Source organism: Ambystoma mexicanum, chromosome 1q (genome assembly GCF_040938575.1).
Source record: "Ambystoma mexicanum isolate Mex_15411 chromosome 1q, UKY_AmexF1_1, whole genome shotgun sequence".
NCBI lineage: Eukaryota > Metazoa > Chordata > Amphibia > Caudata > Ambystomatidae > Ambystoma > Ambystoma mexicanum.
In genome coordinates, this window is record NC_090922.1 from 758,041,991 (window position 1) to 758,114,079 (window position 72,089).

Genomic DNA, 72,089 nt, shown 5'->3' on the forward strand with positions numbered 1-72,089 from the left:
CTCACAGAACTCAGAGTGTGCCGGTCTGGTAACAACGGTGCCGGTGCGCTGACCTAATGAAGGTAATATTGCTGTCCCGGTTTTTCCTGATCTCTCTACTACTTGTGATAGCATTGCTCACAGGCTGCTCTTAGAGAGAGCCTACCAAGAAGATGAGCAGGTGACAGCATTGAACTGGATTCATTTCTATCTCACGGAAAGAGTAAAAAACGTTGCCTTTAGAGTTTTGGAATCAGAAGAGTAGGTTGTAACCTTTTGTTCCATCATGGCTCTGCACTTTCTCTGGTGCATTTGATTTTTTGTGTCCCCTAGACGTCATTTATTTGTTCAGCCTTCATATTTTATCTGATGTCGATGACATTCATATTAATATTCAACTCAATAACATTGGAGTTGAAACAGCGCAATTTTGATTGTTGAGGCTTTATGATTGGCTTATCTTGCACACAAACATGCCCTCCTCCATAGTTCTACTGGTCCTTTGAATGTTGTGTTTTTTTGAGAGGGTTGTGTCAAATGCAAACTAGCACCCTCCTTTGGATAATGATTAAGCTCTACTGGGCTGAAATATACATGTGTCATATAACTGTTTAGGTAAGTAGCTGAGAGAGGGCAACATGACATATTATGACTTTAATGGTGACTTTTCATTGTGCTCACTTAATGCACAGTAGTAGAATTAAGATGTTTGAATTATGCAAAAAATATATATTCATGAATATACTTAATATAAATATGTGTGTGTGCACATTGTTATTGATTGAGCCACATTCATAACTGTATTCACTTTTTCAAGGAGATCAAATGTTCAACCGTTACAAAAGAATAAACACTTCAAATGGATAATCACCATGCTGATTAAAACGTGGGTTACTGCACATTTGCACTTATGAAGCCTGATCACTTATCAGTTACCGGCCATTAGCTCTTGAAAGCTCATTTAGCTTGTAGGATGGATAATGTTTTCACTGGTTTGTTAGTTGGTTCAAGAAAACTTTTAAACTTGATGTGCACACCATTTGTGCTGCTCTTAATGATTCAATGTTAAACGCTAATGGATCTTTTGACCATCTGCTTAGTAACATTCAATCATATTTACAGTGAATTACTATTTGTCAATGTAAAGCTAACATTTTAAAAGGGAGTCCACAATTTAATATAGTTTTGAGCTTAATAAATGTGTTTTCATAATTTCTTAAACATTTTAGGAGCAGACATCTGACAATAGCAAACACTGCTGAACCATTTATCATCTCAGCCCTGTTATACATGTGGAAAATTAATAGGTGCCTGGTGATTCCTGTGATTCCCGTTAATTGGCAGATCATTGATTACAGTTTCATGGAACTCAGAGCAGCCCATGTTTGTCTTGTCTGATTTACAACTTGAAATATGAAGCATTTGATTCCTAATTGAGTATTTTCATTCGCAGTAAGTAATATTACGGAGTATATTTTTCTGAAAAACAGGAATCGTTAACATGTATTTTACCTATGTCTATAAACATACATTGTATACACTGACTCATTTACTGTACCTATTCTGTAACTAGCACCTTGGTGCCTCTGAGTTTAGATCACTTAACACATGCAAAAATAAATAAATGTACACTATAAATCTATGATCTGGTGTGATATTCTCTAAAAAAATGTTCTCTGAAACTTTTTTCTCAAAATGCTTGCTCCTTTTTGTTCTCTCAACTATAGGGCTCATTTCCATACTTGCTGTAATTAACATATTCTCTCCATGGGTGCTCCTAACTGGAAGTCGCTTGGGGTTAATGTTATGTATTGGAGGGGTAGAAAGGTTGGTTTGGTATCGGGGAAGGAGACAGAGGATAGATTAACTTCATACACACTGCATTTTACTCATGTATGTATTTATTTTGATTACAATCTTTGATGAATCTGATGATGTCACCACTCCTCCTAGGGAATGTCCCCATGTGGCCATGGGATGGCAGTCGCTACCTGATTCTGACCTCAGTGGAGGCTATAGGAGGGAGGAACACATGTGGGGAAGTGCCCCTCAGAGGGGTGATACATCATTGGATGACACATGGTGTCCCACTTTCCCTTCTAGGTATAACCCTTCCATTTCCCATGCCGTGATGGCATATTGTGCTGATTCCCTTCATACATCCATGAGACCTACTGGTAACAGCTTCCAATACTCTCTATACAGAAGACACAGGGAACTTTCTACAACTCCCATACATCTAACAATAGTGGGACAAGGAGGCTGAATGGAGTAATGCAGATCACCTGGGACGAGAAGCACCAGAGATGCTCTAGTGTTTGTGAGTGTGTGACAAGAGCCGAGACATTTAAAATCTTCACCCAGCATGGAGTAAGAGAATGCTGCCTGGGGAAATCAAGCCCTCTTGGTGTCCACCGAAGGACTGAGAGGACGTCAGGATGACTGTGGAGATGACAGGCTCAGGAATAAAGCAAGAGACAGAGGACTGCAGAGACCGTGTGACCGTGTGGAGAACGCGAGATGGAAGGACAAAGAATATTCCTTGTGGCCACCGAAACCTGGATGCAGCCTCACTGCCATCCAAACACGGTGCGAGAACCCAGGGGAAAACAGGAGCCGCAAACAACTTGGAAGCTTTAGGGTGAAGCCAGGGAGTCTGCAAGGTGGTGGCAGGACACCAGAGTGCGGCCTCCTGTTTACCGCGAAGGAACCGAAGGATGCTACAAGACACTGGTGAGTCCTAGACAGAGAGAATGGGACAACGGGACACTTTTGCAATGCTGCCAAAGAATGACAAACATGTATGAAGTGAATGAGAAGCTATATGAAACCCAATATTATGCAAAACGCGTTCACTGAATAAATGTTTGCAATTGTACACCGTCAATCAAATGACTGCGACAGAAAAGCAAGTTTACAACTGTTTCAAGCAAATTAGATGAATGTGACAGAAAAGCAAGTTTGCAATGGTATAAAGTCTATCAGATGAATATGAGAGAATAATAACTTTGCAAAGTAAACCAGGTGAAAGCACGTTTTCAATTTTATAAAATGAACCAGATGAAAAACCTTGGAAGGAGAGTAAACCAGCTGAAAGCAAGTTTTCAATAGTATGAAACAAATCCGATGAAAAGCCATGGCAAGAGAGCAAACTAGACAAAAGCAGGTTTGCACTTGTATTAAGTAAATCATATGAAAAGCCCTGGCTGGCGAGTAAACTAGGCAACGTTAATTTGCCGTCGTTTTAAGTAAATGAAAAGCTCTGACAGGAGAATAAACCAGGTAAAAGCAAGTTTGCAGTTGTTTGAAACAGATGAAAAGCCCTTGTAGGAGAATAAACCAGGCAAAGGCAAGTTTGCAATTGTATAATGTACAAACCTATGAAAAGCCATGTCAGGAAAGTACACTAGGCCAAATCAAGTTTGCAAGTGTGCAAAACAAATCACATAAAGAAGTCCTGGCAGGAGAATACATTAGGCAAAACCAGGACTGAAAGCAAAATTAAATAAACAAAGTGGAAAGGAACCTGGCAGGGGGGAACACCAAGTATTCTAAGAAGCTGGAACTTACATCCAAGTTATATTTTTTTGTCTACAAGTATTTTGTTGAAAAAAACGCCCTAAGGAAGGTTAATGACCTTGGGAGTGTTTTGAAGATAAACCTGGGGGAAAAGAGTTGTCCTAAAGTTACTGTGAACTTTATCCATAAGCGAAACCTGGGGAAGGGAGTTGTCCTCAGGAACTGTGACCCTTGTCCAATGGGAACATTTGTGTTGGAGTTATACATTTCAATAGACCTTGAACATGTGGGCACTTACCAGGAGAAAGATATTACCCTTCACATATTTGAGTTGTTTTATAGAATGTGAGGTCAAGGATAGGATTTCAGACACAGGCCATTTTGTTTTGGACACTTTGATACTGGATAGTCCTTTAGTTTTGGTTGAAGTAGCGAAATACCTCCTAGAGTAGGGATAGTGAGGCCTTTTCCAAACCCCCTTTGTTTTGAAGAAACGTTTACAGCCAAAACTTTGAGCACACTGTATCTGTGTCTCATTCGTGGCTCCTCACAAACCCAATGTTATGAATACAATCTAAGCTTTCATCTTTTAACACAAGCATCCTTACTCTATTTATCCTTCTGGTCCACTCTTGCTCCGAGGCCACTTCAACTATAAGTTCAGGTAATTCCTTTATCTGTTGAAGAATTGATCAAGAATGGGAACTTTTAAATGGGTTAGCATTTATCTAGTGTTTCTCTGTCTCTTTTTGCTATTCTTAGTCTGTATGTAACCCGGGATAGCTTGTCAATAATAGCTGCACCTTCTTTACAAGATGGCAAAATCTCCTGTCCTTAGATGGTTACTTAGTAAATCTAGACATAGGGGCTCATTACAAGTTTTCCAGAATCCTTTAAAAGTGCAGGTAATGCCAGGTATTGGCACGTTTACAGGAACGGCATAGTATGTGTATCATGGAATCCACTCACAGAATTACTTGCCTGGTAACATGGGCAATGCAAATATCAGCAATGCTGGAAACATGTGCCGGTAATACCAGCAGAATGGTATTACTGGCACATTATGAGCATGGACTTGCCAGTAGTACAGGCAGATATTTGCTGGTATTACCGGCAAATCCATGCCAGAGACACCACCACATCAGAGATAGCGGTAAATGGGTTCAGGTGAAGGAAACAACACCACAGGTGCACCCAATGCACACAGGAACAGCACTAAAGGGCCACACCCACCCCAAGAACACTTCCCATTACAACCATGCTGCCACTCATTGTCGCTGACAAGGACCTCTAGGTGTGGCATGCTGATAGTGCTAGAGCAGCAGCAGTGGTGACTGGAGACAAGGGACAGAAGAAGGAGGAGTAGTATAATACAGAGAATGCAGGTGGCGAGGTGGAGGTGGGCCATAATCACTTGCACAAGGGCCACACCATGGGTCATCAAAGACAGCCAGATAGAAAACTGGTACCACCTAGAGAGGGAGACCATTCATGAACTTCTGACCCTCATCTAGGATGACATTGGGAGCATGGTCAGCATCAGGACAGCCATACTACAGCTGTTGAAGCTGGTGTCAGCCCTGCATGTCCTGATCACTGGCATGTTCCAGCATGCTGTGAGCCAGCTATATGGCATTTCAGTCTGTCTTCCCCAGAGTGCTGTTGCAGGTACTGGAGGCCCTCCTGCACCAAGTGGGCCAGAACATCACCCATCCAATCACCCACGCACAGGTAAATGCCACCGCTTCTATGTAATTGCGTGCATGCCGAATGTGTTGGCAGCATTCGACTGCATTCACATAAAGATAGTGCCCCCCCGCAATGCCTCAGAGGAGGTCTACAGAAACAGTAAGCACTACGGTTCCCTCAATGTCTAGGTGACCAGTGACACTGACCTGACCATCATGCACTGCTGTGCATGATTCCCAGGGTCAACCCACAACTCCATTGTCCTGTGGAACAGCACTGTGCCGTCCTGCAAAGGACAAAGGACCTGGATGTTGGGTGAGTACATGTACATGTACATTTACACCTACATTGCAGCATGAGTAGCAGGCAAAGGGGGCGGCGAGGGTTGGAAATGTCACAAATGCATGTCTGGCAAGCACCCTGCACATGCTGAACCAAACAGCACAAGCATCAATTGACAGGACACAACACACAGGAGTAACATGTGACTGGCAATGTAGCAGTCACTGACCAATACATCACAAATGAAAAAGGAAATCCACATGCAATGTATTACATGTACCAGGATTCAAAACGTCCACCCTCCAAAGCATGTGAATCAGTAGATTGCGCCACCTAGGGCCATGACATGCATGTGTTGGTGGGACATGGGGCATGCATGCACAGATTGACTTTTGAGATGCCACTGTCACAGGCAACACCACTGGTGATCATCATTACACATGTAAATGTCAATGTCAATGGGTCTTGTACCATACACTATTGCCACTTGTGAAGTCTCTTGGAACTCTGGTTTGTCTGCAATGGAAGTAGTGTTGGGGCAGATTGTTAGTGGGATTGAGAGGGAGAAGAACAAGAGGGCTTTGATGTGCTGTTGGGTGCATCAGTATCGATGAACCGATCACTGAGTGTTGCGGCCCTCTGTGCTTGGTAGCCATCATGTGGTGTTGATACATGAATGTGTATGATTTGTTCTCATTGCGGGTGTTGTGAAGTGCATGCAGTCACTGGTGCAGTAGTTCAAAACACTGGTTGTGTTCAAATCAGACTATGAGGGTGCGTATGAAGACTGGTGAGTCCTCACTATGGTGAGTTAGTGGCAACACATTTGCTACCCCTATCAATCTGGCTCATGGAGCAGAACCCAACACAATACCGATAGAACACTGTGCCTGTTTTAGGGGGAGGAAGCATAAGGCTCAGCCATCCCATTCAACCAGATGGATGATGTTGCTAACCCACAAAGACAGGCTAAGTATAAGACATGGGAAATTTACACAGTTCTGCCACATGCAAGATGAGGCTAACCTTGCATCCTTACCCCTTGCAGGTGACTCTTGAAACCCACTGCTTCCATGTCTGATGACCACTCTGATGGATCTCCAGATGCAGGAGGGAATGGAAAGTAAGAGGGTGCATGTGAGGACTAGGGCGACCATCGAGTTGGACCTTTGGGCTCTTGAAGGCATGTTTCAGATTCCTACACTGGTCTGGGCGTGCACTCATGGACAGACCAGAGAAGGTGGGACAGATAGTCCTGACCTTTGGGATTGAATAACATCTGTGTCAGACACAACATACCCGTGCCCCAGATATGGACATCCCTCTTCTGGAGGATGATGATAATGATGATGATGATGATGCAGTGCCAGCCAGGGCTAGGCAGGTGCTCATGGAGGCCAGGGATGGGTGCATGGACCATCAAGAACTCATTGATAACATCTTCTGAGTACCCATTTCACTCTGCACTTCCCTTGCATCTTACTGCATATGATGTGCACACACAATACATTATTGCACTTCCCTTGCATCTTACTGCATATGATGTGCACACGCAATACATTATTGCACCAGAATAAGGAATGTCCACTCTTTGCTTCAAGTGAAACTAGCATGTATTGATCAAAACATTCAAACTACAACACCCTTTTCCCCTCCCCTCCCTACACACCCTGTCCCCACACACACCCCATCCCCTCCCCAAACACTCTGTCCCCACAGCTCCTGTCATCCTCCCCAGACACCCTGTCCCCTCACACCCCATCCTTTTCCCCACAGACTCTGTCCCACAACCCCCCACTCTCTAAACTCCCTGTCCCCACACATCCCTTCCCTTTCCCACACACCCTGTCCCCACATACTTCAAACACCAAAATGTCACAATATAAAACACAAAAGTGTCACTTTTTAGACTTCTTGCCAAAGGGTCTTAGGATGGCCCATGTGTGGCTAATAGCCGCTGAGACTGGTGCCTCCGGCTGCCATGCTGCTTGCTCCCTGGGGTGGTCACAGTTGAGGGTGTGTCAGAACCCTGGGCTCCTAAGTGTTTCAGAGTGACCTGCACAGTGTGGGAGAGGGACTCAACCATTGCCCACCCCCTCTCAATCCCTAGCTGGACCCTTAGGCAAGGAGGACAAGGGCAGTGGTGTTGTGTCCCAGGGCCTGTGCGCGCCTGTGGCTGCTGCCTTACATGCACCCCCTCATGACGTGAGACTCATTCAGCTGCTGCTGAACCATCTTGCCCATTGCACCATGCTGTTCCATCATGCCATGGATCCACGCATCCATGTCCCAGATGTTGGGCACGGGTGGTGGAGGTTGTTCATGCAGCGTGACTGGGCTGAACAATGGCGTTGTTGTGTGCCCATCCTCATCTTCCTCCTTCTTCTCCTCCTCCTCTTGCCATACCTGCCACGATAGAGCAGTAGCTGGTATGGCATCAGTGGTGTCTATTGCACAGAAGCGATGTGTTTCACCTTTCTGCCAGCTGTCGTGGTGGTTGTGGCTGTACATATGTCATGATAGGTGGAAGTGGTTGGGCTCCATGTGTTGGTTGGGCTGCAGGAGGTAGTTGGGCTGCAGGTATTGGTTGTGCTGCAGGAGGTGGTGGTGCAGCCATCCTGCCTGCACGTGCCTGTCCTGAAGAGGTACTCGCTGTGTTGCTGTTAGAGGATCGGCCAGTTGGGGTGAGATGTGCATGCAGTTAGTCTGTAGGCTTGCAATACATTCATGCTATATTGTGTGGGTCCTGACCTTGCCATGCTGTCTGTCGGGTCTGTTTGCTCTGATGTGCTCTTCTGCATGGGGAGGGGGGTGCATGTTGACTGTTGGTCTGTAAGGTGGCTTCTTTTGTTTCAGAGGGACCTATGTTTAATGTCATTTTCTCTCTTGGCACACATTCATGTGTCCATGTGTGGGGCAGTGCATCTTGGCTATGGTGCTTGTGTATGACTATGTTTGGCCGCAACCCCTGACATGTGTGTGTGATTGGCCCGATTGCCGAGACCGTCACATGTTGGACCTGTTGCCTGTTTCCCTGTCTTGGGATCCATTTATTTTGATAAAAAGTTGGCATCTTCATGGGGTTTATTTTACTTGCCATCATCGCTTATGGTACCAGTGCTGGCCTCTGCTGCCCCGACTAACTCAATGCCCTCTATGTGCAACATGGAGCTGCACATCTCCTCCCAGGGGATCAGGGTGGGGGTGCCATGGTTCCACCTTCGGTGGCTGCAGATTCCCTCCGATAGGTGGCCAAAATGTCGCGGACCCACTGCGCAGGTCATCTCACTGCTTGTAGCAGTCAGAGGGGCATGCGTGAGATGGGCCTCACTGCAATGACCTTGACCACCACTTCTTTCCATATCTCCATCTTCCTCTTTTGGCTCGTCCTCCAATTTCCTTCCCCAAACATTGCATCAGCATTTGGAATTACATTATCTTTCAGTGCTGGAGTTCTGACTCTATAAAATGCAGCTTGTGTAGCCGGACCTCTGGCACCCTATATTTTGCGCTTCCAGACGTTGTAATGGGCACGGGTTAGCATAATACATCTGACTTATGTAATTGTAACCCACTGGTTATAATCAGGTTTGGGCTTGTTAACCAATAACTCATCTTTAATACAAATCAACTTCTAAAATGTCATTAATACGCTCAAATCTTCCTTTCCCCATCAATCATATTCTTACAGGGAAACAGTTTCTGGGCCTTGAAGATAGTGATACCGCTTTCTATGTTACATTACTTTTGATCCTTTTGGAAAGTAATCAAATCAATATCTGGAGTACCTCTACTCGACTGAATGGTAGAAAGTTAGCTTTCGGTTTGAGGTTGTGATTGAGTCACTTTTGTTATTTGTATTTCTACCTGGAGGTACTGCACATAAATGAGCTCCCCTTGCTCTGCCAAATCGTCTCCTGTTTTCACAGGACCATCAGTCTTAGAGTGACCTTTAATCTTTTTCTTATATATTGTTATGTTCTTCGACATCACCAAACCATTTATGTTTTGGATCGTCTTGCCATGTTTCAATGGTTTGTTGTTTGCTCAGAGAATGTCTTTAACTTTCCAATGTTTCTGATATTTCAAAAATCCATTTTGAGCATAATCTGAATCGTTAACAATCACTAGTTCAAGAGTTGATGATTTACAGCAGTAATAATGGCTTGATGAAAGTCAATCAGCTTTGCTACCTGACTACTCAGGAAACCAATTTTATAATTCTCTTAGGGTTCAAGGGTTACATCCGCCTGGACATTTCTGATACCAGATACTAATTCCTTCTGAGAATTCTATTTTCAGTGATATGGTAAGAACATCCAACCACATAATCTGTAGGAACCTCCTTGCTTTGTGTACTGTTAATGTACACACATAATGTGCAAGGCAATGCATACTGCTGTCCTGCATAATTGAGTTATATTGATGTTCATGGAATACCAAGATTTTGCAATTTCCATTTGCCAAACCAAGAGCAGAGTATAGTTTAGAAAATTGATCTGTGGACATCCCTCATTAAGTTAAGGGAGAGGATGCCTTTACATTTCTACCCTCCTGTTAAGTTCATATTGCTCTTTACAACATCAACTCCACTGCCCTTTGGGCTTTAATATCCCTAGTACTGGATTTGTAATGGAAACATAAATTTGCTAGATGATCCCACAGGTTTCCACATTTTTGATAAGCTCCATGTTTTAGGAATTGCTATATGGCAAGGGTGTAGAAACCAATGCTTTTTAAAGTTTTCTTTTTAAATAATAATACAATGATGCATGTAATTCCATCTCACAAGTGGTGGTGTGCCAATCATACCCACCACAAAGTCCTTTCTTCCTTTCCATGGCAGCCATCGAAAATAGTAAACAAATAACATGGCCTCTATGGAATGGGAGAAGGGCTTACATGTAGTCACTTCTCCCTTTCTATTTGCATCCATTCGCTGGAGGACGCAGCAGTGAATGGTACCTTGTCGGCGAGGTAAGGAGCAGGCGAGGGCCAATGAGCTTGCTTGTCACAAGCTTATTGACCCTCTTCGGGTACTAATAAACTATATATCATGTATGTTTGCACCTTGAAACACACTGTATATAGGCACATTATAAAATCCCAATAACTAATAAATAAATAAAATATGTTATCTGTTTTATTTTTTACAGATATGTTTTGTGTTTGTTTTGTCCCTGATATATGTAGCACTTGTTCATACCCTCATAAACTGTCTCACCACCCTTATCGTTATGCTATTGTACAGGCATCCTTAATGGGTCTGCCTCCACCATCAGCAAATGGGTTATTGTAAGGGATTTCTGATCACAATTGGCATTTGTCTTCTTCAAATGGATGCGAAAGGAAAAGCATAGAGTACAAATATGATATGTCCTGCTACATCAGTCTCCTGATGGGCAGCTCCTGCTCTGCAGTGGCACAGAGAAGGTTCAGAGGACACATGGGCAAAGTCACTGGGGGTCATTACGAGTTGGGTGGTAAGGGTTTACGGGCACCGGTAAAGATGCTGGTGTCGGTAAATCCTTACCGCCCTATTCCGAGGTCCCTTAGCGGGTCCCAGCAGGAACGGCTGCTCTGACCAGCCGTTCTTTACGGGACCCGTTAAGGGACCTTGGAGCTGATAACGGGCCTGCAATTTGCAGGCCCATTATTAGCGCCTTCCCCAGTCCCATTGAGCCCTATGGGGGCTCAAATGGGAATGAGGAATGGCTTACTGAATGGGGACTTATCGGGTCCTCCAAGGTCGGAATGACCGGTAAATCCCCATTCAGTCAGACTGGACCCAGACCCCGGACCCCGGAGGCAGCCATGGTGCTATTAGCGCCATAGCTGCCTCCAAACTCGTAATGACCCCCACTGTCATAGAGAGGTTGCATTTAAATATTCACCTCTGTCAAAAAAACATATTATGATAACCTATCCATTTATCCACCTGGTCCCAGGATAATCTGAACATATAAGCCCCTTACAGATTGTGGTTGGTAGGTCACATTATTATTAAAAGTCACACCTGATATGTATAACTCTCATGTCAACCCTCTAAGCCTTGTCATATGGAAGTAGGCACTACCTAGCTCATTAAGTAGTTGTAATTCCACTAAATCATACGTTAGCACAGCAAACTTTTTTCAGTACACAAAGCAAGAATTACTAGCTAAATATAACATCGAGACAAAAAGTCCAATGCATTTCGCACTGTTAAAAGTCCTTCATAAGACACATAGGGCCTCATTACGGCCCTGGTGGTGGGGGGTTAATGGGGCCGGTAGAACTGCCGGCCCCGTTAACCCCCAACCGCCTCATTCCGAGGTCTGCTCGTGGGACCCGCTAAGGACGCCTTTTAAAACCAGGCGTCCTTAGCGGGTCCCGCGAGCAGACCAGGATGCTAACAACGGGCCTGTCATTAACGGGCCCGTTGTTAGCATCCTCCCCATTCCAATTGAGCCCTATGGGGGCTCAAATGGAATGGGGATGTACCTGGTCCAGGTTCCTTGAATGGGGAAATACCGGGCCCTCCAAAGGCGGAATGGCCCGGTATTTCCCCATTCAGGGAACCAGGACCCGGTACCCGGAATGGGGGTAGCCATGCCATAAAAAGCGGGATGGTTACCTCCAGGGTCGTAATGAGGCCCATAATCTGTAAAAATACATAAAAAAGAAAAAGCAAGAATAAGAGGTAATTTAACTTCAACTCAGATATCATACAATTTGTTCTTAAATTGATACACATTATAGTTTACCCAATCTCGTTTCTAATCAGTCATACATCATCCACATTTCCAGAGCCAATCTGTTTTCAAAGAGAAATATATGCAAAAACCTATGCACATCTAATGGGTACTCATCATTGTCTAAGATATATCCTACATGCAATATTCAGCAGAGAAGAAGCAAAAGGAGGAAGGATACCATCAGCTGAGTTGTGTGCAGGACATTATTTCCTTTCTGTCACCAGCACTTCTTGCACATAAAAGCACATTGGGTATGATGCAAAAATGCACAAGTCACTTGTAATCTTGACAAGGATTGGGCCCATTAAAGGAGGCGTGGTTTTGCTCATTCTGCTATGTTTTTAGCCTCTATAAGGACTGGGGCTGCCCTTTTTTCTTTGATTCACTTTTGGACATTCCAGGACTTTAGAAAGAATTCATCTGATCCCTGTTGGGAGAGCAGTCCTCTCCAAAGTGCTCTGCCAGACTTCAATTTGGTGCCCCAGAAATGAACATAGCTGGCCCCTGTGAATGTTGCTTACTCTACCCTCCCATACAATGTGTGGCAGTAAGCCAAACTTAAGGTGGAGCTCCCAACAGATATGTTAACAGAAGAACCACGTCTTCTCTTGCACTCCTCCACTTCTACATCAAATTGCAAAACTGTGAAAGAATGCAATTTCTGAGGGAGGGAAGCCTGACCTTATTTTTACTTTTTAATGTTCACATGAACTATACATTTCTGTTTCTGAAATTGAAATGTGGCAATCAGACCACACTCTCAGAATACTCCTTGCTAAAAAGCGTAATCAACACATTTTCCTTGTTGATACAGCCCCCTGAAATCCCCTGCAGTAGGAGGAGGACTGATTCAAAGACATGCTGGCTACTGAGTTTACATAATTATAAAGCCACAGGCATTAGGTGCAACATTATTGTCAGTCTGGAGAGATGTGACTCATACATGAGCGCACCACATTGGTATCAGCTGTCTGGCCCTGATGCATCTACAACATCCATGTTGGGTCCAGCCATGGACGCTTCTCTTTGATCCCCTTGAGGAAGGTCTACACCTTCCTCCAGAGAACAGAGACCCTCCCCTAAGGGGGCTTGAAATATGGCTAACTCACACCAGTGTGCTGATTACTGGGGTCAATTTGAGGTTTGCAGAGGAAGGAGATGGAGTTAAAAGAGCCCAGAGGAAAGGTGCAGTCCACAAAGGGCATCTCAACATCTTGGATTTTGCTAGGACTCCCAAATGTCCTTTCCCACTCCTCACTTCCTGCAGACAAGGCACTCTGATTATGGAATTTGGAGGCAAAGGTCAGTTGTCACAACAGCAAGGATTGGACCCTTAACAACAGGCTTGCTGTGGACCAATGCACAAAAGAACTTTACATATTTCAAGAGGAATGAGGTGATTCATCTTTGAAATCTGAAAGATGAAGGATTCACTCAAATACTGTCTTCTCCAAAGGCCCATGCCAGAGCAGAGGAAGGAGATGAAGTTAAAAGAGCCCAGAGGAAAGGTGCAGTCCACAAAGGGCATCTCAACATCTTGGATTTTGCTAGGACTCCCAAATGTCCTTTCCCACTCCTCACTTCCTGCAGACAAGGCACACTGATTATGGAATTTGGAGGCAAAGGTCAGTTGTCACAACAGCAAGGATTGGACCCTTAACAACAGGCTTGCTGTGGACCAATGCACAGAAGCACTTTACATATTTCAAGAGGGATGAGGTGATTCATCTTTGAAATCTGAAAGATGAAGGATTCACTCAAATACTGTCTTCTCCAAAGGCCCATGCCAGAAAATTGAAGAACTCCAGGGAAAGGGAATGTTCTTCTGCCTACCCAAACCAGATGTACACTTTTGGGTGAAACTGCAGTGTTGGCAAGTCCTGTTGAAAATGAGGCCCTGAGCCAAAGACACCCATGACCATGCCACGCACCACTGCAAGTGCCCTCTGTAAACCTTCGTGGCTGTAAATGATGGAAGAAAGGACTCAACTTAACCCTGAAACCCTGGACTGGCTCTCTCACAGACTGGAAAGCCTAGAAAGCAGGACAAAGCCTTCCTACCATTTTGAGATTATTTTCGAGCCTGCGTAACTGCACTCAAATCAATTTCAGTTGATACAGGAGATGCAATGCTATCTCTAGCACTCCAAGTACTTTGAACCACTTACCTGCTCTTTGAGCTGACTCGACCCGTTGAAGCAGATCACATGGAACCAACCCTCTGTCATAACTCCTTGCAACCAATTGACTCACCACCTCTCTTTTTCCATCTCGATTCAATGGAAGCCTCTTCTCGAACTTTCTCAAGTGCTGACTCGATCCACTGGAAGGCATTGAGCCTCATTATAGGTTTGCCGATACCGTAGTTCTGGGACCGTCAAACTATGAGTTGTGCTCGCTGGTGCCTTTCTGCCCACCAGGTCGGACGCAGCGGGCAGAGCGACACCCGCGAGCACAGCATGTCGGTGCATGCAACCTCCCCATTCCCATTGAGCCATATGGGGCTCAAATGGGAATGGGGAAGAATTTTTCCTGGCGCCCAGGAATGGGCAAATACCGGGTCCGGCAAGGCCGTAATGACCCAGTCATTTTCTAGGTGCCGGAAAACAAAGAAAATACCGGTGGCAGCCGTGCCTGTACTACAGGCACAGCTACAGCCAGCCTTGTAATTAAGTATTGCATCACTGCTGATTCAACCTGCTGGAAGTTTGGTGGTAATTCGGGAGTAAATTCACTGAATTTCCAGCGAACACGATTAATCTTACTGCCACTTGGTCCTGCATATTTACCACGGCATTACAAGAAATCCTAGGATGATGTAAGTCCCCATTCTTTGAGTCTGTAGGAATCAATGGGGATTTTGACAGAATTACTGCCGGCAGTTATTCTGCCGCATTCATTCTGCACTTTTTTGGCAGTGAAGTGGCGGATTCACCTCCAGCTTTTTGGTGGAGGTAACTCCTAGACTTCACCACCAAACTTGTAGAATGGTGGTTCGTTAATACAATGGTAATACGGTGGTAACATAATTACCAACTCATTACCGTTGTTTATACCCACACTTGACTAGTCTTTAACACTGACTTGATGCACTGGAAGCCCTCACCTTAAACTATTTCTACACTGACTAGATTGACTGCAGTAAAGCAGCTTAGAAGAATGGCTTGACTCTGTTGAGCACCCAAGACAAGAACATAGGGCTATTGAATAGACCCTGTCCCACAGTGTGCCCTAAAATAACCTCAGTGATTTTAAAACCCCCCTCCTATCTTTTGCCTATAAACTCAGAGTGCCCCATATTCTGAAAGTGTGCTTCTCTGTGTTTTCCCTACAGGGTTGGCCAGTAGTGCAGTTGTAGGCTCTATGTATTTGTATTCGAATTATTAAACCTTGGTTGGACATTCTTTTATTTTGGTATCACAATACTATTTTTTTTTGGATTACATCTGTCCCAGCTCAGACCCCCTGAAGAGTTTTGCTGGACCGTGGCCCACATTACTAAAAGAGGTCAAGGAGGTATAGCCATTGGCCTGCGCCTGTTTCACCTTTAGGACTGGGATTATGTTTAACTAGTATTTCTTAGGACTGGTTCAGTAGTAGGGTGGGGATGAATAAGCTCGAAGCTACGACTCATCCCTTTACTCGTGCACCAACAGAGCAGTAGGAATTCTGACACAAAAACACACTGTAAATTTGAATTGGGGCAGAGTTGATTAGCATGTGGTGGCACAAAAGCTACGTTAATACCACCTCAAAGGTTGTTCAAATCCTTTACCACCCTCCTCTACTGCCCAGGATTCATTTGTTGTTTTGCCCGGATTGAGCACACGTTATATGCTGCTGAGGAAGGGACACTGATAAGAGTTCCCCAAATCATGGGAGGGCCAGTGGGTCAGCTGAACCCCTTGGCGGGCACCTGGAGTTGGAGGGGACTTCCTGGGCATAAGAGCATCCACCAGGCACATCACTTCTTCAAGGGCCTGCACATTCACCTGATATGGATTCCTGACTCCCCACTTGGCAGCTGGAATGTGGAGCCAAGGTCTGTTGGAGGCTCTGCTTTCCTCGGCCATCTTGTTTCCTTTGATAGTGGGTTGCTAAAGAACTTTTAATTAACTGGCTTCTGGGTTAGTCAATAACCAGAGGGTATTAGCAGAGCTCCATCGGAGACAGCCATGGCTATTCCTGTGTCTTTACATCAGATTGTTTCAGCTACTTATTGAGCTCCAATTTGGTAGTGTGAAATGCAAGACTGCAAGAACCAGAAAGAGAGAGGCCTCTGCGTGAATTGTAACGTGTACATATCTGGCTATTCAATGGGAACGAAGAGTGTTATTTGATCAAAGTGACAATGAAGAACACAGCGTGAGATGATAGGGAAACAACTTGAGGTTTGAATGCTGGCAGCTTGCATTTAACTTATCTCCTCTTGGCATCTGGAACACTGAGCTTCTGTCCATATAAGGATTAGTAAAAGGGCCTTTCCGAAATCACTCAAATCTACAAGTTAAGGAACAGAAGAGTGTCATTGTGTGTCTAAAGCAGACTGCACAACACACGTTTCCGTTCTAATCGTGCATTTATTTTTTATCATGAAATGGCAATTCTTCGTGCGAACTCTTTAGTAAACCACGCACTAATGTTTGATATTTTAAGTTTTCAATTCAGAATACTTACCTAAGACAATTTCTAGTTACCAGTGATATAAGTTACTGTGGTCATATGCCAAAACAGTGTTTCTGTTGCCAAGGTAGTTAAGTGCTTTGACCACCGGGTTTGACTGTGTGATGATGCGTTCGTGTTTTTAATCATCAGGTGCTATCTGCAGAGTCATCAGGACCTCTGTATTGTCAGTCCTTGTGATAGGATGTAGAGCATCCTGTCATAGGATATAAGCAAGATCATTTATTTCCCACATTAAGCAGTCATGCTTCTTGTATGCGTCAGCAGGGCCACGCAGGTGGCAATTTGCCAGACAGAAGAAGCACACACTTTGGATGCTATACTCACAGATTGTGACTCCGCAGGCAACTCTTGGAGTGGATAGAGGAAACTCCAGCTCACGTGAAAAGGAAAACAATATCTGATCCCTGTTTCTGCCCCAGAGACCCATGGTGAGTACTACTGATGGCTGTTGTAATAGTGGAGGGCAGGATGTCTGTCCAGTATTTCTCTGTTAAATAACAGCACAATTCACATGTACATTTTCTCTTAAACACCACAGTCAGCAACTCTGAGACATGCATGCATGCAAATAATCACTGCTCAAGTAGCAGGCCATCGAGCTCTGGCTGCCCATGTTAGGGAATTCACTGCACTGCCTTTTCAAGAACCAGCACTACAAATGAACCTCTTCATCTGCTGTTTTCCTATGTTTCCCTGTGGATGGGAGAGTACCCATGCCTCCTCACACCCCAAAGGACCAAGGCACATGCAGTGTCCTCCCACATACATGTATCCTTCAACATTGGTTGCCTGGGGTCACTGATGTGGGGACGCAATGTTGTGAGCTGCTTCTCCATTCCGTTGAGTACTTTACAAATGGCAGTTGCTGTGAAAGGAGTTGATTTCAGGAGCACTTCGAAGAGTGATATGAAACGGTTGGTAGAGGTGTTCCTGGTCCTGATATATGCCACATATGGAACTTATTTTCTGTTTTTTATGATTGTCATTGAACATTTAATAGTAATGACAATGATACAAAAGATTAGATCAATCATTTGATAGGTTATAACAAGAATAGGTGAAATCACCAATAGCAAGGGTATAGCAACAATGTAACACAAGTATAATGGTAAACGAGAAGGGTGATCTAATCAACATGTCACGAATTATAAATGGACGAACAAGGGGAGGACGTACAAGAACAAACAGGTAAAAGAAGGAGAAAGGAAGTGGGGATGTGTTCTGAGCATATAGAACTGGGTACAGCTGAGAGGAATACACATGTAATGTAAAAATGTAATCATAAAAGCAAACAATATTCACAAACGATGTCTTGAAATATTCTGAAAAGAGAGATATTGAGTAAACAGGGACCATTTAACATAATTTCTGAAGTTCATATGAAGACACATTCCCATACAATGTTCTAGTCTGTGCATGTTACAGATTTTATTCCACCAACCACTTAATGATCATTTTTAGGAATCTTTCCAGTTAGCTGTGATCAGTTTAATGGCAACAGCAATAAATACATTGTAGAGATTGAAGGCAGGATGCATATTCCTTCCATTGTCGAGGGCAATGTTCTCTAGGAGTATGTTCAATATTTTAAGAGGGAGATAGACCTCGAAAACTGTGTTCAGACGAGACCATACCTCTTGCCAGAATGATTGAACAAAGCGGCATTGGAAACACATGTGATAATAGGATCTGCATTTGTCACCACAAGACCAGCAACATCCATCTGAGCCAAACTTATTTTTCAACAGACGCATTGGTGTAATGAAGGCCCTATGGAGAAAGAAGAACCGATTTTGCAAAATATTGGCTGCGGTGGAAATGGTTGGCATGTAAACCTTTGTACAGTTCGGCCGCTCTGATGTTGGGAGAAGAGGTTAAGAGCAGGATGCATGCGGAGATGGGTGTGAGCTCATTCTGGGTGAAATTGTCAAAGCTGTTAAGGCAAGCATTAACTAATCTATTATAGAAGTAGAAGTCCGACGAAGGTAAGGAAAACATTTTTTGAAGATCTTGGAAGGATTCCCAACCAGTGGTATGGTACATTTGGTGAATTAACCTAATACCCTTGATAATCCAGGATTTCCTAAAAAGTGACTTGTTATTATGTGTAATATGCTTGTTGTTCCATAAAAAGGGTGAACATTCGAGAGACAGTGAACGAGTAGACTGGAAAAGGAAGGTCCTAAGGGCGGACATGGCTGCCTTTGGTAGGTTTTGAGGGTAGATCGCTGAAAATATGTACCAAATATTGGGTTTCGATAAGTGAAATTAATTCCACTTCAAGAAGAAACCAGGGGGAAAGGTATGCTACTTCAGCAGAGATGAGCCAAATTAATGATTGTTTAACAAAGAATGCATTGTGGTAGGATTTAAAGTCTGGAAATCTGATGCCACCATGCTCAAAGAGTGCTCTTAGCTTAGAAATGGCAATTATTTTGTTTTTGCTGATGCCCATAAAAGAATTGATTAGGATAGAGTTGATTGCAGAAAAGAAGGAAGTGGGGAGCGGAATAGGGAACATCTGTAAGTAATAAAGAATAATGGGTGACAGTATAATTTTGATAGTTTCAAGACCCCCCCACCAAGAGAGGTATAAGGGAGACCAGAGAGAGGTAAGCTCTTTGAGTCTAAGAAGGTGAGAGGCAGAATTCAATTTAATAGTAAGCTTAGTAGAAGAGTTATAGAGAAGGCTGAGGTACTTCAGTGAGTTACAACATTTAAAGCCAAACTAATCAATTTCCATCTTGAGGAAAAATGGGTTAAGAGGCAAGACCTCAGATTTACATATATTTCATTTACATCCGGGGGCTAGCGAGAAGTCATTGAGGACTGACAGTAAACCCGGAATATGATCATCTTAAAAGAATGAGAATATCATCAGTGTAGGCCTCACTTTTGAATTCTTGTTGGCCGCAGGTAACACCTGTGATTTGAGTATCGTTTCTTATGTGTTGCAGTAAGGGCTCAAGAGAAAGGCTATATAAAATAGGAGAAAAAGGGCAAACCTGTCTAGTTCCCCGTTTGAGGGGGAAGTAAGGTGAAGCTTGACGGTTGATGATGATAGAAGATCTGGGGCTTGAGTAAAGAAATTTGACAAATGAGATGGAACCTTCCCCACAACCATGCCAACATAAGGATTGAAACAGGAAATCCCATCCACCCGGTTCAAAGACTTCTCGGCATCAAGCGCAATGGCAGCATAGCCTTGTTTATCTGTTTTGTATTTAGCTATAAAATAAATGGCATTAAGTAAAATTCGAGCATTCCAAGAAATATTTCTCCCATTTACATAGCCAACCTGATCAGCTTTAATTAGTTTGGGGAGGAAAGATTTGATTATATTAGCAAGAATCCTTGCAAATATCTTGCATTTGACATTTATTGGGGATATAGGCCTATCATTTTAGTGAGATCAGAATATTTTAGGGGTTTAGGAAAGTGAATTAAGGTACCCTCATCAAAAAATCCAGAGGAAGGCTTATTATCAGAAAAGTAGGTGAATATTGATTTGAGTTTGGGGGAAAGGATGTTAGAAAAGCAATGGAAGAACTCAGGAGATAGGCCATCAAGACCAGGAGCTTTGGCTTTTTTGAGATTCTTGATAGCTTGAGTGATTTCTAGGGAGGATATTTGGCAATCAAGGCTATTGAGATCAACTTGGGGATAGGAGTCACGCTGAATGTTTTGAAAGAAATAATGCAGGCTGTCCAGAGAGGTTACAGTGTCCGGGGAGTAAAGGTCAGAGTAAAAGGTTTTGAAGACTTGTAGAATCTTCTCTGATTTTGTAACAGTAATGCCTATATTATTTTTGATATGAGAGATTAAGTTTTTCTCTTTGCGTGATTTAGGATAAGAGGCAAGAGCTTCCCCAGCTTTATTAGATGTTTGATAAATCTTAGTATGGTATTGGATGCCTCTTCAGTAAGTTACTTGTTGATTTGCGTATGTAATGATAAGACATTACAAAAATTAGGCTCGGAGGGGGATTGATAGTATATTTCCTCTATTTTAGTGAGTTTAAGGAATAAATCATCTAATTCCTTTTTGTATTCTTTCTTCTTTCTATTAACATACTGGATAACATGACCTCTTAGTGCAGCTTTAAAAGCATCCCAATTATTGCCCATAGAGGTGTCTTCCTCCTTGTTATCTGCAAAGAAATGCTGCTGGAAGCTGGTAAAAGACTTGATAAATTGAACATCTTGTAATAGTATATTGTTGAAACGCCACCGGTTAGAGTGTATGTGGATATTAAGAAAGTGAAAGGTGGTAACAACAGGGGCATGGTCAGATATAACAATGTTGGTGATATGAGAGTCAAGAATGGTGTGTGAAAGTGATCTGGTAACGAAAATGTAGTCTAAGTGTGAGAGGGAGTCATGGGGTAATGCGTGGAATGTGAAATCAAAGTCTGTGCGGTATGAAAGTCTCCATGCATCTAGAAACCCTGTCTCTGATATGCAGCAAATTAATGAGTCATCGGATTTGGAGCTCTGGACGGAACATTTGGATCTTCTGTCCATGAAAGGCTCAAAAACATTGTTGAAGTCTCCACACAAAAAACCAGGTTGGGGAGGTCAGCTTTTAAGATGTTTTCTTTCGCTGAGTCCAAGAAATTAGGATCTGGTCTGGTTAGCCGATATAAATTCATGATAGATATGGCGTTGGACCCACACTGCAGCTTTAACCATACCCGCCGCCCCTCATTATCAGTCATTTCATCAATGATTGTGTGGGGAAAGCTCTTATTGATGAGTTTGGCCACTCAGTTTTTCTTGGCAGGGGCTGGGCTGGCGATTACATCTTGGACCCAAAGGGATTTCAATTTCATTGATTCAATCATGGAAAGGTGGGTTTCCTGGATGCAGTCAACAGAGGGACCACATCTTTCGAGGTGTGAGAGGACCTTGCACCGCTTAATGGGGTTATTGATCTCTTTTACATTCCAGGAAATGCATTTAAAACCATTCATAAACTGCTACAGATGTTTAAAGGAAACAAATATGAACAATACATGTAAGACATGGCAATGGAACAGAATCAATACCCAATACAAAAACTGCATGAGAAGGAACTGGACACATTAGGAGAATACACATGAAAGCTGGGGAGACAAATGGGCCTGACATTTGTGTAACATACCAGAGGAATAAGGAATGTGGCAAAAAAACGAAAAGCGTAAAAATAGCTTATAGAGGAGAGATAAAATAAATGTCAGACACATTTTTTAACCTAGTGCAGTGTAGAGCAAGGTGACACCTGAAAGGACTATAAAAAAAAGTCCTACAGGATGAAGGGTACCCGCATCACAACAACCACACCTGCGACCATTATGAAGAGAGATTGAACATGAAGTTAATGCCTGCAGCAAAGACAGGAGCAGAACAACAATAAGATAAAGTAATCTTAAAGGTAAATCAAGTACCAGAGGTGGAGGGCATAGATGGAGTAGAAGTATCCATGCAGTCAGCTTTAAGGGATCTTATAAAGGACTTGAGGTCATCAAAGACAGATGTTTTCCCATTATGTGTAATTTTGAAAGAGCAGGGATGGAATAGACCAAATCTAAGGTTAAGCTGCTTCAAAGCAGGACGGTATGTGAAGGATTCCTTATGCCATTGTGCCATTTTCCGAGCAACATCTTGAGAAATGTAAATTATGTTGCCTTGCCAGAAGAGAGGATTTTTCTTCTTAGCTTTGGAGATAATAAACCGCAGCTGTGTATATTCCAGTAGCAGAAAAATTAGAGTACACAGCATTTGGTGATGAGCATGAGCAGATTTGAGGGGTCCAATTCTGTGCGCACTTTGAATGTTGAGGACAATGTCAGGCGGAATGTGGCGGAGGGCCGAAAGCATTTTCTGCAGGAAAAAATTGACGTTGTACCCTTTACATCCTTCAGGAAGGCCTGTGATATGAAGGTTGTTCCTTCTTTCTCGGTTTTCAAGATCTTCATTATGTTTTTGGAGTTCTTTGATGGTACCTTCAAGGGATGTAACTCTGGGAGAGAGATCTTCCACCATACCAACTCTTTTTTCCACCTCCTCCATTCTATTTTCAAATGTGCACCACCTGTCATCAAGTTGTTGTAGTTTTAAGATGGTGGTTTCTATAAAAGGTTTTAAAGACCTTATTTCCTGAAGTAATAAATCCATGCTGGAGTCAGAGGAATTGGATGGAGGAAGGGAGTCACTTGTGGGCCTTTTTGATGTGGCTGGGAACAAACCAAACTGGGAGTACTTATTGGCCAGTGCTGGCTTGTGGCACTTTTTTTTCATGAAGCCATAATATATCTCTGTGCGGACAGTTGTGATATTCAGAGATACTAGGATGTTGGCCAGGGAGAAAAACTGTGGTAATATTGTGAAAAATAAGTAAAAGTTACATTTTGGCCAAGTTATCAACAATATGAGGCAGGTGGAGCGGTAAGCAGCTGCAATAAAATGATATAAAATAGGAATACAAATTAGATTTCTCACCACAGAAAGGATCCCATTGTGGTAAAGCAAATGAAAGCTTGGTTCTCTGTGTTATTCCTTTACTTTCTGCTTTTTTGGGTGCTAAATATTCTTTGTCCAGCAGGTGGCGTAAGCGAGAGGCCTGTCTCGGAAGCAAGCAGTGTTTCCTGAAGATGTTGCTGAGATTCTCCTCAGCTATGTCGGCTCCTGTCAGCTGAAGGTCACGTCAGAACTCCAAAGCCAAAAAAAGTCAGCAAAAATGCAAGTAAAATAAAAGAGAGTGGTATCACTTAAAGCCCCAATGGAAATACAATGTCCTGCTACAGTGTAGGAGTTTAAATAGTTGATATGGTGCAGCATGCGATTGTAGAAAAGAGACACCAGCAGGAGGTGCAAAATCAGGCAGCCATCAGCCTCAGCATCAAGCCACGCCCCCCCTGGAACTTACTTTTTGCCGGCTCCTGCAGTAGCTGTGAGCATGAGTGGAAGAAGAAAATTCAATTAAGTCAGTAGCAAATCTGGTGGCCATCCCAAGTGACAATGCAGGGAAGCAGGGAAGGGCCTTTCATTATCCAAAGGAGTACAGAACATGGGGCTGGGGTGGGTGGAGATTAAGAGGGGTCAGTAACTGGTCTTGTGTATGGCATCGCACATAAGGGAGAGGGAACACCGGGGAACAGACTAGAGAGTGAAGCAGGCAAGATTTGCTGGAAGTGTCAGCAGTGTTTTTGGTCTGTTCTCGCCAATACAGTGCTAGGGGTGAAGGGTTGGATCCAGTGGATCAAACCACAGCTGTTTAAAGGAATGATAGATGGGAGGAAGAAAAGAGGGAACAAAGCAATTAAAAGGGGAAAAGGACTACAGTAACGGTTCCCATTTTGCACAGGTGAAGTGTGGTAACTGAGGTAACAGGGCAGCGTTTGACCAGGCAGGGTGCACCTTGTCACACACAAGAAATGTGTTAATCCTGGGGTAAGAAGTAAGATTAAGTAAGTGTTAGCCAAATTAGATGTCTGAAGTATTGCTGCAATGTGCCTCCGGATATAGGAAAATGATAGAACCATAAAACAGAAACAAGAGAGTATCTCACGAAAACCTTGAGGTACAAACAAGTGCACAACACTCCGATCCCCATAGGTTGTAACCGTATTACTTAATTCAAGTGAAATCAAAGAGGTTTATTTTCCAACAAAATATATTCAATGTGAAGTCAAATTCAAACAGTTTTTAGAAAAAGAAATTGTAACCCCAAAGGTGTTTTCAAAAATAACAGTTCCAAACAACATAAGGAATCAAAATCTTCCATATTTTGTTCTACTACTCCAATGTCATAAATTATACAATAATGAAAAACATCAAAATTTTTTGTAACCATATATTTCTTTCACAAAGTCAAAGCCATTCTATCTAACTTCTTGAACTAAATCCAAGTTTTTGCCGTACATTTTTTTGATATCTTGATAGGAGATGTTAGTCCTGTTGACTATATAAGTCAGCAATCTATCATTTATAACGTGATTCGGGCTAGATGCCCTTCTTCAGGTTTTGATATCAAGCAAATATTTTCTGTAAATATAGAGATACATCCTACTACTCCACTGAGTTATTCTTTAATAATAGCTCAAAATGTCACTCAAAACTCAGAATAGAGTCAAAGATATCTCCACTGACCTGTGTAGGAGCTGTTACAACAACTCGTTCTTGCCAATTGTTTCAAAACATTTCTTCTATAAGAATGAACAGAACAAACCACGAAAACTTTATTAACTGACTTATAGTGATAAAAGAGGTCTGGTGCTGGACCAGTCGCTATTTCAGCACTGGGTCCTGCTATACCAGACCAAATAACATTAATCAGTCTTTAACTGAAAGTTAGATTTCTATGACATAGAGTAAGCTCGGCTGACACTGTGGTGATTCAAAGAGTCCACCTTGTAATATATAACTTGCTGATGAGTCTTTTGGATCAGAAGTTTCTAAAGATTTGTCTCAAACTCTCCAATAGCTGTAAGAGCATATATCTTACTGTTATTGCTAGTGACGAGAAAGTGTTTGGGTTTTGAATTTTGTTGCTACCTCTCAATGCGTAGAACAAAAGTAATTTAGGTGACATACCTCTTTTAAATCATCGAGGTCTTGAAAATGCACAGAAAGCAGAACTTTTCCATTTGTCCTATAGTATGTTGTTACCCAACTCTATTGCTTCCAACTGGAGGAATAGTCTATATGTAAGAACAGAAATTGTATACCTGTATTAATGTAAGTGCATCATATATGGGCGTACTGTATTATACTAGCACTACGAAAAATCAAAGTTACTCAAAGTTATTTGTAGCTCCTGCCCGGTAGATATTTTTTTACGTGACTATGTAAATTACTATTCCAAAAGTCACACCAAGTCCCGTTTCTTCCCAAATTGACTCGTTCAGAAGTAGCTTGTTTCCGTTCTAAAATATTAGAGACAAAAGTCTCTGTTAGTTTACTCATTATTTAGCACGCTACAAGTATACTCAGCGTATGTCAAAAAGACAATAAGCCACGAGTTTGCTGCACTTACCTCGGACTAGCCGACACTACGCTGTGTCCATGTACGTATATCTGATTCCAATTACTGCACTCTCTTTCTCTCCTTGCGACGGCGTTCCGTCAATACAACATAACAATCAGATAGCACTGTCAAAAGCGGTAGTTGCCATATTTAATGGAAAAATGGATGTCTTCCGTATCTTTGATGTTTATCAGTATGTTCTTGCATTGTTTGTACCTCAATTATCTGTTTTAGTACGTGACCTCAGATATAATTCTCCAATGATCTAAGTTTATAATATGGCTAAAATAGGCAAATGTAACATTCCAGACATGTGATATTATTACTGACATTGGCCCTCATTACGACCCTGGCGGAATTCGGAAAACGATGGCGGAAATGCAATACCGCCATCGAATAGCGCTCGGTGCGACTATGACCCGTCACCGCAAAGTACGAAGCCATTAGCGACACCGTAGTGAACGCCAACGCTAACTGCACCAAGCACGCGCACGCGCGCCATGCCAAACCGTAAACACCACCATGGCGCAAGGGTACGCTAATTCCGACCCTAGCGGACATGTACCTAACGCCATCAAGCATGGCGGAATGAACCATTCCGCCATGGTGAGAAGTACGGCATCGCGAATCAACCGTAAACGGCCCCACTGAGTGCCTGTACACCGCTCCCTGCCCACAAAGTACAACTCCCCGTAGGTGCAATGAAGTCACAATGCAACCATTGAAATGTACAAGTCACCCATGCATGCCAACGAACAAATGAAACACAAGAGGGGCAAATGGGAGCTGCAGGGCACAGATGGCACGAATACAGAAGCCATCCCAATGGACATGACCACAGTCCCCCACCAAGAAACGCACGCAAACACAGGCACCTGTGACCAGCAATATTCCGAAAATCACATCATTCCACCAGTCCACCTGGCTGACCGGCATCTGTTACACAAAACCCAATCCCCCGCCCCTGAGCATGACAACATTCAAACAGTCATATTGGCAGCCCCCATCCCTGACCTCACGGGCTTCGTAGGCAAACGCGTCCAGTACAGTACCACGCAACTAAACTCCGAAGCTGGAACCCAATGCAGATCTCCTCACAATACATCGCTCCCCAAATAGGAATATGCCACATCACTTGCAAAGAAGAACGCTACACGGGCCAAATCAGAATAGAAATTTAATGCACAACAAAATCACCAAGCCCATACAGCCATCAGGCCATGAACTCCAAAACACATTTCACCATTGTGGGCTGCATCCGCAAGAAATGACCAGCCACTACTTGTGTGACGCCCTGTTCCATCATGGTACACAGAGCCACATTCACGTACGAAAAGGCAACATGGAAGCGCACAGAACCGCAGGGCCGTCCCAATGGGGAGGCACTAGTCCAGCTGAAAGGCCGAAATGTTGCTCCGAGCCACCAGTACTGCGTAAGGGCATGTGGCCCATTGGCGATCGTCCCATAAGATCGTAATGCTGCTCCACTGATTAACACGAAGCAGCAGGTGTCGGGAGTAAAACCCATCTGCAGGAGTGGCATACAGATGGCAGTGGCAAAAGGGGAGGAGATACCTGTCAACCAAAAGAAAAGAAAAAGAACAGAATGGCCATCAGAACTACATTCGAACAACTCACTTCAATGATCACACTAAATCCACAGCCATATGCATGCTAGCCCACTCCAAAGGTTCATCACCACCCAAAAACCACTTGCGACTCATAACTATCTATATCGAGGTGTAAACACCATCACAAACGAGTGTACCTGTGCATGCGTCTGTCAAAACAGAATCCATCAGATGGGATTGGTAACGTGCATGGACACAAGTGTCTGAGGGCGCGTCGAGACAGGGAGGGCTCAACAAGGCCAGATAGACGATGGTCCCACTATGGCAGCCCTGCATCACATAGCGTAGGGGAGGCGTATAGATTCCAAGAAGCCCTGTACATGGCAAACTCTGTATCAAATCACCTGCCCATGCATCCATTCATCATTCCCTCATCCCGGGATTAAAACGCCAGAATATTTACTCACATAACATTAGAAATATCCATTGAGTCTGTGCGTTATGCAGCCTGCAAAATCCACAGTGCCCCAGCCCGTAATGCCAGTGTTGTGAAGTAACATGTATTTGGGAACGTCCGGCCTCATCGCCCACGTCGCTATTGCGCATCCCAAACCATTCATATCAATCATTGCATCCTCGCCATGGCCCCTGTCCCAAGGACATTGAACAATAGTACGTTATATTTGCAGTCAGACCTGTGGGCATTTCCTCGCCGCTAGCCGAAAACCGAAAGCGCCGCCCTTCGAATTCCTCATTTGCAACATCACGTCGAAGAAGCATCTGTGGCCGTTTGAAATCACTAATTAATCCATCTAGTGCGGCTGTGTGTGAAAATGGCAACTGCCTTCACCCACAAATGGGACGCCCCGCCCGTCGTTGCAACTCGGTACAGTGATGCATGAGGGCCCACCGTTACTCGAGTACTACGTACCACTGACCCTTCACAAGTCTGTTCGCGACTGCACAGATAGTATGTGAAACAATGGGACCATAGCAGAATGAACATATCAACCAATGTTACATGGCCATCGGGTACAAATACATGATTGCAATAGCAAGATGCCATTCCCCGAATTGCAGCGTTGTGTGCGGGACGTGCTCGGCCAAAGGGGAGAGCAGTTTGCACAGGTGGAATGAATCACCACAGGTGGAGGCCATACAGCCTGAAAACACATAAATTGCACAGCCAGTCTCCTCCCACAACCACACCGAAATGCTACCGGCAGGACTCGCGATGTTGGCCCTGGGGGACCTGATAGCACTGCAAGTACTCCAACTCCAGGAAGAAGACGAACACCAACTACAACCGGCCGCACGGAGGAGACGCAGGAGGAGGAGGAGGGCAAGGCAGGGCCAGCAAGGGCTGCCAGCACAGCCACTACCACCACGCAGGCAGCCCGCAATCCCACGCCTCCGAGCACATCCGTTCAACCTCACTGATGAGCAGATCCACACCCTCTACCGTCTGGACCGGGACACCATAGCCGCCATTGTGGACATGACACAGGCTGACCTTGTCAGCATGATAGATAGCCCAACCGCCATCCCACCCCTACTGAAGGTGGTGTCTGTACTCCACTTCCTGGCCACAGGCACCTACCAGCACACAGTCGGACAGTTGCATGGCATTTCTCAGCCACTGTTCTCACGGACACTATTGCAAGTGCTCGATGCCCTCCTGCAGCACGCAGACGACTACATCTCCCTACCACGCTCGGAGCAGGAAATTACCAACACAAAAGTGGGATTCCATGCACTTGCCGGCATACCGGGTTGCATTGGTGCCATCGACTGCACCCATGTGGAATTGGTCGTCCCACATGCCATGGAGGCCCAGTACCGCAACCGAAAACAATTTCATTCTCTGAATGTACAAATGGTGTGTGACTCCAACAGGATCATTACACATTGTTGTGCCAGATTCCCTGGATCAACCCATGATTCTATGGTCTTGAGGAACTCTACAATACCACGCTACATGGAGCGACACGCAGGGAACAGATCCTGGCTACTCGGTGAGTCTCATTACATGCATGATAATGTGGGGTATGTGATTCGGCAATGACCTGGCAGGAAGGGGGGGGGGTGTGCGTACGTAGCAATGGCATTCCACATCATACGTTTCTCGTCCACATACAGGTGATGCTGGATATCCACTGAAGAGATGGCTCCTCACACCAGTCCGGAACCCACGGGACCAGCATGAGGAGGACTACAACCATGCCCACTCACGTACCTGTGTAGTCATTGAACAGGCATTCGGCCTACTGAAGGGTCGTTTCCGCTGCCTCAGCAGGTCTGGCGGGGCACTCCTGTACCGCCATGAGAAGGTTGCAAAGATGGTGATGGCATGTGTCATGCTCCACAACATGTGCGTACGTAGAAATGTGCCCATGCCCCCTGACGCAGAACTGCAAGCACCTGATGATGGTCATGATGAGGGCGGGATGTGGCAGCACCTCAAGGAGTCTGCGAGGCACCGGAGGGCCGTGACATTCGTCAGCATCTCATTGATGTATGCTTCTAGCACTCACGCCTGGTGGCTGATACATGGACACGGGACTCGTGGCACTGTGTGTGTCTGGGACATGCACAATATGGACTGTACGCCTATGATGGCCTAGTACACAAAGATCAATGTCCACACATCTCATTGGTTGATCGTGCACTGTTTATGGCATATGTGATATCATGTTGTACACCCTATCGACCCGCCACCCAAGTGAGCCCAACACACCCCCTCCACCCTCCTACCTCCCCCCCGAACACCAGTGTCCACAGATGCTCGTTGTCAGTGGGCAGTCGCTATTGCAAGCCCCCTCTGCGGGTATCAGGGGCACCCCTGCCTGTGGAGCGCAGGTTCCTCCCAGATCTACGTTGGGGGCTGCCCTGGACGGAACTTGCAACGGATGATGTCTCTGCCTGCTCACGTCCATGCATGTCCCTAAGGGTTTGCGAGAGCTCAGTGAGCACACGGCGCACTGCGGCAAGTTCGGCACATACGTCCTTGGACGTCGCATGCAGTTCCCCCCTCAGGCTCTCGGTGCTTCTCTCCATTTGGACTCCCAGGCTCTCGGTGCTACTCTCCATTTGTGCCCTTAGTGTCTCTGTACCTCTCTCCATTTCTGCCCTAAGTGTCTCAGTTGATGTTTCTATGTCTGCCTTAGTGCCCCCACATTCATCGGCATGGTCCTTGAGGAGCGTGGCCAGTTGCTGCTGTTGCACGATTAACTGGTCGAGGGACTGTTGCCTCTGCTGGGCCATGGCCATTTGCGGGGGTGTCACAGAGGGGCTGTTGACCTCATGTTGCCTTGCCACAGGGCTTGTGGGGGATGGCCAGTCGTCGTCTTGTGGGTGCCCCTGTGTGGTATCCTCATGTTGTACGGGATGGGACAGACAGGGGGATTGGGACAGGTCATGGATGGATCTGTCTTCGACATCCCCGTCTTCTGTGTCGGAGCATGCTGCCATCAATGGGGTGTCACCTATGGTGCTGCTGCCACCAGAGGCAGTGCCTTCTGTGGCATCCGTTGGGGGGACCTGTGGTGGTGGTGGTGTGGGCATGCTGGCTGCTGGGGTGCCTGTTGATGTTCCCTCCTCTGTGCTGCCACCTGATTTGTGCTGCTGCCGTGTCTTGATGCGTGCAGCTGAGGTGGAGGGTCTTTGGCCGTTGGTCTTGGCCCTCTTTGCAGGTGTGCTGGTAGGGGTGTCCTGAAGCTCGTCGTTTGGATCGGACCCTGTGGTGGAGTAAAGGAGGGCGAGGGTTATTGATGGGTCTGTGGGAATTGGAATGGCATTGTATCACATGCATTGGGGTGGTACCTGAGGGTGATTTGGGTCGGGGCCTTGGAGGTGCTTTCATTTGTGTGTGGAGTGAGGGTGCAGTTGTTTGGCAGCCTGCAGTTAGGGTGTGCCTGCTGCACGTGTAGTGCGTGTTTTAGGGGTTTTTAATTATTTATGTATTTATTGTGGGTTTTAACGTGCGCTATCAGGCCGATGTGTGTGGACGTTCTCCTGGACATGTGTTTCTGTTGCACTATGTGGACACATGGTACTTCACATGGTTGGACTTTGTGGATTTGGCATTGTTTTATCTGGCCCACCTACCTGAATCTTCGGATGTCTGCACTCCTTTCTCCATCCCTCCGACTCCCTCTATGCTCTCCATTCCGATGGTGGAGGCACAGATTTCTTCCCAGGGGGTCAACTTGATGGGTGATTCAGGACCTCCCCCGGTGGCTGTGGCAATGTTGCGGTTGGCAGAGAGTATGCTGCGGACGCGTATCCGCAGGTCGTCCCATCGCTTTCGGCATTGCTGTGGGGTGCGGGGTGCGGTCCCCACCGCACTTACCCGCTGTGCCACCAGAGCCCATATGGCCTTCTTGTTTGCAAGTGCCGTCCTGGTCATTTGTGTGCAGAAGACGACGGCAGCATTCTCCTGGAGGGTCTCTGTTAGCACGGTGAGTTCCTCACGGGAGAAGTGGACCTGCCGCTTGCGGTCGCACGCTTTCTTCGCTACTTTTCCCATTTTTCTTGGTTTCGCTAGGGTGGATGACGGGTTGGGGTGTGTCTCAGGGTAGTGTTTTTAGTGGTTGTGTGGTTTTAGTGGTTTTATAGGTGTACGGCGGGATGTTTCCCGTTCCGGGCCCATGTTTTAACTTCCGTTTCCGTATATTTCCGGTCACCGTACTTTCCGGTAGGCGCACACTGCGGTGTCCGCTGTGATGGGTGGCGGTATTGCACCTAGGGCGCCGTACGGCGGCGGTGTGGGCCGTTTTGGGGTCTTTTCCGCCATCGCGGACTTTGCACTTCCGCCATGCCGTGGTGCTCGTGCCCGATGGGTCGGAATGGGCCGCACTTTGCTCCTTCGTGCAATGGCGGAAACGCTATTCACGCTGTGGCGGTCCGGTCAGTCACTTTCCGCCAGGGTCGTAATGTGATTTAAACAATGATCCTCAGGCTTGTACAAGTCGTAAGAATACACACTCACATTAACAAGTGATGTCTAACATTGTGGTAACTATAGAACTAAGTATCAAAATCATACAGTATCCACACATTGTGGATCAAGGTTAATAATAACTATTGCACACATTTAGCCGTAACACAAAAATAGTGATCTATACAGGTCACATACTAAAACGACTTTGCCATCTTGCTGAGTTGGTACACTCTGGCATCTTTGAAGTTGTTCTAACCTTTCACATGGGCAATTTCTAATCCCGGGATGAACAATGTCAATAGGCCCTGATCAAGGAAGCCTTGAAGGCAGTGCTGCAGATGGACTGTCTGAAACAATTCAACTGTAACCTTGTTCATGCCTTGTGTTCATCTTCTGCTCCCATTCAACCATGGATTAAAAGATACATTTTTGAGGTTTTGTACAGATATTCGGAGTGCTTTGAAATGCATGATTCTTTTCATGAGCTTTTTCAACTGCTGCACCTCTTCTATCTGCACTTCCTGCTGTACTAGCAATGCTGAAAATCACTTGCTCAAAGATGTGCGCCAATACGTGGGAGTATTCTTGCGTTAGATATTCTATTACAGAAATCAATCAATGATTCCTCACTCAAAAAAATTCCCAATGTAGTCATCAATCTTTTACTACACTAATGGGAATGCACACCCACAAAAGGGGTGATTTAAAAAGGGGTAATTTAAGCACCAGGACAAGTAAGTGTCGCACTATAACCCATATGCAAAATAATGAGTCATACACTTTCTTTGGGTCTTCTCCCTCCTATCACCCTCTGATGCAAGCCATTCGTCATATTTCATCTACCCAACATCCCTCTCAAAATCTAAAAACAAAGGTGTATCCTTTTAAATAGTAATATTAATGTAAATTACTTTTTGCTGAACTTGCAGGCTTCTTTGTGAGATCAAGGAGCTCTGATTAAGGACAATATTGTGCGAACAGTGACACTGCTCACACCTCTTCTGTTTTCTACTCACAGGATAAAAGTTAAGCACATCTGCTGTGCTCGACAAGTTCTCGGTTGAAAATGGCAGACTGGAACATTAGTTAGACTCTAAACTTGCCTTGCCCAGTGGAAGTTGCTGGGGAGTATTTTGTGCTTTCTTTATGTGAAGTGTTTCTACAGCACACATACTGTGCTGCACTTGTCAACATCATGTATTCCAGTCTATAGGGCCTCATCCAGATCGACGTTTTTGCACTGCATTTTGTGAGCTGGAGTCTTAGATATATAATTGGAAATATTGGAGCATGGCTCTAACCTGAGGGGGTACCAACAAAGCCCTATATTGTGTTCAGTGCTGACATGGGGGTGTGTGTGTGTGTATCTCTGATGTTAAGGAGAAGTGGGTGATTCTTGCAAAACAGTGAGGCAGCAGAGTATTTCATTGACAGTCTCTTCATGGAGTTGAAAGGTTCAACTGGATGGCTTTTCAGAAGAGAGGGCACCTGTCTACTAAAAAAGAAAAACACATTGGGAAAGGCCATCTTTAAAGTTATATAGTCATTATTGAGGTTAATAATGGACATAACCTCCTTGAAGGAGCACATTGTCTGTGGGGCATTGGTCCCGTATGTAAAAATGTATCCCAGGACCCTAGAAAACTGAGGATAATAAACATGACAACCCTCCACATTCCCATGCTGCAGAATTCATTTGGAGTCATGGGGCGTCAATCCGACTTGGGCGGTAAGGGATACCGGTGCCGGTAAACCCTTACCGCCCAATTCCGAGGTCCCATAACGGGAACCGCAAAGGACGTGTGGTCTGACTACACGTTCTTTACGGATCCCACTAAGAGACCAGGGCGCTAATTACGGGCCTGCTATAAGCAGGCCCGTAATTAGTGCCTTCCCCATTCCCATTGAGCCCTATGAGGGCTCAAGTGGGAATGGGGAATGGTTGGGTGAATGGGGACTTACCGGGTCCGCACAGGTCAGAATGTCCCGGTAAGTCCCCATTCACCCAGACCGGACACGGACCCTGGTTTGGAGGCAGCCATGGTGGATATAGTGCCATGGCTACCTCCAAACTCGAAATGAGGCCCATGGTCTTTTTCGAGGTCACACTTAAATCCAATCAAAGTAATATATAAATAAATAAATCAGGGGTTAAAAGTAATATCCACTGAGTGCATTCAAAATAACATTGATAGAGTAGATACAAAGCTATGACCTAGTTGTTTAAGGGGTCACCCAATTGATGAGGTGTACACCCAGTTCATGTAACATTCATCAGGCGTGACACCTGTGCCCCAGGTAGTTGCTTAATTCTGATTTTACTGATGCTACAGGGAACCATGTACGCATAAATGTATATATGTTTGGAAGGACCCATACATCACAATCTCTATCTCATCAAAGGGCATTTGCTTTACCGAGCATGCAAGTACAAGCTCTTCAGCCAGCATACAGTGACAAGGATATCTGAAGCATCTCAGAGTCTGTGTCTGCCATGGATCGGAGAAACCCGACCCAAAATTGTTGTGAAATGTGTCAGTGAACTGGCTTATTCAGGAACTTAAACGGAGCGATATGTGCAAATGTCACTCTCAAGAACTGTATGGAACTAAGATATGCAGGACTTTGTCATTGTCCTGTTGTGCAGTGCCCCCCTCTTCCGACAAACACAAGTTCATTTTCTTGATGGATGAATTGTTGAACCTGTACAATTCTTTATAACTTAAACACATTTTATGAATGATCTGATTTGGGTGTTGAGGTTTATGTCAGCATTCCGCATAATGCCAAGGTTTCTTTCTTATGAGTAAATATGTATTACTTCCCCGAAGAAGGAGGGTACTGTGTGGTTTGTTGTGAGGGCGTGTTTCTTGTCCAATAAAAGTCTTTATATATTGTCCAATTGAGCTTTCAGATGCGGTCAACTTTCAAGGATCCAGTGTTCTCCAGGACCTTTTCGACTGAGTGAATTGGCCATTTCTCTATATACATCTAGGTAAATCGGGGTGTCATCAGTATAGAGGCAGACATGAAAATGGTATGATCATAATCGTTCAATATTGACTTTACTTAAATGATAAGGAGGAGAGGAGCAGAAGAGATCCCAGAGAACTCAGACAACAGGTCTGAGATGGAGGAGATGAAGTCGCTCAGTCTCATGCTCTGTTCTCTTCCAGGCAAGTCATTACCACGTGCAACCACCACTAATTAAATTCTCTGGACAAACATGGGGTGGTCTATCATACTGAAGGCCACTGATCGGTCCAGTAGGATCAGCATGGACACACAGACAAGTCTGAAAGTTCAATCATATTCTCTGGTATAGAAGACATTTTTGCAGGCTAAGGGTGTGCAACTGGCGTGCCACCTTTCACCTTTTCAAAATAAAAAGGCATGACTAGTCTTGGGAAGGAAATGCTTCAGAGTAAGGCGAATCATATAAGTACACTTGCGATGTACCGGGAGGGGGGTGGTTGCTAAGGAACCCTGCACAAATACAATATTAAATATGCATTTGTAGACTTAGTGTGCACATATAAGGAAGCACCATTTATTTTTAGTTATGGTAGAAACATTCGGCCCTGCATGGCTGAGCAGTAAGCGCAGCCCCAACGAAGAAACTAGAACAGGCCCAAGCTTGATGCTAGAGAGACCCACACTGCTAGCTCTCATAGAAACGTTCCTTTGTTCCAAAACAGTTGCTAAAAAGTGTTATCCTAAGAAGGAAGGCTGCAAGACAGTACCAGCCACCTCGCAATGCACGTTTATTGCAGCCAGGCCAAAAGCAGACCTCCAACCCCCACCCAGCCCACCAAGAGTTATGACACCCACAACTACCCAACCCAAGACCCCTGAATTGCGCAATGGTAGGTGACCGCTGATCACCAACCATAAACCCAGTGGTCATAAAAGGTCTAAACCAACATGACCATTCCACCTTATTTCATAATGGCACACTTTGTAATACGTGGTACAGGGTGGGCTAAATTATACTTCAAAGCAAGAATGAAAACCTTGGTTGTGGAGAGTGCAATATGGACTGAGTGAAGAATGTGTGGGTCAGCATGATCTTAAGCCTCCCTCTGTGCCAGTCCCCGAGTTCCCCAGGTGCATGCCACAATGATAGAGTAGCATTGTTTAACATAGTTACTTATAGCAAACTCTGCCTTGAATCCCTGGAGATTATGAGCCCAGCTGAACCCATGTGATGGAAGACAAAAGGACAGGGCTGGGACCAATAGCAGGCTGGTATCCCCTATAATACAAAAACCAGAAGGAGACTTGGAGCTATTTACTGACGTTTTTGATAATGCTCCTTAGAACACATTATAGACAGCACCTAAACGAAAGACCAAAAATGTCCACTTGATTCTCCCTTCTTTTGTCCCACAGGTCTCAACACCTTAGTACATTGACCAAATAAGTACTAAGTCAAACAACATTAACCATAACACAAATATATATTCACAATTTTATTTCATATACATCACAATTAATCATACATCAATGTCATACATTTGAATAAAAGATAAGTAAAATTCCAAATATTTCTAAAACCTGTACAAAATTTCCCTAAAATTTAAATACATCACCAATCGTAGAAAAAATAGTACAAACATTTTTTATAGTTTTATTTTTAAACCTATAATGTGCTAAACCCTATAACACCCTGCCTTTATAAAACTAAATGATGTAAAACACCTTCATGGACACCACATTAGTTATACATAAAGGAACACTATGGTCTGTAGCTCATGGGTTCCTTTCCATTTAGGATACCTCATATGAATCATACAAAGATCAGAGTAAACTTCATCCCCATTTCTTGCTACCCTGGGGTTTATTTCAACTCAATATGTTAATCTGTCGTATTGTTAAATAACTCACAATACTCTATCTTAACAACCCAACATGTTTTGTTCAACACAATATTATAATACACAATTCTTCTGAACTTCATCAGGGGGACCATATGTACCCTTCTTCCATCTATCTTAATGTAAGGGTGATTAAACACTGTTCATAACACAACTCAATGTGCTGTTAGTTCAGCAAAGTCTAACTTTACTCCGCACAACTCTCGACCTGGGAAGACAAACAACAAGGGAACAAAATAAGAAACATCAGTCAGTAATTTATATAATACTGTTGTTCTAGTTAATCAGCACCTAAGTCTGCCAAACTAAGGCTTACCGTGTATCACAACTTGACACAGTCACTTGACCACGGATCTAGGGGAGAGTCACAACACCTATGTCGGACAACTCACTTTCTGAAAAACACAAAAGGGAAAGGCAACTGAGAGGGTATCAAATCGGAACTGGAATTAGTCAACATCACTATTATGGAACTTGTCTTTGTCTCTTTCTCTATAATAAGGTATCCCTAATTTTTTTTTAAAACTTCACCAAAAGCATTGTTTTGTTCCCATGTCATCTCTGGGCCATCTACCTGGCCGCACCACTATTCTCAAACCAACCTCACTCTAGGTATGCGTTAATTATACCCATGATACACGCTCTACTGTGCTGTATCTCATAGCTTACAACATACTGCTTGGGCAAGATTTTACCTCCACTTTCTACATGCTTTGTCGCACGTATGCATCAATAGGTATCTGTACTGACGTCATCCCGAGGCATTCATCCTCCTTTGGTAGTTCTGTTCACCCGCGGAGGTCGTACCATTTATGTGACAATGTGAATTTCTGCAGATACAAAAACGGAACCACACTCAGTTCACGTGTAAACCGCGGTTTTCATTTGTAATATGCTGCAATCTTTGTTCCGTGTCAAACACACAGACTTACCGCCCTCGCGATGTTCGTCTTCCACAACTTTCCACTGATCACCGTAGCAGTCCAGTCTCAGCTTCTTCCAGTCCGGTCTGCATTCCGCCCGTATGTTATATCACGTGAGAGCTTTCGTGTTGCTCACGTGTTGCATATCACGCATTGTACATGTATCTAAATTTGAACTCCATACTGCCCGGGGATCGCATCACTACCTCCTGTCATAGGTTCTCAGTATTAAAATCACACACCCTGTATCAGGGCTGCAAACTACAATTTGCGGCGACCACAATCACTGTCGGTCGCGCGTGCCACCAATTGAGCCCATGCACTCCCAGGATGCCAACAACGGCCAAGCCAGAGACGACCAACATGTCAGTCCCAGACTCGGAACGGACGCCCCACTGTCCATTGGCACCTGTCACCAACCGCCAGTGGGAGCGCTCGGAAAGGTCACAGCCTTCCCTGTTTCACACTCCCACCAGCCACCAACGACCCACAAGGAGAACTCATTCAAACCAAGTAAGTGCCAAGTTCCATTGGGTCTAATCTTTACTGGGTGCACTATCAATGCTTCCAACTGACCTGTTCATTAAGTCCCTTATTTGCAGAGTCAGTTAAAAAAATCAACCATTGTTCCTTATACTGCAGTTTTTTCAAATCAGCATTGCTGTTACTAGTCCTCTCCAATTGCTACAGGACTGTCCATTTCAACCCTTCTAAGTCATGTTGCATCATGGCAAAAAGGCTTGCCATTGGAGCAACCGTATTCTGTTTACGGATGCAACTTCTGTGCTCACCTATCCGCGTGGTCACTTACCACTCCGTCATGCCTATATAAACTTTCGGGCATGGGCACCACACTGCATAAATTACATGAGTCGAGTTGCAATTGGTGAAACTGGTTTGTTGCCACAGTTTCGAAAGTCCCAAATAAACCTCTTTTGTTCTCCGGGTATATTTGCAGTTGACGCATTTCCCACATGGGGCATGTCCTACTACTGTCGGTAGCCCCCAGGATTGTGTGATGCTCATTTGTTCTCTAGACTTTGAAGCAATATCATTCTTAGTTAATAGTTCTTTCAAATTTGGAGCTCTCTTATAGGCACACATTGGACTGTCCAATGGACTTTCACCACCTGTCAATACGTGCCAATTCTTTTTGATGATTGCAATTACTTCATTGGATCTCTCGTTGAAAGTGCTCACAAACACTATATCATTTTTGTTCTGGTTTTTGGGATGGTATTCCAATAGTGCTTCACAATCATTATTAATTGATCTTTTATATGCTCTTTTGACAATTCTCTTGGGATAATTCCTTGCAATCAATTTCTTTTTTAATTGTACAGCTGCCTCATGAAAAGTGGAGTTCAATGTACTGTTCCTCTTTAACCGGAGGAACTGTCCAAAAGGTACATTTTCTAGTGTATGCCTGGAATGGAAGCTGTTAAAACTCAAAAAAGCATTGCTGTCTGTTTTTTTATGAAATGGCTTCACTTTCAATATTTTGTTAATCCCCTTTGGAGCAGGCTGCTCACGCATAGGGTCTCACCAACCAGCCTGCAGATTTGTACTGTATATTGAAGATCATTAGTGACAATAAATGTGTTTCCTTATAACCTTCTGATTGTACAATCGTTCGGCAGAAAGTTTTGTGTTTAAAACTAGTTATCCTTGCAAGAATCTCTTGGCCTTTTTTCCCTAGCGGGTTGTATTTTTTTCTGGCAAGAGCGTTTGTGAGCATGCCTTCATTTGGTGACCCCGACAAGATGATCTCAGCACCCCAGTACCTGAACAGGTGTCCAGGGAGTCTCTCTGAAGTGGCCGCGCCCACCCAACAGCAACCATTCCCAAAAACACGTACTTCCCAGTGGCCATGCAGGAGCCGTCTTTGCAGAATCCTGTCTGCTCTTTGGAGCAGGGTGGGGCTCTGAGGAGAAGTGCAGGCCGGTGTTGTTGGAACCCCATGATGGAGGAGTTGGGGTGAACACACACACATGAGTATAGCCTTGCAATGGATAACAAGTAGGGGATAGATGTATGGGAGTGTGTGAACAGTGTCAACAAGTGGATATTAAAATTGTAGGTGTGGAATGTATGAGTATTATTTTGCTTTTTGGTATTATTACATTTTTTAAAGGGAATATTAAGGACATGAAAATATAATGGCCAGGAGCCTCCCAGAGTGAGGTGAGAAGGTGGCACAACTCATACGAAGAAAAAAGGAAATATATCAGAGCCCTGCATAATTAGAGGGCTCGGTAATAGTAGTTGTTGTTATTTTAGTTTGTTTTTTTAGCTTGTTTTATTGGTGTTTTTTATTGTGTAGGGTGGAGGCTCAGGAGGGGAATTGTGTAATTTGTGGGATATTTCAGTGTGTGTAGTATGTGAGCGATAGCGAGAATAGGAAGAATGGGGGAAGAAAAGAATATTTTTGGAATTTTTTGACAAGAGGGAAGGAGCAAAAATCATTTGTGTTTTTAGATAACCCTGTTTAACCCTGTAACACTGTGTGCAGCATGTGTTATCACAAGCGTAGGGGCACTGGAGGTGCAACCACCCCCAACATGGGAGGAGAAATACTGATAGGATATATGTGCTGCTATATCGGGACAGAGTTGATAAATACCCTAAGCAGTGGGTGACAAGAGGAGGGGGGATGTCACGCTCATGGCCAGAACAGAGCTCCCACATTAAGGGTATGCTAGAACTTATGTCAATTTTTCTAGCAACCTAATATAAGGGAAAGCAATTACAAAGATGGAAGGAAATATTAGATCTCTGGAGATTGTTTGAAGACACTGAAGAGTGTAAGGGAGAAGACGGACAGGGCCATAGCAAGGGTGAGTGCCCAGGGAGAGAGAGCGGGGCAGCAACACAACACGGAGGGATATACCCACTGGCATCTCACCCTGCAGTAGGCTATGGCAACCCGGCCTATGTGTCCACATCAGTGAACGCTGTGTCCACAGCAGCGCAGCCCCACGGCCCCCATATGGGTCCCCTCTGGACACCCCAGGACATGCCAATGTCAATAAGAGAGATTTTGAGGTGGCATTGGTGTCAGCAAGAGCAGAATTGAATAGACTGTGAACAGTACAAAATGAAGTGCAAACTGACAGCCAGGTAGAACAGGCACTAGATGGATGGAAAGCAGGGGATTGCCTATCAGGGTAGATAATACACCCATAAAAACATGCATGTGGAAAAAGAGGGCGAAGGAACTGAGTGGACTGACAGGTGGAGTACGACAATGCTGACAGGTGGAGTACATTCAAAAAGTTCAAGGATGATGAAGATAAGGAAGCAGAACAGGCCCACAAACAAACTCCTAGGTTGGAAAGTTGATGGATTGGGAGGTTAAGGAGTAGGTCTGGCAGGATGGCGGTGGCAAGAAAAAAGGAATGTGGAAAAAAGAGCAAAGGAAACAAGGCACAATTGCAAATGCCTCTCATAGAGAAGGGGACCAGCAGGCCTCACTATATGCCATGGGCACAGATGGACAAAAACAATCTTATAAAATCACTCACTGCCCTTACGGTGGGCACGGGAAAATGGATTTATGCATTTGAAAAACAAACGGCGGGTGTGCCCCTAGCAGTAGGAGACATTAAACGCCTATTGGTAGCTACTATCGGAGAACAGATTGCTTATGTGTGGGTAAAAGCTGAGTACCCGGTAGTAAACCTGGGAAACGATGCACATGACAGGGCCTCCTTTAAAAAGATTCAAGCAAAAATATGAGTCGCGCAGCACAGAGAATTTCCTGACACACCCATCTTCCAATCTATCATGCGATGTACTATGGACAATGATGAAGGCGCTGCACAATTTACTCTTAAAGTTCAAGAGATGTGGCGGACAAAGACGGTTAACACATGGGACCAATCAATACCCTTCTTCTATTTTATCATTAAACAGGGCCTACCAAGGACGTTCAGAAGGCACTAGATAAAATTGTTTGTGTGAAGCGAAGGGATAGCCTGAAATATAGAGCTTAAAAATACAACATTGAACAGAACATTACACAAAGACTTATGCAACATCCAAGTGCTCAGCATGGTCACCTGATTCCCAACTGCAATATAATGAAATTAGGACTTTTTTATGATAAAATTAAAAATATTCACAAAGACATCAGAGACAGCCAAATGGCTGATGAGGTGCAACAGCCACGGGAGTTGCCCGGAAGAGGACCTCCCTCTTCGCTCTTCGTTAACACTTTTAACCTTCGAGGCCTTTTGTACACTATTTCAGTCCGTGACATTATCTTTGATTTTGCTGTCCAACTAAAGCAATTGTATATATCAACTTTACAAATTTCCATTTATGTGTTGTTGTTTATGTTGTTGTTTTTTCCTGTGCCTAAATCAGGCCCAATGCACAGCCTCTATTGTCTGCATAATCTTCTCATTTAAACTGTATCTTTCAATAAAGAGACCCCCTGTGAATGTGTGGATACATATTATCCTCTAGACACTAAGGGCTAGTCAGTGATAGTCTAACCCATATTTGCCAAATAATTTTTCTTTGTATTTTTTGAAAAATTAAACAATTTCTATTTTTTTTATTTCATGAATGATCACCTGTATTTATTATTGTTGAACTTTCATATGGATAAAGACCTTCAATAGAACTAATGTGTTGTTTGTCTACCATCTGATGTGGTGTTGGACTTTTACGTTTGACCTTTTTCTCATTTATGTATGATTTTGTCCCCTCCTATTCTACGATTGAAAGAATCATGTTCCATCTTGTAGTTTGAACTATATATGTGTATTTGTGTAATTCTTGTCTGTATCTACAACCATCTATTCATCAAATTGGTTATTTTTATAGACAATAAAACAAAAAAATAATTGTTTTCATACTCTTTGTACTTACTCTTTTGTTGGAGTATCATTTGATTGGTGAGATACCTAAAATATATATGAATAATTACATGTTTTGTTCAACTTAAGCTATCAGTTGAATAAGCACTGACAGCTTTCTAAATAATACCATAACTTCAGTTTGTTCAGGAACACCCTTGTGTTTTAGGTTACTTTTAATCTTGAGCCAATAAATTATGAGGCAATCTGGAAGGATCTGCAGAGCCTGAAATGTGCCTCGCCTTTGGATGCGGTCCCCCTCCACATCCTAAAAGCTCTCCCTCAGATGAGCATTGGAATTTTACAGATGCATTGCAGCATTCCTTTTCCATGGGCAGTGATTATAACCCTCCTGAAAAAATCTAACTTTGACCCACAGATGCCAGCCAATTATAGGCCTATTTCTCTTCTTTACGTAATGTTAAAGCTGATGGAGGCTGTGATCACTCTGCAGCTTTCCACATTTCCAAAACAAACTCATTGTCTGCACCCATTTCAATCAGGCTTTCGACCCAAAATGGGTACAGAGTCGGTAATGATCTCACTGCTAGATGATCTTGTGTTGCTTATGGCTGCTGAGAGACTGGAGTACTTATCATCCTAGATCTCTCTGTGGCTTTTGACACAGTGGACCATGATATCCTACTGTAGAGGAGGAGCCAAGTACCCCCACCTCAACCACCTCGTCCATATTGCCTATATGTTGGGAGCATGGATGTGAAAATTGTGCGGTACCAGTGAAAATACTGATATCTAAGAGAATCCTGGAGGCAAGGTTCCCATTAAGAAAACCATACCTACATACAAGAATATATGATGGCCGTTTGAATGAAATACCGGAAGAAGCAGAGCAAATGAATTATCCAGATGAATGGTGACATCATGCAGAGCTGGGCTGATGTGCCTAGAAACAATGCAGAGACCAGTGAATTCAGATATCCTATAAGGCATCAAGAAAGTACCAAGGATAAGTGACATCTTGGGATCAGGGTGTAGAAGCTTATGCAATAAAATGGATGAAGATATCAAGTCAGTTTACATGGGTACAGATGCAAAAAAAAAACGCAAGCAGACAAAGTATTCTTGAGGCTAGCTTTATAGTAAATAGATTGCCGCATGCGCCAATATATATACATATATGCATAAAGAGTAAACGATGGATGTTTCCACTATGTGTTATAGCAGAATTGGAATAAAAAAGAAAGATCTCTTCTCTTTGTGTTTCAGTAAGAAATCACATGAATTAAAAGTGAATCTCGAAAGGCGTGGCTGGATGAAGCATGAAGCCAAGCCAAGAAGCCAAGGTCTAATCAGGATGAAGCTAACTAGCATTGGATACAAAATCGTGTGAAAGAACAAACTCCTGTTCAGAAGGCATGAACAAACAAAGAAGACATCAGAGGTCTATTAAAAAATTGTATTTTAAAGACAGTAAAAGCTCGAAATCATGGATTTCAGTCACGTGGAAGGATGAAGTTGGATGAGCAAGATGCTCACACCTATGCATGAGGGCAGAGCATGCCTTCACTCCCCTGATTCTCCACAGTACAGAACAAACTCAAGGCCGAGCTTCAAAGCCAAATTAACTATGCTGACCACTGAGGTGATGATAGATTGAAATGCTAATTGGTGGGAAGCTAGGGTTAAGACGAGCTCACCAGCACCTGGAAGTCCAATCTACGTGCTGCTAGACATAGGTGGAAAATTACTGACTAAGGTTAGAGTACCAACCAATTGTAGGGGACAGCGTAAGTCCTATAGTTTGTGTAGCCAATGGGACGTTGTGTATTTAGTGATGGTCATAGTGGCCATCTTGAGGGGAGGGCTTAGTTGCCCCACCTGATGTTAAGAAACCTATCACTTTCACTCACTATCCCATACTACTATAGATCATATATTTAGATGTTCACTAAGAGCCTATCACAGTTGCTGTTAGGTTTTGAAGTTTGCCACATAGGATGACGTTGGTAGTGATGCAGGTCAACATCAACGATGACAAGTTTTCGATATAAAAGTTCAGTTTTTTTATGAATCTCGTTGAGTAAGAGGATCGAGCAAATTCATTCATGTTCATTATGCTCCCTGTTTTTGTCAAAACTTGATGATACCTCCCGAAACTCCTCCTCACCTGTATCCTCTATGGAGCTCTCTGGAGTTTCAGAGTCCATCTTTCGTTGCTGCTTTACTCTTCTTCTCTTTCTTTTGATGGAGGTAGGGGGCAATCTCCCTCGGTGGGCCCCTTGCCCGGAACGAACTCTAGGTCTAGAGGACCTCCGAGGAGCATGCCCCCAAATTCAGGAAAAAAGCCAACAGACGTAAAAAACTCTGGATGGTGTTGAAATGCTGGCTTCCTTAAGCCTTGAACAATCGGTCTTGGCTGAGAATGAAGGTATGTTCACTCAAGCAATAGTCCTTAGGAGTAAGAGTTAATGCAGTGCAGGAGGACTGGGAAAGTTTCTGCAGCAGTGTCGGAATTCTCCTCTTAAACCTCTGAAAAGTAATAGACTGTACAAGTACAGGAGGTCCTTGTGAGAAATGTGATGGTGTTGGTAATCCAGCAGGAGAAAGTCAAGGAAAACGAGTAACGCCAAGAGTGCGTTCTGAAAGGATACCGCTTGGGCAATGTATGTGGTTGAAAAGATTGGAGCCTTGTAGAAAGGTAGATCAAAGACAGAATAGATACGAAGGAAGAGACCATTAGGTAACTGATAGACAGGAAGTGCTGCGGGATGCCAAGCACTGTGTAGGACAAAGGGCCGTGACTTTGAGCAAAAAAGGTAAAAGGAAATGGAAGAAAAAGGTAAACAGCCAGACGACTGAACAGACTAAAGAATGGAAAAAAGGATAGCGCACGCTGGATAGGTGAAACAGAAGACAGATCACAAACAAAAAGTAAATCAGAACACAGGAACCAGTTTGCTACAATGGAGCGAACGAATACAGTGACCAAGATAGATACTGAAACCACAAACAGATACCTGAGGAAAAGATGAGTAACCAAACGTGCGGAGAGGGCAGCGGAAAACACAAGAGGGAAGGTAATCAAAGCTAAAGTGAAGAGACGGAATTCGTAATTAACTGTGGAAACAGGGACTAGCAGTGCCAGAACCAAGAAATGGATACAACGCACAGAAGCAGCGTTCTGATTGCTGTAAAAATACCCTGGTGGCCATCTTGAAAAAAGACTAGACTGTCAAAGTTTAATCAGGAAGAACCATCTTAGGTGTATCTCTACCTCTGCCAGCATTTCCAGAGACAGTGCATGACAGTTTTAGACAATTGAAAATAAAACAGTTATCCTTCTTACCAACTAACTGAGTCATTTTGATTATTGATGTTTGAGTAACTACTGCATCCCCATCCATCTCCAGGGTAATTGCTACTCATCTTAAAGGGCTGAGATTATTCAGTTCAATTGGTAGTGGAGAGAATGGTTTAAAAAATCAATTGACATAATTAAACTTTGGAGTCCCGGCAATATTGCACAACCTCTGCCATTCGGGTAACAGGATGTGAAGCTCCCCGTATATAGTGGTTTAGTTTAAAGTGCTCAAATCTTGCAAGTAGGGTGTGACAGGTCCCTCTGGTTTCAGACGGAATCCCCTCCCACGGTCTATGAGAAGCTGAATGGACGGGAAGTTGGAGAGGCGGTAAAAGAGGCATACGATCAGGGGTGGACTGGCAACCAAAAGAGGCCCTGGAAATAATGTTCAAAGTGGCCCCATATTAGACATTTTCCGCAAGCCCAGCCATTTTCCTATGAGAACATTTGGAAATAAAATAGGTTACCACACAAAAGAGGCCCAGGGTGCAGAGGCCTACCAGGAAATCCCTATAGGCTAGTCAACCATTGAGTATGCCTCTAAGCCTCTTCCACTCCTCTAAGGCCATCATTAATGTCTATGCTAATGGGACCGTCTTGGTCCAAGGCCCTCAGGCCAAACTTCACCTCTTCGATAGACGCTTCCCACGCCTCATCAACTTCCTTTCCTCTCCTGCTGTGCCCCCTCCTCTGTCCTCGACTAACTTGCCTCTTCCCTCCCTCCCCACCCCCTCTCGTGCTCCTTCTTCATCTCCGCATGGCGTACCTCTGATCTGTACCCCTCCCCGGAAGTCCTTCAAAGATGGCAAACTTCTCCACATTGCCACTCTTAACTCTCGCTCTGCCGTCAAACATTCCTCTGATATCTGCCGCCTTCTTGAGGAACTTGACCTTGACGTACTCGGTCTCACTGAGACATGGTTCACGGCCAGCTCTGTCACCAGCTTTGACACACTCCTACCCGACGGTTACAAGATCCTCTCTGTGCCCAGGCCCAACCGTGCGGTGGGAGGTGTGGCCCTTATCTTCCCTGAGTGGATTCCTGCCACTGTTACTCCCACGCAGACCTACTCCTCTTTTGAATGTCTTGTCTGCCGACTCTCTCTCTCTCCTAGCCATTCCCTTACCGTGGCTACTATCTATCGGCCACCTGGTCAAATTTCCTCCTTCCTCTCCGAGTGGGCGGACCTCTCCTCCTCACTCCTGTCCTCAACCACTCAACTCCTCTTTCTTGGAGACTTCAACATCCACCTGGATGCCTCCTGTCCCCCCTCTGGGCTCTTTCGCAAACTCTGCGACTCTCTCTCACTCTCTATTCTCCCGTCTGGGCCGACTCATTCTGCAGGGAACACTCTTGATGCCCTGATCTCCTCTGACCTTCCCCTCTCTGTCCCTCTCTCCACTCCTCTCTCCTGGAGTGATCACTTTCTCCTCTCCTCCCACCTCACCCTCCCTACCCCACAGGCAAAGCCACCCCCATCACTGCCACCTTCCTTCTCGGTCATCCGACCCATGAAGCGTGTGTCAGTTGAGGCTTTCGCTGCCACCTTCTTGCTCCCTCCTCCCCCTTCGGCTGACTCCCACCCTGACACAGCCCTCTCCACTCTCCACTCTGCTATATCTGATACTCTTGATATCCTTGCCCCTGTCATGAGAATCCGCCTGAAGCCCGGATCTCGTCACCCTTAAACGCAAGTGCAGGGTGGCAGAGAGGAAATGGCGTGCTTCATGTTCATCCTCTGACAAACTGGCCTGTCGCCTGCTCCAAAGGCAATACCGGCTCTCTGTTCTCACCAAGAAGAGAGCCCTTATCCAAGCCCGCATCTCTGCGGCATCTAACAATTCGGCCGAACTCTTTAAAATCTGCAAGGAGCTGGCCAACCCTGCTGCAGTCTCTACCTCTCCTGTCCCCTCCCAGGCCCTCTGCACGGCACTGGCCTCTCACTTCATTTCAAAAACTCAGGACATCCTGTCCTCACTCTCCTCCTATAACCTCCCCCCCCTCTATTCCCTGCCCTTCCTCTGGCTCTTCTGCAGCCACCCCTCCTCTCTCCTTCTCTTCCTTTCCCCTTTTTTCTGCTGACGAGGTTTCAAGACAAGTCCGATCTATGAAAGTCTCGTCAAAACAGGTCCACCCCTGTTCCTCCAAAACTATCAAGGACCACATTGACTCCTTGGCTCCTGCCCTTGCTGACTTCTGCAATCACTCCTTCGCCTCTGGAGTCTTCCCATCCCCTCTCAAGCACTCCCTTGTGCACCCCCTTCTTAAGAAACCCTCTTCCGACCCTTCCTGCCCAGCTAACTATCGCCCAATCTCCATCACTCCCTTCCTGGGCAAGCTCCTGGAGAAACTGGCCATCTCCCAGCTTAATCTCCATGCTGAATGTGTTGGTAGTCTTCATGACCATCAGTCTGGCTTCAGAGCTGCCAGAAGCACGGAAACTGCTCTCCTGAACATCCGTGAGGACCTGCTCTCGAACCTTGACTCTAACATTCCATGTGTTCTCATCTTGCTTGATCTCTCTTCTGCCTTTGATACTGTCAACCATACCATCCTGCTCAACCGTCTCCGTGATAACCTCGGTATCACTGGTCAGGCTCTGGCGTGGCTGACCTCTTTCCTCTCAAATCGACCCTCCTAGGTCCAACTGGGGTCTTTCCTCTCTGACATCTTCTTCTCTACCTGTGGTGTCCCCCAGGGATCTAACCTCTCTCCCTGGCTGTTCAACCAGTATCTGGCACTTCTCGCCCACCACATCGCCGCTCTCTGCCCCTACTTTCAGTGCTATGCGGATGATACCCAGCTCATTTTCAGGCTACCCTCGGCCTCCTCGTCTCCTTCCCTCATCTGTGACTGTCTTTCTGCTATCCAGGAATGGTGTGCCGCCAACGACCTCTGCCTTAATGCCAGTAAGACTGAGATTCTACTCATCGGCACTCCCACTCCCTCCTTCCCTGCTGCTCTCTGGCCGGCCTCTCTTGGCCCTCTTCCTGCTCCTACCTGCAAGGCAAAAAACCTTGGGGTCATCTTCGACTCCACACTCTCCTTCTCTCCTCACATATCCGACGTATATAAGAAGTCACACTACCAGCTACACCTCCTCAGAGGTATCCTTCCTTTCCTCTCCTTCCCCCAGAAGCTCACTGTCTCTAGAGCCCTGGTTCTCTCTAAGCTGGACTACTGTAACAGCCTCTATCTAAATCTGCCCGCCTCTACTCTCCGCCCTTTGCAACTCATCCAGAACAGGACTACAAGACTTGTCCTTGGCCTCAAGCCCAGGGACCGTATATCTCCAGGACTGAAATCACTACACTGGCTCCCAGTGACTGCGAGGATCAAGATCAAAACCCTCTGCATTGTCCACAAGGCCGTCTGGGGCCTTGGGCCAAAATACCTTCAACTCTCTCTTCCTAAATATCTTCCTTCTCAAGCTCTTCGCTCATCCGCCTCCAACTCCCTCAGTGTCAGCCGCTTCTCCAAACAATGGGTTGGGGGCAGATCTCTTTCCACTGAGGGGACCTCCCTCTGGAACAGCCTTCCTGCCTCCCTGAAACTTGAGGAGAACCACCTCCGGTTCCGGAAGCACCTCAAAACCTTCCTCGTTGCCTCCGCTTTCTCTCCCCCTCTCCCCTGCTAATACTACTGAAACTGCACTGAATCTGCAACTGGGCCATTCACCGTTCTCGGCCCAGCCACTCTCCCCTGCACTGCCTCCACGGCAACCCCTGCACTACGGGACTGTGTCTGTGTCTTTATCCATACAGCCCCCCTTCCCAGCACTTGTCTGCACTTACCTCGCACTTGCCACCAGCTGGCCCTTGTTATTTAGCCTGTATGCTGTAAGCTAATAGCCCTGTACTGCACTTTCCCCTCTCCCTTTCCCCCATGCACTTTTCCCTTCCCCTCTACCCTTGCACTTGCGCGATCTGAATGACACCTGGCCTAGTAAGATCGTTGTCTGTCTCCCCTTGTTCCCCCCCTGCCTCGTCGCACCTTGAAACACTTGTGTATAGGCGTGTTACAAATGCCTTATCATATCATATCATATCAGGCCCCCGCTTCCCCCATCTCTCCCCTCAGCCAGCCTAATGTTTGCACCTTCTAGAGTATTTCGCAATCTTGGTAAATAAATGTTTTGCCTAAACCCACCCCCCACATATATTTTGGGCAAAATTTGGTGTAAAAAATTAGATGAATTCTTCTTCGACAAAATCTTCTCAGGCCAAAACTCCCTATCCCGTCAATTGACATGGGAGGAAAACACTTAAGCAAGAAAAAAAAAGGGGGACGATTTTTACTCCACAAAAACGTGTTTCAGAAGGTTAAAGGCAAGAATGAAAATAATGTAAAATCTGAGATCAACCGAGGCAAGATATAGGCCGGTAACGCTTAAAAAAAAAAAAAGTCATTAAAAAAGTGCACGCATGTTCTGCGGATACTGATCCGAACGTTTTCTCTGGGGTGGCTATCAAGGTTTCAGGGCCCATGATTAGTGAGTGACCTACGAGTAAAAGGATTTTTCTATGAATCTGGAGCACCAGACTGATTAATACCTTAGAATTCTCTCATGGGGGACTCCAGGTAGATCCACACCCGGGCATCCAAAATCAAAAAGTGTCCCCAAATTTTCTAGGATTGCATTTGGAATAGTAAATTACCCTTTGTTGAACATTTAGGGGACAGTACTGGGATACCCAATATTTTTCATTCCCACTTCACCCTTCAGTTTCAAGCAGGGAGGACCTCCCGCCCAACTCCCATATGTAAAAGGAGTGTGCTCACAGCAGGGGCACTATGCTGTGATATGGACGGTAGGCCTCAGAGGCTGTATAGATAAGACTACAATCACTTCAAAACACCATCACCACTACCTAAGTGCCTGCAGTCAGAAATCCCTAGCTCAGGAGCCACACCGACTGTTACACTGATCCTCTATTCCGGGGCAGGGGGTGGGCACATTTACTGTCAGCAAAACAAAATCAGGCATATTCAGCCTCAATTTCGCTATGCTGTCAGGCTAGATATTTGGCCCTATTCAACACTTTTGTGCAAATTTAGTTTAAAGATGGTTTACTAGGGGTCAAAACATTTTGCATACCCCTAAATGGTTGAAATGTCATGACAATCTGCCCAAAAATTAAATTAAATGTTGTATCTGAAAGAACCTGAAATGATCAATTTTGCTCCACTGGCAAACTTGGTGAAGCAGGTGGATTATGCCCAGTATTTGACAATTTCTCTACGGAGCGAACTCTGTCCATTTAACCCACCCCTAGCCTGGGGAACACATTCAAATCACATATTCTCCTTCCTCCAATTACAGTTTCTATTTCACAGATTGTTTCACTTTATCACACCTCTATCCCCACTTCCGATTGTTCTCCGTCTTTCAAGGCTGATCTTTCTTTCTTCATCTCCCTTCACACACCTCTGAGGGCCAGGCTGGCTGAAGATATGCCAGGGCTCGTTGGGGCCCATTTCAGTGATGTTTGGTGGGCCCCTTGCCTAAACACAGTCATGAGGCAGCCATAGTGTGCTTAGATTATAATGGAGACTTAAAGGAATGCAGCCTCTAGGTTAATAACTGCAGATTATCATGGGACAGGCAGTCAACAGGGAGCTGAAACACTGATAATGTCCACTGAAGATCTATTGATCAATCTTTGACAGCTGGATGCTAATGTAGTTAGAACTGGACTAAAAAAGGCAACATGGTGATAAGAACATTTCTGGATACTGCAAGGGGCTGGAGGGAGGTGACAGTCTGAAGTGCCAACAAAGGCAACCTGTACCGTACATGAAGGAAACCACACATTTAATGTACTTCTTTAAAGAAGTATTTTAGTTTGTGGTAAGACTGCCAACCTGGGGCAGCTGCTCGGGGCTCCTTTGAGGCTCATTTCAACAGAGAAAGTTGAAATGCCTTGACGTCATCACTGCCTGAGGGCTGCACCTAAAAATAATGATTACGTTTGTACTATTCGTACAAAAAAAAACTGGCGAAAGAGCATAATATCAGAAATGAAGGAAGTACAGCAGATAATTTCACAGTAATGATAAGGGTATTGGTATCGCAGAGATCAAATATTAGCAGCCACCACGCAAGCAATACCCAGTGATCCTGGTCAAACAGCAACCTTTGCATGCCCCAGATTGGGTTGGGGACTGCTCACCGAAACTTCTCATCCGGCCAATATGCACATCCTATTTTTTGTGTCATATGTCCCATAAAACTTTAACAGGCATAACATCTGAAGCTCTGCTGGCAGCCATTCCAGACGGCTGTGACTGGACAGAGAGTGTGAAGCCCATCTCTCTATATAGGCATTTAGTGGTTTGCACTGGTGTGGAGAGGTCGAGACCCTAGTGCCCTCAAACGGGAACGTTTCACCAGAGCAAAATCCGTCACAAGCATCTATAGGAGAATCAGTTTGCAGGTTCTTCTGTATGAAATAACACAGTGGTTGCCCACAATGCTGTGTTTCCTGCGGTGTGCAAGAATTGGCATGGTAAAAAGAAAAGAGGTAAACAAAAAAAACATCAGCCATCTTCCGATGGGTCGAGTGTTGGCTGCAGGGCCAGACACAGAGTATATTTAAGGCTGCAGGACCAGGTAGCAGCCAGAGGTTTGGCACACATTATATTTCAGTGGGGACTACCCTTCTCTGTGAAGTATGAGCCCCGAAATGTACCCCCACACTGCCCCTGTCACCATCTCACCTGCTCCAATGCCAAGTAAAGATGCCATCATCAGCGTCAGCAGGGCTGTGGTCCATAGCTCCTCCATGCTGGCAGCTGTCATCAGCACTGAACCTTAGCACTCCAGGGGCAGGGTCAGAATCCACGGGCCGCCTTGGAGATCGAGAACCCTTAGCACAGGTGAATGACAAGGCAGAGCCAACAGAATTTTACTCACTCTCAGCGCCTCCAGCCAGCCATCCTTAAGCAGATAACAATATATTCTGTTTCTCTTTAATGACTAACCAGGAATAAATCAGATGGTGTGCTCGTAGTTCATGGCCAGAATTAGAGTAGACCCTCGATGGAGCATTTTTTATGACATCCAGGATTCTGAAAAGCCTGTAGAGCTGGGGTGGAGTTAGTCACTTGTCAAGAGTAGACTACACAAACTTGCCCCCATTTGGATCCCAAGGAGCCAAGTGGTGCCCTTCCAATCCATAATGTTACTGTGCAGCTTATAAACGTCCTCTGAGGAAAGCACCCATGGTGGACCTCGAGGAGTTGGCGAGCAAATGCCTGTGGATGGTTATGGCAGGGACATGGGCTTGTTATGCATTAGGAGGGCTGAAGCCTGCCAAGCAAGAAAAAGTCCTTTGTAAGGAATGACCTGATTAGCCCAGGCCCCCAAAGGGCCGTGCAGCACCGGAGATGCTGATTTGTCTAGTCTGCTCTCTGTGCACCTAAGAGCAACACTGGTGGGAACGTCCGCGGTAGAAGAGCAATATCACACAGTTCAAATCAAAAGTTCCTTATATGATATCTTGTTGTTCAATCACCACAGTAATAACAGAATACTAAACTAAGCGTCTGCTTACACGTTCGAGTAGACATCACATGCCAGCAGAAGGCATCACGCCCGCACTTAGCTACCCAGGCCGGCTGCTGCAGCCTGCCCTGCATTTGACCTGCAACGTCTGTGCAGGGCACAGTCCCCAGAGCCCAGTCCCGTATGCGCAGGTGGGAGCCGTCAGCCCAGCTGCCCATGCGCAGCCCTGCTGGGAAGAATCTCTTTTTTTGCAGACTCTGCCTCACACGGTGGTGACAGCCATTTCAGAGCAAACTACCGAGCGGACGTGACGTGTATCCTTCCATGCCAAAGAAGCCCTATGCGGCCAGTGGACTACCGGGGGATGTCCCAGGGTGCCGGTGGGGCAGTCCAGCCCTGCATACGATCCCAAGAGTCAGAAGACGAACATGCAAATGGTGAGTAAGAACTGAGCGAGTCGGCAAAACGGTGTATGGGTGAGTGATGAGAAGTGATAAGGGAAAGAAGTGTGACGGAGGGAGGTAGGATAAACATAACTTGAAAATAAGAGTGTTAAAAAATTGAAGAGAAATTGACTTGTGTGAGGCCAAGCAATTAAAGGTATTGTGAGGAGAGTGCCACGAGAATAGTATAGGCCCTGTGCCTGCATTTTAAAGAACGTAACAGAAGAAATCTTAACCTAAAATCCTGTAGCGGAAGCATTAGATGACGAGTTTGGTTAAAGACATAACTTAAAGAGGTTGATTTAAACTCCGTAGGAGTGTTGAGTAGCTGGCAAGATGAGTCTTTGAGGAAATATCGTGAGAGATAAGATATATGTGACCGGTTGAGTGTGTCTGTTTGTCTGTTTGTTTTATGTATTTATGTATTGGTGATGATGTAATATTTAACAGCGATTATTGAATAAAGGAGAAACGCGAGATTGAAAAATCTAAGTGATTGTTTGAATTTGAGTTGATGGTGTTTTTTTTAGCAAGATTAAAGAAAAAATGTGATTTAAAGGGATTGGAGCCTGCGATGATTGGTGAACGCTCACATATTATTTTTCTAAAACATATTGTTTTTCAAAATCTGTGACAAAAGCAAACAAGTATTGATAGTCAAGGGTGATGAGTCAAAAATGAAGGATGTTACTCCACTTGTGCACCCCTGCAAGTAATTGCCAAAACATGTGCCTAAGCTTAGACACTTTAGTGCGGAATTGGTTAAGGGAACCGCAGACAAAATGTTTATGCATTGACCGCAAGGAAGGTCACTATCGAAAGTAATCCTGCAGCATATGACAACATATTTGCATGCAGCATATACAGGAAAAGAGCTGGACAGGCGACTAGTGAGCTTAGAACTTTGGAAAATGTACCAGGAGGAAAGAAAAGAGCCCCCTCCTATAAATAGGGTCCTTAATGTATGCACAGAGGGGGGTGAGGAGCCTTCTGCTCCCCCCACCCTGTCAGAAATAGACAGCGAAAACAAGAAAGACTATAAGTTATACCCATTGAGGGAGTTTAGGCAGCAACAGGGTATAGTAACCCGGCATATGTGTCGCCTGCGCAAAGCAGTGATGAGGGCCCGGAGAAAAATACTGAGAAAGGTCTAAAGTACAGAGGGACAAGGAGCGACGCGACAAGGAGAGAAGTGATTGAGCAAGCACATCTTTAGATATAGGAAGAGAAATAAATAGATGGAAGGGAGAGAGAGATAAGGCTGATGACTTAGCTCTTCTACAGAACGTATGGATGGGTGGACAGATTTTGCTCAAACTCAATAGTAAAGGCATCGAGGATATAAGACAAAGGTAAGATCAAGATGGGCAAGACAAAAGGATAGAGAAAGGGAAGAATGATCAAAAGAAGAAGAGGCGAAAAGAAAAGTTAGACAAAAACGAGAGCAGTTATATTAAGATGAACAGTTGAAGAAGCGGGAAAAGTCAGAGGGGCATAGAAAATGATATAATAGGCAAAGGGCAATCGATGAGGTGGAAAGGTTGGAAAGAAAAAGAATAGAAGAGAAAGAACAGAAGTTAAGGGATAAGAGAATGCAAAGACGAAGGGATGAGGAGATGCAAAGTGTAAATAAAAATAGGCAAATGAAGAATATAAAGAAAAAAGAGGAAGACAGGGTAAGGGAGGAAGCATGAAAGTGTAGAGAGCTTGATGATGACATAGAACGAAATTGAAGGCAAAGAGTACGCAATCTTGATCACCTGGAGAAGGAGATAAGTAATCCCAATCCAGAAGTAGCATGGGAGGACACAGAGAAATTCTTCCCGGAATATGACTCATTACCAGGCTCGTCTAGAGTAAATCTAGAGGACGAGTTTTACTCTAGAAGCATTACGGAAGTGATCGATAAAGTTTATCATGACATGAGAGCTCCGAAAGAATTGAAAGGGAAGGGAAAAAATTATCGACTTGAGAGTAGACAGTTGTACGATATAGAGGGAGCCTCATGTAGTACAAGGCCCACCAAGGAGTTGTCTTTAGATAGAATGGCTCTACATAGAGATGAAGAGGAGAGAAGTTATACGAGTTGGGCACAGGAAATGTCAGACGAAGACAGAGACACTTTCCGTGGAGAATAGAGATGTGACGTACGTGGTCCGGAGGGTTGTTTTACAATGGATAAGGACGTGAGATGGTCAGATTTAGACGTACCTATACCTCAGGCGTCAAAATCGTTGATGCAATCAGATAAACCTAAAGGGCAAACTCATGGTGAGAGGGGGGAGTTGCCACCTTATGTGAGCAGATTAAGGTCTCTGCCAGGAAGAAGCTGGTGTGGAAATATTGGCCCTACCTTGAATAGACAGACAATGGGAGATGAGAGAGAGTTTGGGGTTGCACAGTTTCCCTTGCCAGAGAAAGGGGGAGTGTTAGGGAGAATACTCAGAAATCTGCTAATTCCCTCCACCTTAGAGATGCCCAGCAACTTTGCTGGATTTTGAGGACTTGATTTGTTTTAACCCGGAGAGAGTGAGACCCTTTTTTACACCTATTTAAATGTGATTTTGAACTTTGTGTTTCTTGTGGTTATGGATCCTGACAAACTCCATAGTCATCATCTTTTATATTGTGTCACACAACACCTTCAGTGCAGTGGCACAGGGAAGTCTTACAGATTTCCCAAAGGTTTGAATATCTTCTCTGGGATAAACTACTGTTTTCCAGAGCAGTAAAGTGAAATTGACTTTACTTACATTTGTAACTTTCGAGACCCAGCACATACTATCTTACAATAGGGTGCTGGAGGGGTTACTTAGTATCCCCTTTGTCTAGCTTCTCATGTAACATTTTTATGTTACCCTTTTCTCACTGAATGGCTGGTGGCAGTGGTTTACTCTTAACTACCATGGAGTGCATTTACTGCGGGCTGCGTTCACAGCTGCAGTAAAGCACCCAAGGGTGCCATTTTTTTTTAAATGGCTCCAGTCTTCTTTTTTCATCATTTCTTTGTGGAAAGGTCCTTCTTGAGATTTACTCTGCATGCCAAACCAAGTTTGGTCCCATTGTTCGTTTTGCCTTTGGAGGGATTCATGAGTGAAGCCCGCATCTGGCTCCAGGGTGTCTGGCGGGGGCAAGAAGTGAGGGAGGTGCCTCAAAACTCCCTGTGCTTCATCTCCTAGGAGACCCAAATGCACTCTGTGGTGATTGGCCGGCTCACTGTCTGGCAGGGACAGCCACCCTGCTGGGACAGCTAGGCTGGAATGAATGGGAGAAACCTGAATAAAAGGGAAGGCTTTTGGCTTGGAAGGCAGAGTCAACCACTGGATGAAGGAAATGAAGAAGAACTTGAAGAGGATGCCGGCTGCAACTCCTCGACTGTTGGTTTGCCCGGTGAAGCCCTGCTGCTGTTCTGAAACTCCAAATTTGTATCAACAGAGAAGCCCCTGCAAGGATGACTTCTCCCCTTGAGTTGGTGGGACCAATCAACTCTAAAGTAAGCCACCTGGACATCTTCTTGGAGCTGGTTGAATTTCCACAGAGTTGCTGCTGGAAACCGAATAGCCAGGGAGAGGAACATCTGATTGTGTGCATTGCTTTTAATTTGGCCAAGAGCTCCAGGAAGATCTTCTGGACTCCTAGGAAGCAGGACGGACTGAGCCTGAGCCCCCTCAACAGAGTGTGGGATCCCAGAAGCAAGGAAAGTCCATCTTGACAGCCAGGAACCGCAGAGTTGCTATTTGCTGTAGTCGCAAGGAGCTGAAACACCGAAGTGCCACTTGTTTGATGATTGCACATTGCGAGTGGTGACCGTCCCATTGCAGTGCAGGAATCCGCAGAAGTCCTCCCTCTTGTCCACACGACTGAGGCCCAGGAACAGTGAGATCTGAAGAGCTGCACAGGAACAGGAGTCATCTGCTGCACTTTTTTATGTTAAAGGTACCTCTTTTGTAGAGTTGCTTGCGTCTTCTACTACTCACAAGTCCTAAAAGCTTGTGGCCCTACATTGATTCTTCTTTTCTTCAAAGACTTCTAAAACATTGTGCAAAGTCTTTTTCTACTTACCTACCAGAAGTGCTTCAGCTCATATAGACTTGTGCCCATTGACTTTGGCCTAACCTGTTGTACTGAATGACTCTGCTTAGGGGATCCAAAAGTATGTGCCTGCTTAAGAATATTTATGTCTCTTGTTTGTTCTAATAACCTTTTCCTTTGTCCAACTCCTAACATTGTTCTAAATGCTACAGTAAGATATTAATGTCCCCAGCACCCTTGCTATTGGAGTCACCTGAGGGTGTAGGTTGTGACCGTGGGCCATCCCAAAAGGGTCTTTACTGATTTAGAAACTGAGAGTGAGTAGTTTTGGAGTGTAGTTGTGTGTTGCTTTTATATTGCTCCCTTCTGGATAAGGCTTATTCTAACTGACTGATAAATAAATTAATAATTGTTTATTCAAGAAACCTTGTGTGTAAATGTTTATTTGAAAACTTGTCACTGTGAATCTCTGTGTAACTCCCCTACAGCTCACATTGACCCCTCTTGAGATAAGCCTGGCTGTTCAACACGGTACCAACCTATGTAGAACAGATATATACAAAAGGTTGGGTTCCTATTGCCAGTAGGTCAGGGTTGTTGTAGTTGCCAGGTTTCCTTTGCTTTTCTTTTTGTATTGAGGATTGTAGGTGTGTTTGGTGTGAGTGGGAAGTTATCTACTCTGGTTGGTGTGGCCTTAACCTTATAATACAGAATAATGAGTCTGGCCCAAGGCAAGATGGAGTTTCTCATTAGGAGCTCTGATTAGCTACAGAGGACAGCAGGACTACAATGAACATTCTAAACTGTCACTCTCTGCCTTTCATCGTCGCAGCCCCAGCTGAGAGGAAGTGTGTTGTAGCTGCTCCTGCTGAAGTCTTCCGCCCTGTTGGTCTTAATTTTCAAGAGTTGTTTTTAAAAAATAACTCAAGCTTTGAACAATTTATTCGCACTGTTTTAAGAGCGCGTGTAATTTCGTTATTGTTTGTAAGTGCGCACAAGGTTTGTTTTCGTTTGCGCTAAGTACTTTGCACGTGCGGTTCCTCACAGTGACGTGTTTAATCCACGCTTGCATACGGACCTCTGCGCATGTGAGAACTCTCCTGCTAGTGCGCGTGGACTTTCCTGTTATGTGTTTTCTTCAGCGCATGTGCGCGGTAAATATTGCTTTGTGTATTCAGCTACGTGTGCGCGTGGTCTGCAAAACCCACATACTTTCTACAGCGCGTGTGCGCGGTAATTATATATATGTGAACTCTGTTGCGTGTGCGCACATTCTGCAAAATCTACGTGATTTCTTCAGCGCAAGTGCGTGGTATTTGAAGCTATGTGTTTTCCTATTGTGGAAGCACGTGATCTTCAAGAAACTACGCTATTTTCTTTGCGAGTGCGTGTTTGGAGCTCAAGTGCAAAGAACAGCCTTTCTTAAAGCCGAAAATTTAACTGGAACTATTTGCAGTTTAAAAGGCAAAGGTCAAGGTTCATAAGGAGTGCTTAAGTTAAGAAGTTGTTGTTAATCTCAAGAGACTCAAGAAAAAGGTGGAGAGATTTTCAGCAATTGCTACAGTCTTCTCAGAGATGTTTTAGGAGAAGAACCAGGTATGATTTTAAATACTTTAGTTAAGGATTAAAGTCTCAAAACCTCAATATTGAGTAAGTAATGAGAGGATCTATGTTTGTTTATGTATTCTCTGCAGGTTCAGCTTCAGCTAGTCTTGACGTCGCCAACCTGGTTTTTTTTATGTTATCCACTTCCCCCTTTCCCTTTGGTGTGTAGTAAGCAGAGCTGAGTTCTAACTGGTTCTGAGTGTAACCCTTTTGGGGGGATTGTTGGAGGTTCAGCAGCTTCTGCGGATGCAGGATTACTCTCAGCCTGACAGTAGTGCACCCAAAGGTTACTGCATACAATCGTGCCTAATAGGGAGCTAGACCACATTATATACCATGACCCCAAATGGACAAGAATAATTTAAGGTGTAAACTCCTGAGTTTAAATTCTGGCACTGGGAAATGGATACATGAATTAGAAAAGATGACAGGAGGAAACACGTTGGCTATAGAGGACATTAAGGGTCGCCTTGTTGACATCCTTGGTGAGAGAGCTGATGACGTTTGGTCGAGAGAAGGGTATGCTGTTGTTACTACGGTTAACACTGCTCATGACGGAGCACCATTCAATAACTGTAGAGCGGCAGTCTGGAAAGCGCTTAGAGTACTCAATCCAGGCATGTCCGATATGGGAGCTATAATGATGAAAAAGTTGCAGGAAGGGGAAGATCTGCTTGCTTACATTCAGAATTTTCAAGAGCAGTGGAGCTTGGAGACACGCAAATCTTGGGGAAAATCTATACCTGTGTTCTATCATATATTATGCCAAGGGCTGCCAGACCCGGTACAGAAGCAGCTGAAGAAGTTAGTGGGTATATATGCTAAACCATGGTCAGAGATTCAGCTGACCATCGCACATTATTGCAGACTCTTGCAGGAAAAGAATTGCAAAAAAGATTATATCAGGAAAGACGAAGAAGCCAAATTAGCACAAAATAAGTTATCTATGTATGCTATTGAAGGGGCGATGATAACTAGTGGACACAGATCGAATTCACAGCAGGTAACAAACATGCCGCAGGGGAACAATCAAAGGCATTTTGACCAAGGTAATAATGGGTTTATGCCACCAGAAAGGGGAGGTTGGAGAGGAAGAGATTTTCATAATAATCAGGGGTATTTTCAAAACAATCTAGGTGGGCTTCAGAACATGCAGAATGATAATCAATCTGCAGGGATGACAGATGGGGAGAACTCCGCCTATATGTTGGACATGTGGTATGACAGGTAATTTGGCTCGTAGGGTTTGTGCAGAATGGTCAATTTTCAAGAGGGGGAACTTCAAACCCACCTCGTATTCACAGCATAGTGGAGATGGGTTTGCTCAGAATCAAAGAGTGCAACAGGCACAAGCGCCAAGAATTCAACAAAATTTTTAAACGCAGCAAGCAGCAGTGAATCTGCCGCAAGGGCAGTCACAGCATTCACCTATGCAGATACAGCAAAGGACGAGCACAAGACAGTTAATGACTCTTAGGATAGGAGGTGTCAATGTAGAGGGAGGGAATCCTTTTACAAGTACAGGAATGAGGCTGTACCCACAATAGGACAGCTCACTGGGAGACTTGATGTGTTAATTACTATCCGTGACACCTAATCCTCATGAGGAACCGAGGGTAGACGTCAGTATAAGAGGCAAACGTTTTTCAACATGCTCGTGTATAAAAGAGGGAATTCCTTCAATGTCTTGCAATGCCACGAATACTCAAAGTTTTACAGGAGCTACAAGCAGAGTTCCTTTTACTGAAGACTTACCAGTCCCTATAGAAGAATGGGACATGCCAGTGCCACTGCTGTATTCAAGGTGGACACCCTTCAATATATTAGGTTGAGATTTGATGACTAATTTGAATATGACAATCTTGTTTATTGATAAAGTTATAGTGTGTTCAACACCAGGAATGCATTATTTAAATGTGAGCAAATGTATAATTGCATTTGCAGGATAAGTGACCATGAGAGCAATCCCGTTAGAACCTGAAGTGTTTCATTATGGGGTACGCATTTTATTGACATGCCTGCCAGGCCTAGTAGGCAGATCTATGAGAATACCTGTTGAGTTTCTATTCAGGCCAAAGATACCTATGGATGAAGAGGAAGGGCAAATCTTTCCTTTAGAACTACAAGCAGCCATAGTGCAAAAAGAGATAGCTTTGCTTGATGGTAATGATCATAATGGCAGACAATGGTGCACAGTGATTGCCGTTGAGGAGTGTTACAGATTGACTGACGTCTCTGATGAGGACATGTTTAGAGTTCTTCCATCAGATGATGAAGAAATATTTGAAATGAGCATCACTTATTGGGTATGAGCCAGTGCCAGTTATGGACAACAGGCCCCTATAACATAGGCTTATTGAAGGGGGTTGGAGAAGTAAGGATTAAATTGAAGCCAGGAGCAATTTTACCTCGAGCACAACAGTATCCTATGTCTCGAGAGGCAGATGAAGGTAAGAAGATTTCCGCCATGATGGATTAAGGCATCTTGGTGATGTCAGAGTCACTGTGTAATACATCAGTCTACCCTATCGAAAAATCTAAGTGGGGTCATGGAGGCTAATTCAAGATGTATGCCTGATTAACCAGATTGTAGACACCGAGTTCCCTCTAGTTCCTAATCCGGCTACAATTTTATGTAACATACCTGTTGAAGCACAATATTTTACTGTGATTGATTTGAAAAATCAGTTTTTCTCTATCCCCTTACATAAGGACATGCTGTATTTGACGTCATTTACATTCAGCCAGACTAAGTTAAAGAGCACAAGATTCCCTCAAAGGTATTGTGAGTATCCTCCGATTTTCACTAGAATTCTCCAGATGGATTTAAGCAATATTGATTTGGAAAGTGTTGTGTTGCAATACGTAGATGACATTTTAGTTTGCAGTACTTCAGAGGAAGGGTGCAGACGTGATTCTATTCAGTTGATGACTACGCCTGCTGAAAAAGGATATAAAGTTGACAAAGAGAAGTTACAGTATTGTCAACAGGAAGTTATGTACATAGGTCAGTTGATTTCACATGAAGGAAAAAAAAGTTACTCCTGAGAGAGCTGAGGCTATCTTGAAAACCACGAAGTCACACACGATAAAGCACATGAAGAGATTTTTGGGATTATGTAATTATGTCACAGCATGGGTCTTTGACTATAGCTCATATACAAGGCATTTATTAGAAGCTATAAAGAAAGCACAGGCAACGCAATAGAAAATTGTTTGGACTGAGGAGATGGAAGAAGGGTTTTAGAAAAGAAGGCAATTTGTACAGCTCCAGTTTTAGGGATTCCCAATTATAATTCAGAATTCTTTTTGTATTCGCACACTGATGGTACCGTTATGACAGCAGTCCTTACACAGAGGACCACATTGGGTACACGCCAGTTGCATATTACAGTGGGATTTTAGACCCAGTAATGAGGGGTCATTTTCTGTGGGAACAATCTTTGGCAGCCGCCACATTCGCCATTGAGAAGGCTGCAAGTATAGTGATGGGATGCTCTATGGTCTTGTTTGTTGAGCATGCGTTATTTGCCATCTTGGAGAAACCAAAAGGGACGTTGACTTCTCAAAGGGCTTCTGCCTATGAAGTAGTCATATCAAATCCAGCGATTAAAATAGTCTGATACAAATTGGTGAATCCTGCCATGTTTTTAGCTGAACCACTGGCAGAGGATGAGCATGCGCTTGACTGTTCGAACTATGAAGAGGTCTATGATGAAATCCGTAGCATAAAAGAAAATGCTTTGACAGGTGGAGAAATTGTTTTTATTGATGTTCTTCAAGGATAGATCAAAATGATGGAAAGAGATATACAGGTGCCGCTGTGGTAAAACACACAGCCAATGGGGAGTTTCAAACATTGGTAAGTGCACGACTCCCGTCTCACTATTCTGCACAGGCTGCAGAGTTGGTGGCACTGATAGCCGCGCTCGAGAATCATGCAGACTAGGAAGGAATGGTGTACAGTTGCTCTGCCTATGTGTGAAAACTTGATGATAGCTCCCGAAACTCCTCCTCACCTGTATCCTCAATGGAGGTCCCTGGAATTTCGGAGTCCTTCTTTCGCAGCTGCTTCCTTGGCTCTTTACTCTTCATCTCTATCTTTTGATGGAGGTAGGGGCGAGCTCCTTCGGTGGGCACCTTGACTGGAATGAACTCTAGGTCCAGGGGACATCTGAGGAGCAAGCCCACAAATTCAGGGAAAAAGCCAACAGGCGTAAAAAAAACCTGGATGGTGTTGAAATGCTGTCTTCCTTAAGCCTTGAACAATCGGTCTTGACTGAGAATGAAGGTATGTTCACTCAAGCAATATTCCTTAGGCATAAGAGTCAATGCAATGCAGGAGAACTGGGAAAGTTTCTGCAGCAGTGTAGGAATTCTCTTCTTAAACCTCCGAAAAGTAGTAGACTGTAAAAGTACACAAGGTCCTTGCGAGCAACGTGATTGCGTGTGTAATCCAGCAGGAGATAGGCAAGGAAAACGTGGAACGCCAAGAGTGTGTTCTGAAAAGATACAGCTTGGGCAATGCATGCGGTCGAAAGGATTGGACCCTTGTAGAAAGGTAGAACAAAGACAGAATATATACAAAGGAAGAGAGCATTAGGTAACTGATAGACAGGAAGTGCAGCCGGACGCCAAGCGCCAGATAGGACAAAGGGCAGCGACTTTATATATGTTGACTTATGGCAACAATCTGTGTTCTATAGGATTAGATTTTCTATCTGAGGTGCGACCACAACATTGATCCATTGTCCTCTGAATAGGATACTTATCACTTCATTTATTTTCCAACATCTCCAACCACGCCTTGAGAATGACCAGTTTGGTCGAAACATGTGTCACCATTACAATCCCTGATTAAAAAATACTTCTTGATGTATACTTGTAATGGTCTATTTGACAAGAATATTTGTGGATTGTAACTATACATCATTTGTTTGACATTGCGCGTTTGCCCACACTCCCAATTTCAATTGACCTTTTCTTACCTATTCTGAGCCTTATTAGGGGAGGCTCTGTGGGACTGTGCATGCTGCAGGTCTTTATTGTTTGATTTATTTCTTAGGTGGATACTAACGCATAGGGTTTTCCAGTTGAACCTCTACCCCAAATTTAGTTTAGATATTCTATAAGGCATCAAGAAAGTATCAAGGATAAGTGACATCTTGGGATCAAGGTGTAGAAGCTTATGCCATAAAATGGATGAAGATATCAAGTCAGTTTACAGGGGTACAGATGCAAAAGAAACGCAAGCAAAGTATTCTTGAGGCTAGATTTATAGTGCATAGATTGCGGCATGCGCCAATATATATACATATATGCATAAAGAGTAAACTATGGATGTTTGCACTACGTGTTATAGCAGAATTGGACTTAAAAAGAAAGGCCTCTTCTCAGTGTGTACCAGTAAGAAAACACATGAATTAAAAGTGAATCTCGAAAGGCGATGCTGGATGAACCATGAAGCCAAGCCAAGAAGCGAAGGTCTTATCAGGATGACGTTAACTAGCATTGGATACAAAATCGTGTGAAAGAACAAGCTCCTGTTCAGAAGGCATGAACAAACAAATAAAACGTCAGAGGTCTATCAAAAAATAGTATTTTAAAGACAGTAAAAGCTCAAAATCAAGGTCTTCAGTCACGTGGAAGGATGAAGTTGGACGAGCAAGATGCTCACACCTACGCATGAGGGCAGAGTGTGCCTTCACTCTCCTGATTCTCCACAGTACAGAACAAACCCAAGACCGAACTTCAAAACCTAATTGACTATGCTGACCACTGAGGTGATGATAGATTGATATGCTAATGGTGGGAAGCTGTGGTTAAGACAAGCTCACCAGCACCTGGAAGTCCAATCTGTGTGCTGCTAGATGTAGGTGGAAAAGTACTGATGAAGGTTAGAGTGCCAACCAATTGTAGGGTGCCACAAAGTAAGGGTCCCATAGTTTGTATAGCCAATGGGATGTTTTGTATTTAGTGACGTTCATAGTGGCCATTTTGAGGGGAGGGCTTAGTTGCCCCTCCTGATGTTAAGAACCTATCACTTTCACTTACTATCCCATACTAGTATAGATCATATATTTAGATGTTCACAAAGTGCCTATCACAGTTGCTATTAGGTTTTGTAGTTTGCCACGTAGGATGACGTTGATAGTGATGCAGGTCAACGTCAATGATGATAACTTTTGGATATAAAAGTTCAGTTTTTTATGAATCCCGTTGAGTAAGAGGATCGAGCAAATTCGTTGATGTTTGTTATGCTCCCTGTTTTAGACAATTGCAAATGAAACAGTTATTCTTTTTACCAATTAACTGATTCATTTTGATTATTGATGTTTGAGTAATTTATGCATACCCGTCCATCTCCAGGGTAATTGCTACTCATCCTAAAGGGCTGAGATTATTCAGTTCACTACTGACCAGGCTGGAACAAGCAGGGGTTACTGGGCCTCTTTTAGCATGGTTCGAGTCTTTTCTTGAAGGCCGTTCTCAAAATGTTTCCTTTCAGACTTGTTTTTCTTCTCTTGTGGAACTGACCTGTGGAGTTCCACAGGGGTCCGCGCTGTCTCCCCTTCTTTTCAACCTGTATATTGGACTACTTGCTGACCTCATTGAGGAATGTGGAATGCTTTTTTATTCCTATGCCGATGACAAACAGCTGGTGTTTCAGCTGGCTCCCCTCAAGCAGCTCCCCCTAAGAAATTGCAGGACTATTTGGAGAAAGTAGGCAGCTGGATGTCGGCCAACTGGCTGAAATTGAATGGAAGCAAAATGGAAGTCCTGGTTGTCGGACCTCATATGATGGATCCTCTGTAGAACTTGAAGTATTGGCCCGAATCATTGGGCCCCTGTCTGGTGCATTGGACCTCAGTAAAAAGCCTGGGGGTGAAACTCTTACCCAACGGCTCGTGCGAGGCCCATATTTTTGCAACATGTTGCGCTGGGTTTGGAAAACTGAAGGCTTTGAGGAAGATTCTCCCTTTGATTCCTTAAGCCAATCAAACAACATTGGTGACATCAACTATAAAGGGGTCTTTGAACTATTGTAAAGGAATTTACCTGGGACATCCCAAGTATCAGACCCAACTAATGCAAGTACCCCAAATTTTGGCAGCGCAACTGCCTCTTATAACGCCTCATCTGACCCCCTCATTAGCGCGTCTGCACCGTCTGCACTGGTTGCCAGTGGCTGCCTGGATCGACTTTAAGATTCTTTGTGTTATCCACCGAGCTGTGCACAATGTTGGTCCCCAATACCTAAAAAGGGAAATTAGAGCAGTATTGAACAGCTAGACAATTGTGCTCTGCATCCCACATTTTTTTCAAGATCCCTAAATAGCAGCAAAAACATTGGGTGGTTGTTCTTTCTCAGTCCTGGCCCCTAGCTTCTGCAATGCTCTTCTGTTATCTTTGAGAACTCTTGCTGAGTAACTCCCTTTTAGAAGAGCGTTAAAAACTCATCTGTTTTAACTCAGTTTTCTTTTCCTCAAGTAGGAGTGTGATGTATTGGTTATGGAGGCTGTCATCTTTTTAGCACCTAGAAGCCTTTGGGCCACAGTCTGCGCTTTATAAATTGTCAAATAATAATAATAATCCAGTACATTGACGACATACTGGTTTGCAGTGACAGTGAGCAAAATTGTCGTACAGACTCCATTACCCTTCTACAACTCTTGGCCCGGAAGATTTATGAGGTTGACATGGCCAAACTTCAACACTGCCAACTTGATGTTCTCTACTTAGGACAGCTGATCTCAGCAAATGGCAAAATAATAATACTAGACAGAGCAACATCTGTGTGTGCAACACCTAAACCTGTTACAGTGAAGGACATGCAAACATTTCTAGGGTTGTGTAACTACTGCAGGGCATGGGTTCTGGGCTATGCAGCATACACAAGACCACTCCTACAGGGTCTCAAGGAAGCACAGAAAGATAACCACATACTAGAATAGAAAACAGACATGGTACACAATTGTAATGATTTAAAAGAACTGATTTCACCAGCCCCAGTTCTCACCACCCCAGATTATACACAAGAATTCTATGTATTCTGGCATTCAAATGGTAAACTCATGACTGCCGTGCTTACACAGAAAAGTACAATGCGTCACAAGTCTACACTATGTACACTAGATTCTGTTATGCAAGGATAGTTCACATGTGGACAAGTTCTCGCAGCAGATGCCTCCGCCATTGAAAAAAGCTCCACAATTGTATTGGGATGCTCAGTGACATTGGGCCTCATTACGACCCTGGCGGACAGCCGTGCCTGTACTACAGACACGGCTGCCGCGGGAGTCGTTTTTTTTCTGGCGCCCTGGAATGGGCAATTACCAGGGTATTACAACCCCAGCGTACCCGATAATTGCCCATTCCAGGGCGCTGGAAAAAATTCTTCCCGATTCCCATTTGAGCCCCATAGGGCACAATGGGAATGGGGAAGCTGCATGCACCGGCACCATTCATGAATGGTGCCGGTGCATGTGGCATGCTGTGCCCGTGTTGCCGCTCTGCCCTCCGGGTCCGACCTGGTGGGCAGAAAGGCACCCACCAGCACAACTCGTAGTTTGCCGGTCCGGGGACTACAGTACCGGCAAGCTTACCAGTACCGTAGTTCCTGGACCAGCAAACTTGTAATAAGGCCCATTGTATATGAAGCATTAATTATTTGCAATCTCAGAAAGATCAAAATCTATCCTGACCATACAGTGAGCATCAGCATACAAGATTATTATCTCAAGCCCAAATATTCATGTAGTGCGATGCAAAACAGTAAATCCAGCCACAATCCTAACAGAAGTATGCACAGGCGAAGGACTGCAGCAACACGACTGCGGCACATATGAAGGTGTAGAAGATGACATCCCCAAAGCAAAGGATACTCCACTAGAGGAGGGGGAGGTACTCTTTGTTGACGGTTTAGTGACAATTGACCAGGACACAGGAAAAAGACATACAGGTGCGGAAGTTGTCCACCTCGAAGGGGGAGGATACAAAACATTAGTGATGAAGAGATTACCCATGCACTACTCAGCACAAGCAGTGGAGATCATGGCACTCATGGAGGCACTACATACATCAAAAGGATGCCACGTGACCATTTATTCAGATTGGTCATACGTCACTACAACAGTGCATGCCGGGATGTCACAGTGGAAAAGGAGTGGGTTTTGCAGAGCAGACAGTTCCCCAGTACCACACGTTGCACTATTAGACACTCTGATTTCCGCACAGGCTCACCCATTTGTGGGTGTGGTCATTAAATGCACCGTCCACACTGGTAACACTGGCAAAATATCATTAGGAAACACCACAGCGGATCCTGTGGCTAAAATGGTGGCCTATCTTCCTGTCCCAGAGTACATCATAAAAACACCATCACATGTTCAACAATCAACATCATACACAGCACTGCACATCATACAACTGATTGAACTACAGGGAAAAAGCACCAAATGAGGAAAAAACTATGGCCCAAAAGAGGGTGTAAACAGTCCCCGTGGACTTACTTTGGAGCAAGAATGCACTGGCAAGGCAATAATGCCTGTGGAGCACTTGGCAATAGCATTCAATCAACAACACCACCCATCCCACAGCTCCAAACAGTACATTGCAGCAGACATCCAAGAAGATTGTTTTACACCAAACCTTCAAGAGCCTCTCACAAACATGATTATACACTGCACCGCCTGCCAAACTTTCAGCACTGGCATGACGCTCTGGACAATATGAGGAACTATACCTCACCCCATCGGGCCATTCTGTGAGTTACACATAGACTATGCAGACATGGGAGAAAGATGCACTGGTTCCCGGTACCTAATAGTTGCAGTGTGCCCTTTTTCACGATGTGTGGAAGCTGGAACTTGTGCACATACAAACGCCAAATGTGCTGCTAAATTTTTAGTGCACATTTTTTTCTCTCGGTGGGGTGTGTGCAATGTACTAAAATCCGATAATGGCACCCACTTTTTCAATTAACTCTTCAAAAACATGACATAACTACTTTGTATTACCCACAGGATGTGCTCAATTTGCCACCCTCAATCAAACAGCATTTCTGAGAGAATCAACGGCCATCTTAAAAGCAAACTGTCCAAACTCTGCACCACCTTGATGAAAAACTGGGTACATTGACTGTCCCTTTCTCTATTCAGTCACACAATCAACCAAGTAACCTTCATCTTTCACCCAACAAAATAGTAAATAGCAGGTGCATGCACACACTCATCTCCCCAGTAAGGAGGACATCAGATGCCCATAGGGCTGCAGCGGCTCTGGGTGAAGAATTCAAGCAGTACTTCACAAACCTAACACGTGCAATCAAATATCTCTCCAAACAGATTGCACCACATCCCCTACAGGACACGCACAGAGCACTGCAGAGCAACCTACAACAGACGGTTGCTGCCAGGAGAATTAGTATATGTCAAGAGCTTTGTGTGCAAATGGAACAACCCTAGATTCCATGACCACTATGAATTGGTGTTTTCCACCCCTCTCACAGTAAAAGTGAAGGGGATTCGATATTGGATTCACCTCTCTGATGTTCATAGGGCACCCCCAAATACCACACTGGTACCTTAAAGACATTATCAATATGCCTCAAAGTAACAAAACTACATGCCTCAGATAATGAACATGCATTGCTGCTAAAAGCATATTGCACTTTTAAGTAAAAGAAAAAAAAAAGCAGTGGAGCAGAAGCATTCTGTAGTTGGGCACAAACGTGCCCAACTACAGAATGCTTCTGCTCCACTGCTTGCAGAGGAGCAGAAGAAATGCTAAGCACAGGGTGTGGCCCAAGGCATGGTTTTCTAACCCTGGGCTGCACCTTGCCACTCGAACACTAGGATTACTGAATGTATAAGCCCTCTGGGTGCCATCTTGAGTTCTGCCTTGCATCCAAACCTGGTGGCCATCTTGGTGAGGGTAATCAGAGTTGGTAAGCAGATGCTTGCACCAACCAGCAACATTTAGTGTCCACACCTTCCCTGTGTTCTTGTCTCTATGTGATGGTGCACCCTGTATCCTGCTGGGGTTCATGACACCCTCTCCACCCCCATTTTTGTTTCCTATACAGGAGTGCCCGAAATAGAAAACTCAACGTAAAATGATTCATGGTATAATAATAATAATAATAATAATAATAATAATAATAATAATAATAATAATAATAATAATAATAATAATAATAATAATAATAATAATAATTTTGCATTTATATAGCGCTATGAACCCTCAGGTATCTGAGCACTGCTTATTATTACCCACGGTGTGTGGTGCTTAGCTAATTAAGAAATTAGATAAAGATACTGTTAATTCAAGATGGTTATATTCCTACAACTGTGGCCTACACTTTACTGCCATCCGATTTACTATATTGATGATTATGTTAGGAATGTATTGGGGTACATCTCTTATTTGGGCAAGCCATCTAAAAGAGAGGGGGAGTGGGAACGTAAAGGAAAGTGCACTGGCACTGCTAAACTCAACCAGCAATGCCGCTGTATATATGTATAATATGACGGACAATAACAGTGTCAAAACACAAGCACAAGAAAACACACTGGGCCGAATGAGTGTGATCATGAGCAAATGCTTGACATTTTATTTCCTACTATTTTTAGAAACATTTTTTGTAACACAAATATTAGTAGCAATGTTAGCAGTAGTACAGTAATGACAAGATATATATAATGGCATGACAGAATGAGAATGCAAGAATGTAGGCCCAAATATGATGCACACCACTGCCTAGGCCTTGATGCTATTGAAGATATTTGACATCCCGAGCACTCAAATAGCTGGTACACGGAAATGAGTGCTGTAGGCAGAAACACAACAAATGGTAGCTGCTTTGATTTCTCATTGATACCACATGCATCGGGGGCACCCAAGGTTTTAGTACCACACGAAGTTCCAATTATAAAGGCACAATGCCTGGTTCATATTGCTATATGTAGAATAAAAGGCACCTTCCAGTCACACAGCATGCAACTAGAGCTTGTGGATCCACACACCCTGCAATGCAACAACAACCCAGAAAACATCATTTGCTTACAACACCCATATTTAGTGATTGATGGGTTGAAGTACG